This window comes from Oncorhynchus mykiss, chromosome 23 (assembly GCF_057628025.1).
Source record: "Oncorhynchus mykiss isolate SJ-2025 chromosome 23, ASM5762802v1, whole genome shotgun sequence".
In the NCBI taxonomy this organism is placed as follows: Eukaryota; Metazoa; Chordata; class Actinopteri; order Salmoniformes; family Salmonidae; genus Oncorhynchus; species Oncorhynchus mykiss.
This window is the reverse complement of record NC_143044.1, coordinates 22,959,612-23,022,913: the sequence shown is the minus strand read 5'-3', so window position 1 is coordinate 23,022,913 and position 63,302 is coordinate 22,959,612. Positions and strand designations below refer to the sequence as shown.

Sequence of the window (63,302 nt, the reverse complement as noted above, 5' to 3'; positions counted from 1 at the left end):
ACCCAGACAGGAAGATCACATCAGTGACTCAACCCACTCAAGTGACGCACCACTCCCAGGGACGGCATGAAAGAGCACCAGCAAGCCAGTGACTCAGCCCCTGTAATAGGGTTAGAGGCAGAGAATCCCAGTGGAAAGAGGGGAACCGGCCAGGCAGAGACAGCAAGGGCGGTTCGTTGCTCCAGAGCCTTTCCGTTCACCTTCACACTCCTGGGCCAGAATACACTCAATCATAAGACCCACTGAAGAGATGAGTCTTCAGTAAAGACTTAAAGGTTGAGACCGAGTTTGCGTCTCTCACATGGGTAGGCAGACCATTCCATAAAAATTGAGCTCTATAGGAGAAAGCCCTGCCTCCAGCTGTTTGCTTAGAAATTCTAGGGACAATTAGGAGGCCTGCGTCTTGTGTATGTGTAGGTATGTACGGCAGGACCAAATTGTCCTATTGCGGGTTAACATGTCAGGAGGAGTTGTCGCTCATCAGAATTGAATCTCGGCTAGCTAGCTACATGCATATGATTTGTTTCGCAACGCAACATTGAACATACAATTAACGACGGGGTCAAAACATGACAAAATACCTAATGAACAGCCTGGTTGGGTCGCAACTTTAGAATGCAAAACTTTTCCGATGCGGTAATGGCTGTGAGTGGCCATCGGTGTGAGAGCTCACCCAAGAGTTATTGGCAGCCTAACATTGAGAACAAAAAGCACGGGGGTGCCATTTTAGCTGGCAAAGATGTGAGTTAGACGTCCCATTCTCTACCAAAAAAGAGGCAAGCACTTCCAAATCGAGTTTGGAAGCACTGTCATCAACCAGTGCCAAGACCATGGACAGTTCCTCCCTTCCTGTGCCATCAACGGAAACGTCACTATTAACTTCACCAACTAGCTTGGTTGGCTCGGACTTGCCAACCATCATAGTTGTAGCTTTTGTAGGCCTATGAAATATTTACAAATGTGCTCTTTAACCCATAGGAGTTGAAATGTCATCTGTGTATCTGTTGGGGTGGTTTTCGAATTAGATTGGGTCCAGGGTGTCTGGGATCAAATCAAATCCAATTTGATTTGTCACATGCACAGAATACAACAGTGAAATGCTTACTTTCAAGCCCTTAACCAACAATGCTTTAAGAAGTTTTAAGAAAAACAAGTGTTCAGTAAAAAAAATAGATAAGTAAAAAATATAAAATAAAAGTAACAAATAATTAACAAATAGTTTGTGTCGGGGGGCTAGGGTCAGTTTGTTATATCTGGAGTACTTCTCCTGTCTTTCCAGTGTCCTGTGTGAATTTAAGTATGCGCTCTCTAATTCTCTCTTTCTCTCTTTCTTTCTCTCTCGCTCTTAGAGGACCTGAGCCCTAGGACCATGTCTCAGGACTACCTGGCATGATGACTCCTTGCTGTCCCCAGTTCACCTGGCCGTGCTGCTGCTCCAGTTTCAACTGTTCTGCCTGCGGCTATGGAATCCTGACCTGTTCACCGGACGTGCTACCTGTCCCAGACCTGCTGTTTTCAACTCTCTAGAGACAGCAGAGAGTAGAGCAGTAGAGATACTCTTAATGATCGGCTATGAAAAGCCAACTGACATTTACTCCTGAGGTGCTGACTTGCTGCACCCTCGACAACTACTGTGATTATTATTATTTGACCATGCTGGTCATTTATGAACATTTGAACATCTTGGCCATGTTCTGTTATATTCTCCACCCAGCACAGCCAGAAGAGGACTGGCCACCCATCATAGCCTGGTTCCTCTCTAGGTTTCTTCCTAGGTTTTGGCCTTTCTAGGGAGTTTTTTCCTAGCCACCATGCTTCTACTACACCTGCACTGCTTGCTGTTTGGAGTTTTAGGCTGGGTTTCTGTACAGCACTTTGAGATATCAGCTGATGTGCGAAGGGCTATATAAATACATTTGATTTGATTTGATTTGAATTAAACAGCAGCAGTAAAATAACAATAGTGAGGCTATATACAGCGGGTACCGGTACAAAGTCAATGTGCGGGGGCACCGGTTAGTCGAGGTAATTGAGATAATATGTACATGTAGGTAGAGTTAAAGTGACTATACATAGATTATAAACAGAGAGTAGCAGCACCGTAAAATAGAGGTCTAGGTAGCCCTTTGATGTTCAGGAGTCTTATGGCTGTTAAGCTGTTAAGCTGTTAAGAAGCCTTTTGGACCTAGACTTGGTGCTCCGGTACCACTTGCCGTGCGGCAGCAGAGAGACTAGTCTATGACTAGGGTGGCTGGAGTCTTTGACAATTTTTAGGGCCTTCCTCTGACACCGCCTGGTATAGAGGTCCTGGATGGCAGGAAGCTTGGCCCCAGTGATGTACTGGGCGCACTATCCTCTGTAGAGCCTTGCGGTCAGAGGCCGAGCAGTTGCCATACCAGGCAGTGATGCAACCTCTTGATGGTGCAGCTGTAGAACCTTTTGAGGATCTGAAGACCCATGCTAAATCTTTTCAATCTCCTGAGGGGTAATAGGCTTTGTCGTGCCCTCTTCACAACTGTCTTAGTGTGTTTGGATGATGGTGTTGATGTGAGCCATGACCAGCCTTTCAAAGCATTTCTTGGCTACAGATGTGAGTGCTACCCTGGGATGATGGTGTTGATGTGAGCCATGACCAACCCTTCAAAGCATTTCTTGGCTACAGATGTGAGTGCTATCCTGTGATGATGGTGTTGATGTGAGCCATGACCAGACTTTCAAAGCATTTCATGGCTACAGATGTGAGTGCTATGGGGCAATAGTCATTTTTACAGGTTCCGTTGGCGTTCTTGGGCACAGGGCAAGGGTTCTTGGGCAAGGGTTCATCCACAAGTTTGCCTTTAAGTGCTTGGTATGAGTCTATACCATTCTAAAGTAATACTCCTTTCTCACAGTACACTCTGAATTACAGCATGCATGCATACCCAAATATTACATGAAACAATCAAATCTCTTTATCTCCCTCTGTTAATGTAAAGCCAATTCATTCCAATATTTCTAGAGTAAAGAGCAGTGGTCCAGTCACAGCTGAGAGCAGAACACTTATTAGATGTGGCTGTTTTATGGGGTATTCTGTGTAGATTGATGAGGGGGAAAAACGATTTAATACATTTTAGAACAAGGCTGTAACGTAACAAAATGCGAAAAAAGCCAGGGGTCTCAATACTTTCCCAATGCACTGTATACTGTATCTATGTACTGCCCACTCACTATGTACACTCACTATGTACACTCACTATGTACACTCACTATGTACACTCACTATGTACACTCACAAACTACTGCAACAATTACATATATTTATTACTCATTTAACCATTTAGAGAGTTTAAAAAGTCTCTCAAACAGAATTGAACTGGGTGCACTGACTAGAGCGTTTATATTATAGAGTATGTGCAGCTGCCTGAACGTTCACCATCCCTAATTTCACAATACAGCTTTTATTCCACTCAAATAGGCATGATCTCTTTCACATTTTTCCTGTCAATTGTCGAAAAAGTTAAAGCTACAATCTTTAGTTGCTACATCAATTTTTGGACATATAAATTGAATAAACGGCATTGATTCTTCAACAATATAAATTATAAATGCCTAATGAGCTTAGTTAAAATATAAGCTTATTATACTCTGTTTGTAAACAAAGTAATTATAAACAAACACTGTATAGCCTCAAAACAGGGTTATCACTGGAATTTTGATATTATGGATGGTCAGTCATTGCATACATAGCTCACAATTTGAATTTGAGACTCCCTGGTTTTCAGTTGGAACTAAGAAGATTGACTGAAGGGGGAAAGAGTTGAATTCACACCATATTGCTTTTCCCTCTCCAGCCATGACAAATCAGTGATCCCCGACAAGAGTAATTGAAGACTATTGGGACACAGCCTTGCACTTGATGTCATTCCAAGTCAATGAAGGCTTCAGGAGACCTTTGTAGAGAGTACAGATGAGTAGCATGTATGGACAGGATTGTTTTGATTCGTTTTTGAGCAGGCTGTTGTGGTTGTGTGAGTGTTTGTGTGTGTGTGTGTGTGTGCGAGTGTACAGATATTCGGGGGTCTGGTGTGGATCCTGGTGGCATCCACCCATGTAAAGCCAGGGAACCCACAGGGCTGTTTGTGTCTGTGTTCTGCTTCATTATGACCTTCCTCTGGCTCGTCATCTTCGCCGCCAGAGGACACAAAAACAAGGGCGGATGGGCGGCAGCGGTCATTGTTAGCCAGAAATTATTTTTGATAATGATATAAAAATGGTTGCATTGGGCCTTTAAAGAACTCATCATCCTGTTGTTTATTTTTGTTTTTTTATATGCAATATTGTCACATACTGTAGTCCATTGGTGATATATGTATGTCTGTAATTCCTTTTTTTAAAGTACACTTGACTAACCAAACAGCCACTGTCTGGGCACCCCATCTTTTACCATCACTTTACATACCAGTTCACATTTTTACCAATGATATATGTTTTATAACTATTGCACAATTCATTTTGTCAAGGCTATTGAATGTTTAATGTGATATGGTACAAAACGAGTGTAAGGTATAGTCTTGCAACTGAAATGACTCTTTAGTTTAACAATTCTTTATATGATATTCATTAGACTGCATAAAAAAACTATTTCAACATGCCATGCTCTCTGACTAGTTTTGTTAAATATGCTTAATTATCTTGATTGCATTTATATGATGTTGGTCAATTGTGTTATAAGTCATACTTGTGCTAAGTGTCTAGGTTTGTTAGGGTACATTGTGTGTTTACTAAACAGAGGTAATGGGCTGTGCTATTTCTAAGCTAACCCTGTCTCCAACCATAATCTACTGTCTACTCTAACCCTAGCCTTCTCTCCAACCCCACACTTAACCCTAAATCCAGCCATTTCCATGAGAGAGCGGGCATGCTGGACTGTATGTGGGGCCCCAGGGCCAAGTAAAGGTGTATGTAAATATTTAGGTGGTATAAGTATAAGTGGGCCTCTGTAGGGCCTCACCCAACACAAAAGACCCAGGGGTCGAGTAAACATGCCGGCACTGCTAGTGAACCTTTACACAGTCTGTGGTATCTGCTCAGCTAGCACTACAGAAACTCAGAGAATGGATATAGATCCCACTGTTTACAATAAGTGTGACATATCTGCTTTTAGTCACATGTACTACCTATAGACCTACCTATAGTCCCTCTGATGATACAGCTATTGTAATTATTTACAATACATCTACAGATTTTCCATGAAAGCCAAGGAACTTGAGCTATAAGATAATTCAATAGAGACATTTACGTTGTTTTTTTCCATATCACTCATGACCAAAAAAATGATCCTGTCTGTATCTACAAATAAAGACAAACAATAATGAGAAGCCTGAATATCAGATATACTAGTAGTAACACCCCCAGGTGGTGGAGAGGTCGCATGACACAATGCACCTGTCCTGTGTAGGGTTGCAAATGGAAGGTATATTACCAGTAAACTACCAGAATTGTGGTAACGTTCACGGTTTATTAGGAATTTATAAGGTGACATCTACTGGCCTTATTTGGGTGCTTCAGATTATCACAGGTGTCTGTAATCATATCTGGTTCTCTGTGGCCTTATCACATTTAAAATATGAAATAATTAAATAAGACGATTTAAAATGATATATAGAATGACAAAGCTGTAAAACATGCCATGGTTTTAGCAGTGCCGGTATGTCTACTCTACCCATGGGTCTTTTGTATTGGGTTTAGGACCCATAAGAAATTATATTGAACCATATGGAAAAGTGAATAGCTTAATCAATTGATAGTGACAAAATTAGGTTACTTCCCCTTGGCTATAGGTTGTAGTTCAGCCTCTGAATGTCAAAGAAATGAAACGTTGTTATCCTGTTGCAACCTGGTCTAAGAGCATTTCATATCATTCTGTACGTAAATCCAAAACACCCCATTTAGTATTATATGTTACGTTTGTAGGATGGTTGGTCGGGGTGGATGGATGAGCGTTAGTGAGTTAGCTAAATTCGTAACATATCATACGTTTTGCAAATTAGTAAGCTATCATACCTTCTGCAAATTCATAACATATTGTACATTTTTCAAATTCGTAACATACAATATGAATTCTAATTAGTAACATATCATACGAAATTGGTGAAGGACACCCAAAAATGAATACATACCATATGAAACCTAACATATCATACTGATTGGGGTGTCTCGGATTTGATGTTTGAAATGAATTATGCCTACTCAAATGTGTCTACTTTCAGCACCATGAGCGGTCCTTTTCCGATTTATTTGTGCCACGGCTGCTGCTTCAAGTTTCAGGACCACAATGTAAATGACTCAAATCTGGCTTTTTGTGAGGTCAAGAACTCTGATAAATACATCATGTGCAATAAACATGTTTTTAAAGCTATCAAAGTTGACCTCCGGTCCTCATCTTCACGCTCTCCTTCTCAAACTGAATAGAACATAGGCTATAGGCTAGTCCGCATGCAAGATTTACTGGACTAGGCCTAATAGTCCAAAAATAGGCCACCAATCCCGTAGAGATTAAACGTGTAAAAGAGTAGTGTACAGAAGAAGAATAAAAAAGTATGACGAAGATGTAAAGTCCCACCCAATTACCAAAGTCACCATATTATTTTTCTGTAAATTACTGGTAGCTTTGCAACCCTAGTCCTGTGCTACCCTACATTTTCAGCTGAAAGAGTTTACTACTTTGCTTGAATCCTACTATAATATCCACCACCAAGTTCAAGGCAAATTCAAAATCGCATGAATAGAACATTATTGAAATGCCTGTCCGGCTTCAGACAGATGGCACTATTGGTAGGATCTCTTCTTTGGAGAACTTCTCATGTGTGAATTAATGCTTCTTCATACTTCAAACCAAGAGACTCCCTGCCACACACACACAGAATTATTTATAATTTATAAATTGACTACAGGGGCCATTAAAAGAGAATAATTATACACATTAACAGAGTCAGATTATAGTCAAGGAGAGATAACATGGAAAGAGTACGGTAAAGTATGGCAGAACTTAATACTTTGTGTTTACCAAGTCATTCACTGTTAAAAGCACTAGTTCTTTGAAGCCATTTTCTTGGTGCATTGTTACCACTGAGTTTCGTTTTCATGTTTGTAAAATGTGGCGAATATGTTAGAAGTGGCATACTGGAAGTGTAGGCCCGAAATCCCTGAAAAGCTAAAACATCAAGAGCCTCCGGAGCGAGCGACAGACAGACGCTGAGGAGAAATGGTATACACAAACAATCACAACTGTGATCTTAGCATGAAATGTCCCGACAGCTCTTTCAAAAGCAATACTTCACAACACAAACCATTTTGGAGAGTTTCAATTTTTAATTAGACAGCTCAGATTTTCAGCAATGTCACATGAACAAGTGATTTTGAAACAACATTATTCTTACAGAGCCTAAAAGATCCACTGGTTGAATTAAACTGTTTAGATGTGAAACTCTTTTGGGAGTATTTCACAACCTTTGGTGAAATACTAAGTCATGATGCTATACATATGCATACAGTAAATGTCTCGGTTTGATGATGTTATTTCCACTGGGGTCCAATCTTACGAGTCGTATGATGCCTGAGAGACAGGCTTCCTTCCTAGTAACACTCTCAACCCAACAACCTGAACCCAGCCAAACATCGCCCCAACCTATCTCAACCGGTCCATAGGGCGGGTCTACTGTTATGGTTGTGTTGTGGTCACCAGATGGTCCTCTTGAGCCCGGCCCAGACAGAGCGTTTCATGCCCTGAGAGGCACGGACGTCGTCCCAGTTGAGCCGCGTGTTGGGGATCTCCTCCTCAGGTTCAGGGTCGGGTCGCACACCCTTCTTAGGGGTGGCCACGATGAGGGGTAGGGGCCCGCGCTCCGGCTGAAACTCTACCACGTGGAGCTGCTTCTTTTCAGCCAGGGACTGGTGGGTCTCCTACACAGAGAGAAGGGGAGAGGGTTAGTCTAAAGCAGTGTCTGTGTGCGTGTGTTTAGAGCTCGTCTATGTTTTTGCAGGAAGATTTCCTGCGATTGGCCAGAGCCAGCAGGTCTCCCTGACGATGTTGACAACGGCTCACCTGATTAGCCAGTCCGGTGAATAGAGCCCTGGTGATGTTAAGCAGGTTGACGGAGCCCTCTACCTTCGCGTACATGTCCTCTATACCAATCAGCTTACAGATGGTGATGACCGCACGGTGACAGTGTAGTCCGTAACCTAGAGAGAGACAGACTAGTCAGACTAGTAGCCAACCTCTATGCCTATCACGGTGTTGTCAATGACTCTTCCATTGCAAACAAATGACATTCACAGAAGCACATATACTCATAGACATGAAAAACATGCACGGTTAAGAGTATTAACTGACACCAAACTAATCTCTGATAAGTGATATATTTAGGAGAGGTTGTGCCTACATCGCTTGAGTCTAAGACTGGGGAACAGACACTAACACTAGTGTTGTGAGTGAGGACAAAGGTCTGAGTGGATACTACTCCAAAAGCCAGTGTCTCAACTACACTGGAGTTTCATAATCCTTTACACAAGACCCCAACTGCCTCTTAGGCGGTTTACATGACAGGGCGTAAATGAGAGAGAGATGTGTGGGTTCCTTTGTGTGAGTGAATAGATTTGTGACTGTGTCTATGTGAACAGTATCAGAGAGACTGTGTGTGTTTGTGTATAGGGTATGAGAGCAGCATTGTCATGGTATCATTTCTCAGTGCACTGTCAGTTCAACTCTCATCAACTCGTTGCTCTTTTAGGTGGAACACATTCTGTTAGGGGCAGCCCTGAACCCCCTCTACTATACCTTTATGCTGTTTCTTCATGAGTAGGGTAGTCCTCTTGAAAGTGGAATTGATATCATGGTAAACTGTTAAAAACAGAAGAAACAAACCATCAAAGTCAACCCAGCTGTCAGTTCATCCCAGCCTGTCCTGCACTTTACCTCTTGCCAAAAAAAGTGCACTAAGTAGTGAATAGGGGGGCATTTTCTGATTTCTCCTGATTAGGGTTGTTAACAAGTCATCTATGGTAACATTGGTAATTTATACTTGAATAACTACATATATATTTTTTTTTACATCTGTCCATGAGTTTCAAGTGGATAGACTACAAGGTTCAAGAGACAATGGCCTAATTCATGAAAAAAAGCATCTAATCAACAAAGGATTTAAAAAAAATTAACTCTGCAACTCTTCCAATTATTGACTGTTTTTATGTCAAAACATTGACAACAAATACATATTAACATAGTATAGATTATAAAAGTTTGTAAAAACAAATAAAGGATATGTCATGCTGAAACCCTCATACACCAGTGGTATTCACTAAGTTGATGGTTTATATTTAAGATAATGTTTTACAGCTTTGTGATTCATTTTTTTTGCAATCATCTTATTTGATTATTTTATACATTTCATTTTATGTGATAATGTCAGACAGCGGGCCAGAGATAATTACAGACACCTGTGACAATCTGAAGTACCCAAAAAGGCCCCTAAATGCCAGGTGATAAAATACAATAAAAAACTTGAAGGTTACCGATAAACTTTCAAAGTTACCAGTAATATACCCTCTGTTTGCAACCCTACTCCTGATGAACCTTGGATGGTGAGTCAGAGCCTTGAGCAAATGTAACTGTGTGGGTTAGTGACGACAGTCAAAGAGCCAGCCTGTGTTAGACTGGGTCACGAACCCTGGTCACGAACCCATCACCCACAGAACAGAACATTTACAGTAGCTGCTGCAGTAGGTCTGGGCCTGCTAGGAACAGCCTCTTTCAGTGTGTGTGTGTGTGTGAGAGAGAGAGAGTGAGACACTCACACTGACAAACTTACAACAAGAGAAATATGCCCAAACCCCTAGAGTGAAAACACTTCTCTTTGATCTACCGATTTGTAGCAACAGCTCCTCTGCAGAAAGCCTTTAGCAACATGACTACCGTTGACATAGTTTGATTAGTCTATGCTGACGGAATAGCAAAGATATTATTTCAGCTCGCTCACTTGCAGTACAAGGGTTTGCATAGAACAAGCCTGGTTCGCTGTTCAGACAGTAAGCACAAAAACCATGTTAGCCAGAACAGAACAGACCCTTATTCAACAGCCCTGTGTCTGAATGGGCCAAGAGGAGATGGAGGAGTAAGAAGGATGAGAGAGGAAGCCTCAAACATTCTGATCTCACCCTCAAACTCAATGCACGCAGAGACCCTCCCACAAAAATAGTGACTTACTAGTGTGGTCGTTGTATCTCTCAATGTAGTACAAATAGTGCACTGCTCGGTTCTTTGCCTGTTATGGTAAGAAGACCATTGTCAGTGTATCCACATTTCAACATAGCCACTTCCATTATTGAACACGTACTGTATAACAGGGCTGTCCAACCCTCTTCCTGGAGATCTACAATCCTGTGGGTTTTCAGTACAACCCTCTTCCTGGAGATCTACCATCCTGTGGGTTTTCAGTCCAACCCTCTTCCTGGAGATCTACCATCCTGTGGGTTTTCAGTCCAACCCTCTTCCTGGAGAGCTACCATCCTGTGGGTTCAGTCCAACCCTCTCCTGGAGATCTACCATCCTGTGGGTTTCAGTCCAATCCGAATTTAACACACCTGATTCTACTAATTAGCTGCTCAACAAGACCTTAACTAGCTGAATCAGATATGCTAAATTAGGGTTGGACTGAAAATCTACAGGACAGTAGATCTCCATGAAGAGGGTTGGACTGAAAGCCTACAGGACAGTAAATCACCAGGAAGAGGGTTGGACTGAAAACCTACAGGACAGTAGATCTCCAGGAAGAGGGTTGGACTCTAAACCTACAGGACAGTAGATCTCCAGGAAGAGGGTTGGACTGAAAACCTACAGGACAGTAGATCTCCAGGAAGAGGGTTGGACTGAAAACCTACAGGACAGTAGATCTCCAGGAAGAGGGTTGGGCAGCCCTGCTGTAGAGTGCCAGTATGGGTATTTTCCAGGTAACAGGGAAACATTTTACCTTTCTCAGTGCAGTTTGACGGTCTGCCGCCTTACCCAAGGCAAAACCTGCAGGAGAAAAGATGGAAATAAGTATACAAAAATATATAATAATCTTAAGAATTGTGTTTTTAGATTCATCCACATCAGCATCACTGCCTGTCATAGTTTCCATATCTGATTGCTTTATGGTTCATCTTTTCATGCTGCTGTTTTTTTATTTTTATAATTCATTAAGCTGACAGCTTCTACAGATAAACCAGTCCCTTTCCAATCCATGAAAGACACTTCTGGCTCGCTCATCTGTCTCAGTGAACTGAAAGCTTTTGAGTGCCACACGGAGGAAAAAGTAGAGAGGCTTTGCAACCTGAGTGTAGCTAGCTCAGGAGTGGCCACCACTTCTCCCTGGAGCTACTCTTCAGCAGGGTTTTGGACTCACCTGCTGCCCCGTTCCCATTGCCAACAGCTACCAGGCAGCTGATGGACCTCTTCCGGCCCTCTTTGGCTGTCATGTTGAACACGCTCTTCACCTGTCAATAATAAAACGTGAAACTCAAACAACCACCACCAGGTTAAAATAGCTTAGACTGACCCCTAGAGGACAGTCAGAACAAAAAACACCCATTACTGCAAACCAGAACAATGTGAAACATGTATTGATGGGAGGCAGAATGTCAGTGAATTCCATATACATGCTATTATAAAACAGAGGATGGGCCCTGGGGCAGAACTAAAGGGAGGCAGGCCCCAGGTTCATTGGATTTGGTGATAAACGTATTCCCTCTTTGTAATTGCTTTCCCCCTTAAAGTCCTATGGAAAAAAACAGACCAGAGTATAGTCAAACGAACAAATGATTCATTGTTATCAAAAATAATGCAGGTGGCACCTTATTAAACCTTTGGCTTTTTAAGAGGGATTGACCTTTCCTTCAAGGCCCCAGTCGCCAGTGTCCACTTTGTGTCCGATGTTTCGACTGAGTAAAGTTCCTGCCGTTGTCTGGAGATGGTCTGTGGGTTTCCTCCTGGGGAAACAGCCCATCTCATCCCTCCTAGACACCCTCTCAAGATTTAATTGCCTCCCATCGATCGGTATAGACAGACGAGTGCTGCCCTTCCCTGTCCATTCACTCTGTTCCCCTCCTTCCGGACAGATTTACGAGCTGCAGTGTGACATTGGAGGCAGCAGGGGGCAGTGTGAGCATATTTCAGAGCTGAGGGTTAGCCATACATACAGCACAGGAGGAGAGACAACGGCTGCTCTACACACATTCACACCTGTAACACACAAACACATTGACATAGAACATACATTTAACACACACACACACAGACGCACAAGAACACACACAGCAAACATACTGAGACAATATCCTCTGATATAGACCATCACTGCCACCATTTTAGGTTTTATTTATTCGCACCAAAGAAATTAAGTGAGACAAAACTGTACAGACCAAAAAATTCAACTGGTAAAGACGGTGCACAGGTGAGGTGAGAAGCCCAAAAGGGTTTATAGGAAAACCACACCACAGATGCAGGTAAAACAAATAAAAGTGTGTTCGATCAGTTAAAACAAAGCAAATGAATTATAATTGTACATAATATAAGAAGTAAACAAGAATAAACATGTTTGATTATGTGTGTGTGCATGTGAGGTTACACGGAGGGGTTTCCCTGGAGAAAAACTCCTGGCCCCTCCATGTGGTAGACTGGCTGTGATACTAGTGTACTCCTGGGCTACCTACATCCAGAAAGTTTGAGTGTGTACAATAAGTGTCAGTGCTCTTCAGTGTGATGTGGAGGAGTTTGATGAGGCATGAAGAAACCATGACAGCTTTCCCGCTTTCCGGTCAAACCCAGAAGAGGGAAAAATGAGTGGCAAGATGGGTAAGAGACTCTTTAGAGGTTAAAGAGACAGGATTAAAGAGAGACCAGTGAGATATGAGATTGAGAGGCAGATACATAAGCTAGAGGGGGAAAACGAGAGGGAGGTACAGCATAATTATCATGCACCAACTCTCCTCCCCAACACACACCAAATCACATTGTATCCAGGCTGTATCACATGGGGTCGTGATTGGGAGTCCCATAGGGTGGCGCAGAATTGGCCCAGCGTCATCCGGGATTGGCCGTCATTGTAAATAAGAATTTGTTCTTAACCGTTTTGCCTAGTTAAATAAAAAGGTTAAAAGAATGTGCGTCGTAAACAGGCGTAGACTAACCGTGAAACGTTTATTTGCACACACACACACACCCAGCTTATTCACCCAGTCCTAGCCTACCCCGTCCACTACTACTAGGTTACTAACCCATCCTACTAGTACCCTCATCCAATTCAATCTCTCCACTCTTTCCGGTACAGCTGGACAGTAAGAGATCCTCCCAGGGCTCACAGCAGTCACAGACAGAACCAGGACAGAACAGATGTAGAGCTGGTACCGGTCCAACAGAACTCTGCTCATAACTCAACAACACCGACTTCAGAAGTTCCCCTTTGTGCCCCCCTGTCTAGGTGGGTTATGAGCCTTTGCGGGCCAGCTGTTCCCTATGTGACAGGGAACTGCCAGTGGCCAGCCAGAGACACAACCCCACTGCAGATCCTGTCTGTTTGAAGGTACGTAGGCGTGTATGTGTGTGCACGTGAGAGAGAAAGAGCTCTCATTACAGCAATACATTAAAAGCCTGCTAAAAACCCAACATATTATGACTCCATTTAAAAAGGAGGAAACCATCACAGCTGGGTATTTCACTATAAAAGTGTTTAGACCCACAGAGAGGGAGGGAGAGAGAGAGAAAGAGAGCGAGAGAGGGGGGAATAGCAAGAAAGAGCGAGTCAGACAACGAGAGCTCCAGTTGCAAGCTAATGTATTGGCAGTGTCGTTAAGCTACTTTGCCATTATATTCTTGTTGCCATTTGCTGCTTATTACGAAGTCGCAGAGAACTGTTTTCTATTCACCCGGATACAATTAGGAACCAACATTGTCTCTAGAACCCTCATACTTATTTAACTCAAGTTAGCGGGTGCCCTGGCAAATTGCATCGCAGAAAACATAATTGGAATAGTTAAACATGCATGAAGTCATAAAATGAAAGTTTGCCAGTGCAATGCGAGGCAGAGAGGGAGAGTTGGGAAGTGATATCTTAGAGGAGCTGCTGCTGAGTGTCATGGCGGGACTCATCAGTGGTGTTTTAGGGAAACTGTTTACTGTTTAAGAACCCAAATGGAAGCAAACTATTGGAGAGTTTCTATTGGAGAAATTCAGGTAGGTCCTACCCGTTTCGTTTGCTTCCATTTAAGAAACATTTTGCAAAAGAATCGGTGGATTGAATTACATCCCTGGACTGTGGAGGAAGATTTAACTAAACTCCACTGCTATGTGTTGATTAAGCCTGAGGAGGAGTGGTATATGGCCGTTATACCACGGCTAAGGGCTGTTCTTAGGAACGACGCAATGCGGAGTTCCTGGATAAAGCCCTTAGCCGTGGTATATTGGCCATATATCACAAACCCCGAGGTGCCTTATTGCTATTATAAACTGGTTACCAATGTAATAAGAGCAGTAAAAATACATTTTGTCATACCTGTGTTATACGGTCTGATATACCACAGCTTTCAGCCAATCAGCATTCAGGGCTCGAATCGCACAGTTTATAATTAACAATATAGTACTATAAACAGTGAGCCATGTTGGCTGACACAGGACTAATGGACCACACACAGTGCACCACTTCACTATGTGCATACTGGAGAATCACTGAGCTACTGTATGGAATGGATTAACGACCATGGGGAAATAAAACAAAGCACACATTCCATTCTACTGCAAGAGTGGTGCATCTTTTAAAACACATCTTTGACTTTGGGAGATACTTTGAAGGTTGTGTAGCTAGTAGTTATACAATACATCCTTAATGGTATTCATCCCCTTTTAATGAAATGAGTTGTGAGAGGCCTGAGTCTCCGTGCCATTGGAGCCAGGCCATCTCCTATGGAAGTGCACTCTCCTGTCCCAACCCACTGACTAACTAATGACATGGTGCTATTGTCCTTGGGAAGAAATCCTCCCCCTTTCCAGGAAGCATTTCATATAATTCATGTATATTTATAGGGAGATGGAACTCATAAACTGATCCATCAGTTTCCGGGGGACACGAGTGTCTGTGGCTCTGTATTATTTATGTAAAGAGGAGCACATGCAGAGGCTGGGGAGGATTATCAGTGCAATGAATGCAGGACATATTTAATTAGTTGATTGCTGCAGGCCTGGGTCAATGCTGACCGCATTACGATATACGACAGCTGGGCACTGGGCCCAACACATGCCCAACCTCTGAATACAGCTGTCATAATGCTGTCTAAACAGAATGAACAACAAACAGCAACAAAAGAGAACAGTAGGCCGACATGGACCTCTAAGGCCATTTCAGCAAAATCTCTTACGCAAGAGAAACATCCATTGCGTTCCTTCACATCCCCTCATTTCGCTCCTTTCATCTTAACTCTCTATTTTCCCAACACTTTTCCCTCTCTGTCTCCAAGTCAATAGAAATCTATAGTGGTACCTTTATGTTGAAGAAGATGGTAAATACTGTACAGGCAACCACAGCTCACATGTTAAGGAATGCGTGCTTTAATCAGCCTGCCAGGCTTTGAGGGGAATGTCAAGTACTCAGCCTAATGTTCAGATTCAAAATAAATATCACCACCATGTTAAGAAAACAATCACAGCATTGCTCTATCTTGGAGAAACAGAGATATAGGGACATCGCCGCTCTGGATTTCATCCAAATGCCTCATCAGCCAACTAAACATCTGCCAGGTGTCTTGCTACACCATTCAGCCGCTTACTGGTCAATCACAGCTCAGGGACATGATTGACAGATTGGAAAAGGGAGGTGTGTGAAACCTGGTCAGGCAGTAGTGTCTTTAGAACAGAACAAACACATAGATGTGGTAAAGGAGACAATGGAATGCAGAGGTTGACCAGATTGGCACACATAAAACAAACCTAATCTAACAAAGTGGATATTCATCAAATCCGTATTGATTTATCTATTATAACAAGCCCACAATGTGCTTAAGTTTTGCTACATAACATGTAGAAGTTCTCACTTTTCAGGTTTAGAAGAAGTGACTGGTAATGCTAACTCCCGTTCGTATAAGATGGTAGCATAGCTAGCATAAAGAAATCATTGACGGTAGTCAAAGTTGTTTTCAACTGTAATGCAGTTAATTGGCAACAATAACATGAACATGTGTTGGGGTTGACATCCATAAAAGAATAATACTTGATTTTTTACCTAAACATAGTGAAAAATACACATATAAACAATAGCCTAAAATGTAGACATTTTTTTCTGGGGGGCAATGAGGAGAATGTATCTTTCCCCCACATCTCTTTATCTCCATGGCAAATTCCATTGTTTTGGTCGAGTTCAATTGACCTCTTTACCGCATCTATTAGTGGCTCAAGAGTCACGGAGATGAACATCTAATGTGGACTGTAGCATCATGCTGAGAGTAGGGGGTCTAGCACTCACTTTGGGAAAAAGAGAAGGAGAGGGAGTACAACGGAGAGGACTGAAATGGAGAGGACTGCAGCATTCTCAGACCCATGTTATCCATCTTAAACCTGATACCTGCAGACATTTCAAACGGCAACTTGACCCTCAAAAACAATCCGAAATGCATTATGCACCTTAACTCGGGGATGAAAAATGAAATGGCAACCAATTTGTCTACCCCTTAAGAATCACTGTGGAATTACACAGTAAAAAGGAAATGCGGTGCAGGTCCATTGCGGCAGGTATAAATTGACTTTATTACAATGGCTTAATGCCTTGGGGTGGATTTCAGTAGCTCTGTGTATCACATCCCTAGGCCCAGGTTTTCAAAATTTGAATGATCCGCATTCTGTAATCCTCTTTTTTTGCAATTCAGGATCAGATCAATCTGGCTGTTTTTGAGCCGTTTTTTCAGAAAATATTCAGATAAGATGATTCTGATACATACCAAAGTATTATGCTCACAGAATGCGTATGTTCAGTGCTTTAAACACCTTGCCATCGACTGGACAGTTTATGGTACTACTTCTACACTGTCACTGGGAAACAGTGATGAGTAAACCACATAAAGGTAGCTAGATTAAAAATAGCCTGCATACATCCCTTATAAATACACATTTGACACTCCTCATTATAACAACTGACCTTATACCCATACTGCCGTCAATGTTACTTAATGAACCTTTATTCCAGATTAAAAAGGTCAAATTGGATTACCAAATCCCATTCTTCAGCTCTTTTGAAAAACTCTATGGATGGTCCCTGTTTGTTTGGGCCCTCCACATCATCAATTTTTATTAAATTAGCCTAAATGGAAAGACCATCATTACCATGAGATCTCTTCCGACTGGATGGGAAAGCTAAACGTAACCCTGAATCTCTGTAGCCCCTCTTCTCTCTCTCTGCCACATAATGAGGATTGATGATGATGGCGAGGAGTTTGTTTTGGGTGACGGTTGGCTTGTTAATCTGTTTATCAAAGTGTTTTGTAATCGACTACGTCTATATTCCAATATCCTCTCAGAGGGGTGCCCCTGATAACAACGTGTTAGTAATATCCATATCGCCACCATATTCATATCACCGTACTTTCCTCCATTTACCAAAATAGAAAACGACATCATTTCCTCAGTTAGGTGGGTTGAGTTGCAGTGAGACCTCGGTGTTGACAACATGGCTATGCCTACAGTCTCTCTCATGCAACCATGGCATAGAACAGTCCTTTGGGAGACAGAGAGCATGCAAGTGGAATCATGTTATGCTCTATGTTTGGAGGCTGGAAGGTGGGTTGACATTTCCTGTAGCCCCCCATTTGCCTTTTTTCCACACTGTGTCTAATACACTGACTATAACATGACTGTGGTAGGGTTTGTGTGCGTGCGCTCCATGGTCGTATCCTCTCCTGTTCATCTCTGCGTCTTAGCCCAGTGAGTTCAGCCGTGGGTCACGTTCTTCGATCAGGGAGGTTCAGAGGCCCGTCGGCACCCAGCTCCTCAACTGGGTGCTGTTCCTCACCGGGCAAGGAGTTACGGCAAGCAGCAGATGACACTCAAGACAGACTCCCAGCCAGCCTCCACTGATCAAACCCAGCTCTCCCAAGTCTCGGGAACATCAACCATCAAAGGGTTCCCATCCACTTTTCTTCAAAGCCACCAAATAGCACTACGCTACTGCATCGTGTCTGCCCTGCTTTTTCAAAACTACAGACTTTGCTAGATGCGCCGACATACCCTTTTGGGCTGGGTTAATACCATGGTAACCGATTCCAACATTTTGGGTTAGTATTTGAAGAGCACTCACCTCGATCACTCGGGAGTCAAAGTCATCGTAAGTCTCTAAAAAAAAGAAAGGAATATAAGGTAGTAAAAAACAGAGTAACATGGAGGTAAAAGGTGACTTCCAGTGGCATGACATGTTAACCCAGGATACAGTTTCCAATAAACAATATATGTAACTTAAAAAAATAAACATTTGATATGACCTTTATGAGAAGAACTGTTTGGACTGATAAAGTCCCTGTTTCCCCAATGCGAATACCTCTGATTGTATACTGTTAAAACTGCAACATCACCTTCTATCAGACACTAAACATGACAAGGTTCACCTGTGCTGATTGGGTTTATGAGGCAAATTCAATCCAAAAAAAATTGGCCTTAGATTACATGTGTAATGGGAGTCACAGAAGCAACTCTCAGAGCTGATCAAAGCAAATTAGCAGTCAGCTTTTAGCGAGACAAATAAAGGGGTGATGAGGCAGACTTCTCAGAGGGAGAGAGGAAAACGTTTATTGACTTATTTGATGGCATGGGTAAATCGGACTTGCTTATTAGTGTACTCCATCGCTAAAATAGTAGAGAATGTCTGTGGTAAACCCATAGAAATCCAAAACAAATTGTTAACAAACACATGACGTTCACTACATGGGGCTAGTTTAAATGGAAGGTTTTACGGTAGGTCACCATAACAGGATTCATTTTTCCACTTTTGATGGGAGGTAAATAAATCCAGTAAGGTAAATCTGTCAGTGATTTAGCTCAGGTTTGCCAACAGCAACGTGTCAGTAATTCCCTCAATACTCTAACAAGGGATTCTAACAGAGACAGGCGGCGACCGGACATTTCCTGGATTTAAGAGCAGGGCTTGGTGAAGGTATCTGTGAGGAGGTGGGGTAACCCTAGCATGAGAAAGAGGAGGATGAAGGTCGAAGGTCAAGCGTTCCCAGCTCCTATCCAGAGCTGTGATTTAGGCTCCCGTCCACGCCATCGCATGGTAATCCATCACTGTGGTGACTAGCAGACAGAGAGAGCGCAATCGGAAGGCAGGAAATGTAATAACCAACCCAGCCCAGAAGAGTGGAGGAAATAAATATACACTACCCGTTAAAAGTTTGGGATCACTTAGAAATGTCCTTGATTTGAAAGAAAAGCACATTTTTTGTCCATTAAAATATCAAATTTATCAGAAATACATTGTAGACATTGTTAATGTTGTAAATGACTACTGTAGCTGGAAATGGCAGATTTTTTTAATGGGGTATCTACATAGGCGTACAGAGGCCCATTATCAGCAACCATCACTCCTGAGTTCCAATGGCACATTGTGTTAGCTAATCCAAGTTAATAATTTTAAAATGCTAATTGATCATTAGAAAACCCTTTTACAATTATGTTAGCACAGCTGAAAAATGTTGTCCTGATTAAAGAAGCAATACAACAGGCCTTCTTTAGAGTAGTTGATTATCTAGAGCATCAGCATTTGTGGGTTTGATTACAGGCTCAAAATGGCCAGAAACAAAGAACTTTCTTCTGAAACTTGTCAGTCTTTTCTCGTTCTGAGAAATGATGGCTATTCCATGCGAGAAATAGCCAAGAAACTGAAGATCTCATACAACGCTGTGTACTACTCCCTACACAGAAGAGCGCAAACTGGCTCTAACCAGAATAGAAAGAGTGCGAGGCCCCGGTCACAACTGAGCAAGAGGACAAGTACATTAGAGTGTCTGGTTTGAGAAACAGACACTTCATTGGTCCTCAACTGGCAGCTTCATTAAATAGTACCCGCAAAACACCAGTCTAAACGTCAACAGTGAAGAGGCGACTCTAGGATGCTGGCCTTCTAGGCAGAGTTTCTCTGTCCAGTGTCTGTGTTCTTTTGCCCATCTTAATCTTTTCTTTTTTATTGGCCAGTCTGAGATACGGCTTTTTCTTTGTAACTCTGCCTTGAAGGCCAGCATCCCGGAGTCACGTCTTCACTGTTGACGTTTAGACTGGTGTTACTATTTAATGAAGCTGCCAGTTGAGGACCTGTGAGGCGTCTGTTTCTCAAACTAGACACTCTAATGTACTTGTCCTCTTGCTCAGTTGTGCACCAGGGCCTTCCACTCCTCTTTCTATCCTGGTTAGAGCCAGTTTGCACTGTTCTGTGAATGGAGAAGTACACAGCGTTATACAAGATCTTCAGTTTCTTGGCTATTTCTCATGGAATAGCCATAATTTCTCAGAACAAGAATAGACTGACGAGTTTCAGAAGAAAGTTCTTTGTTTCTGGCCATTTTGAACCTGTAATTGAACCCACAAATGCTCATGCTCCAGATACTCAACTAGTCTAAAGGCCAGTTTTATTGCTTCTTTAAATCAGGACAACAGTTTTCAGCTGTGCTAACATAATTGTAAAAGGGTTTTCTAATGATCATTTAGCATTTTAAAATGAAAAACTTGGATTAGCTTACACAACGTGCCATTGGAACACAGGAGTGATCGTTTCTGATAATGGGCCTCTGTACGCCTATGTAGATATTCCATTAAAAATCAGCCGTTTCCAGCTACAATAGTAATTTACAACATTAACAATGTCTACACTGTATTTCTGATGAATTTAATGTTATTTTAATGGACAAAAAAAGTGTTTTTCTTTCAAAAACAAGGACATTTCTAAGTGACCCCAAACTTTTGAACGGTAGTGTATGTATAACAAATAAATCCTGGCCGTGCGGTGTGAGGACGACTTCAATTCAACAGAGATGGTTCTGTCTGTGGTGTGTTACCGTAGTAACAGTGGTAGGGGTGGAGGGGGATGAGGAAAGGTTGGAGAGGCAGGTGAACAATACCCATTTGATACCAGTGTTCATCTCACAGGGAGATGAGGGGATGCAGAGACATAGTGTGAAGACATAACTGAAAGAGAACTCTGACAGAGGAACACCAATATGTTACTCTGGCAACTTATATTCTCAAGTTCTGAATGTTTAAGCTTATTGACTACTTTAGTATTCCAAGCCCTAAATAAGATGTCCCTCGGAGGGGTGAAGAGCCAGATGGACAGAGCTGAGAAACGAGAGAGGGAGGGAAGGGGTGAGTGGGTGGTAGAGGGATTACTTTCTAAATGTGGACAAAGCCGCACTGTCCCTCCTGTTAAATCTTACTCTCCATCAGTCATGAGGTGCTAATGGGCCTAATGGGCTATCCCTCAGACCTACAGACGGCCTCGCTCATCCTTCCTCCTTTAAAATGACTTTTACACTTTATCTAGAATCTATCAACAGGCCTTGATCTCAAACATCATTTTAAACGACAAAGACTTGATCAAAATAATCTCAAAGTTTTTTAGATAATTTCCTTGAAATATTGTTTATATATAATGAATTTAAATCATCACGTTTTGGTTAGCCTTAGTGTTGGAGAGGGTTGGTGGGAGGGGAAGGGTCTCTAGTGGGAAAGAGACCTGTCAGTCTGTCTGGCCTTTCATTGTGTTTCGCTAGGCTCGGTTGGCTCTCAGGACGTCAAGCAGGAAACTGCTAGCTCCAGGTGACATTTGCCCTTTCCAGACAGAGGTACGGGCTGTGCTCTCCCCAGTGGATTGAGCCTTTACCGTGTGGTGCAGCGTTTGAAAGGCGCCGAGTTGTGGAGGCTGTTGGCATTTGGAGCTTTCAGAAGGAAAAGAGTGACCCAACCTGCCATTTCACTACCACCAGGGGTATTGATTACCAGAGCCGATAGAATGCTGGGAGAAATGGCCCAGTGTTGTGAATATGTCTGATATGTCTGGCTGGAGGAATACGCTCGGTCATTACTATAGTACAGCTAGGCCAGAGGTGACGTATGGAAGGGCGTGGCGTGGCATTGAGCATCTACCACCCCACTGTCAGTTAGGGGGCAATGTTTGCCTTTTGCCCCCCCGCACATACACTTTTGATCTGAAATCACCATCACCCATTAATTAATTTAACATTTTTGCAGATTAAAAGTTTGAGCTAGTAATGTATAATATTCATCTTAAAATGTTTTGCTATTCCATAGCCAATGAATACATAGCACAACTTTGGATTTCACCCCCATCTCATAATCGAATGGTTAAGACCGTTTGGAAGTTGACAGACTCGGAGTGAGTCTCTTCTTCCACTTCGACCATGCAGTGCGGGTAACAACGTTATGAAATGATGATTTATCCTGTATATCTAAAAATGACCATATATACATTGACAGTTTGGGTAGTTTTGCTTGAAACAATGGTGAACCTGAACAATCTAAACCAAATCTAATGTAAGGCCCGATCAGCATGTAGTCTACCTATAGCCAAATGAGAATTGTGTCTCCAGCAGTAGCTTAGGTTACTTTTATTCAGGTAAATCACAAATTTTCAATTGGCGCATTTAAAAAAATTAAAAATAATACATGGTTGTCACTCAACTGTGGGGGTGTCTTTTCAGTGACAAGGACTGGGAGACTAGTCAGGATCGAGGCAAAGATGAACGGAGAGATCCTTGATGAAAACCTGCTCCAGAGCTTAATATTGCGTGAGCCATTTTACAAAGATTTGAATGCTGAACGTGCCTTCAGAAAGTATTCAGTATACTTTTTTTGTTGTTGTTGAATTTTACCCCCTTTTCTCCCCAATTTCGTGGTATCCAAATGTTAGTAGTTACTATCTTGTCTCATCGCTACAACTCCCGTACGGGCTCGGGAGAGACGAAGGTCGAAAGCCATGCGTCCTCCGAAACACAACCCAACCAAGCCGCACTGCTTCTTAACACAGCGCACATCCAACCCGGAAGCCAGCCACACCAATGTGTCAGAGGAAACACCGTGCAGCTGGCGACCTGGTTAGCGTGCACTGCGCCCGGCCCGCCACAGGATTCGCTAGTGCGCGATGAGACAAGGATATCCCTACCGGCCAAACCCTCCCTAACCCAGACGACGCTAAGCCAATTGTGCGTCGCCCCATGGACCTCCCGGTTGCGGCCGGCTGCGATAGAGCGTGGGCTCGAATCCAGAGTCTCTGGTGCCACAGCTAGCACTGCAATGCAGTGCCTTAGACCACTGCGACACCCGGGAGAGGCCTCACCCCTTGACTTTTTACACAATTTATGTTACAGCCTTGTTCTAAAATTCGTTTTCGTTACACAATACCCCACAATGACAAAGCAAAAATAGTTTTTAATTTGTTTTTATTTTATTGCAAATGTATAAAAAATGTAAAACCCAGACATCACTTTCATATCAAGTACCAGTCAAAGTTTGACACCTACTCATTCCAGGGTTATTCTTTATTTTGACTATTTTCTACATTGTAGAATAATAGTGAAGATATCAAAACTATGAAATAGCACATATGGAATCATGTAGTAACAAAAAAAGGGTTAAACAAATTCAAATATATTTTATATTTGAGATTCTTCAGAGTAGCCACCCTTCGCCTGGTGGCTCCACTCAAGGACATTCAGAGACTTGTTCCAAAGCCACTCATGCGTTGTCTTGGCCGTGTGCTTACGGTCATTGTCATGTTGGAAGGTGAACAGTCCTGAGCTCTCTGGAGCAGGTTTTCATCAAGGATCTCTCTGTGCTCTGTTCATCTTTGCCTCGATCCTGACTAGTCTCCCAGTCCCTGCAACAGAAAAGACATCCCCACAGCATGATGCTCCCACCACGCTTCACCGTAGGGATGGTGCCAGGTTTTCTCCAGATGTGACGCTTGGCATTCAGGCCAAAGAGTTCAATCTTGGTTTCATCAGACCAGAGAATCTTGTTTCTCATGGTCAGAGTCTTTAGGTGCCTTTTGGAAAACTCCAAGAGGGCTGTCATGTGCTTTTACTGAGTGGCTTCCGTCTGGCCACTACCATAAAGGCCTGATTGGTGGAGTGCTGCAGAGATGGTTGTCCTTCTGGAAGGTTCTCCCATCTCCACAGAGGAACTTTAGAGCTCTGTCAAAGTGACCATCGGGTTCTTGGTCACCTCCTGGACCAAGGCCCTTCTTCCCCGATTGCACAGTTTGGTTGGGCAGCCAGCTCTAAGAAGAGTATTGGTGGTTCCAAACTGCTTCCATTTAAGAATGATGGAGGCCACTGTGTTCTCTGGGACCTTCGATGGCGCAGACATTTTTTGGTTCCCTTCCCCAGATCTGTGCCTCAACACAATTCTCTCTCGGAGCTCTACGGACAATTCCTTCAACCTCATGGCTTGATTTTTGATCTGACATAAACTGTCTACTGTGGGACATTATATAGACAGGTGTGTGCCTTTCCAAATCATGTCCAATCAATTGAATTGACCACAGTTGGACTCCAATCAAGTCATAGAAACATCTCAAGGATGACCAATGGAAACAGGATGCAGATGAGCTCAATTTCGAAATTGAGTCTCATAATAAGTGTCTGAAATGTTATATACAAGTATTTCAGTATTTTTTTTTCTTTTGTAATAATAGATTTACAAAAAATTTAAAAAACCTGTTTTCGCTTTGTCATTATTGGGTATTGTGTGTAGATTGCGTATGATTTTTTTTGTTTGTAATCCATTTTAGAATAAGGCTGTACCGTAACAAAATGTGGTAAAAGTCAAAGGGTCTGAATACTTTCCGAAGGCACTGTATGTGCCAGATCAGGAATAGGCCTACCTCTCGTTGCTCAGCGTGCAGTTTGACTAGGCTATTGGTATTTCCTGGGGTTGTTCAGCATGCATAATGACTTCTAGATCAATAACTGTCAACATAATGACATGCTTAGTTTGACACTGAAGGAGAGGACGCAGTTGTCACAGAAGATTAGGTATTTTCGGGAAGGAAGAAAATAAGTAATTTGAGTGAAAAACAGCCAATTCATAACATTTCATCTATTTTCTTACCGATGCATGCTACATTTGGATTGCTCATATTTTAAACATTTGAACCGGGGACCAATGTGTATTGGGGAAATCGTTACATCCCTAATGTGCATGCTTTACACGCACAGTACCTCCGTTGGGTCCAGGGTCAGGGGGCCCCAGACTGATGCCGCCCCAGGAGTTGCCAGTCCACCCTCGCTCCCTCTTCACCCTCATCTTCCTCCTGCGATCCCATTCGTCGCGCTGTCGCAGAAGCTCTGCCTGCAGTTCCTGTTGCTCTGACTCCCCGCGGCGAGACATGATCTGTATGGTCCCGCTCTTCAGGATGGGAGAGTTCAACCCCGGCCACAGGAACCCCCCGCGCCCTGAGAGAGAGACAGAGAGAGGTTAGGGTTTTTTTTATGGGAAGAAGCATTAATTTGTCCTAAACGCTCCACTGCACTAACTCAACTCAAACGGAGCACTAACTTCAACTTTATTATACGTTACAGACTGTATAAAGAATAGTCTTCAGAGACAGACACAGACGGGAGAAATGGGGCAATGATTACAGGGAGTAGACAGCACTTCAACCAGTGTGACGAGGTGCAGCCAAAAATCACAAGAACATTGGAAGAGAAGTCACGCCTATTCTCTTCCAATGCGGTACTGATTACACAATCTTGTCACATCTGTAGGGTTTGATGGATTTGAACAGGGCCAGAAAAGAAAGAGGGAGACTGACTGGGCCGCAGACAGCTCAGCAATAAAACAATCTCAATGAATTTCTACTTTTTAAACGGCACTGAGATAGATGAAAAGAGAAGAGGACTAATCTGTTCATTATAAATTAATGTAATTAATTAAAAGACTACTGGTAACAGATTAATAGTCTACTGCCCATTAGCAGAAGGAAATTCAGATCAAACTTTAGCCATCAATATTCAAACTCGAATTCAGGTTTGGCCTTAAAGACAGAAATATACATGATACCAACCAATTGTAGTGGGTTTACTCTTTCCCCAACAAAGTCAAATGTTTGGGTTACAGGGATATATAAATAACTATTAATTAAATAGATCTAAAACAATATATCCATCTTACCCTCTCCGATATTCTGGCCTCGGTTCAGATCCTTCTTCATCTTCCTCTTGGTCCTCTTCCCTCGGCCCTTTCGAGCACCGGCACCAGTCTCTGCCAGAACTCCCCTCCAAAGCTCCTCTGCTGTCACTGCAATGATAACACACAGAAAGGGGGATTTAATTGCCAAATCTGACAACCTCAATGCAGCATCTTTGTCCAGAATATTGAAAACTATCGTCTGGTTGCCTGTAGGACACAGATTTTTTTTTAAAGACATTTAAAAAGGGGGTGCTTATATTTGTCCTGTTTCACACACCTGTACAAATGTGTGGTGTGAAATGGAAATGTGTTTTTTGCATGTCTCACTCCCCATGAGACACACTCAGAGAGTGGGGTCACGACAAGGGATCATCTTAGCCTATATATATATATATATGTTTTACCTACCTACAAAACTCTAGGAATAGAAAATTAGAACGCTAAAGAGTTTGAAATATATTGAACCTTCTCTTTGATGTAGCTTTACTTGTCCAGACCGAGAAAGTAAACAAGGAAACTAGTTAACGTCGCTACAGGCCGCCCTTGTCCTCACGGACCTGAGTGTCTGAACACAGTCGGCATAATATTACTATTTGCAAGTACAAAAATGTTTTTCGACTTTAGTTTACAGAAGCAGCACAATCTCTCTGCAACAAGTCTGGGATCGACCTCCAACAAAAGAGCCCAGAAATTCCAATCTGCATCTACAGTCATACACTAATCAAACCTGCTAGAGCGCACTATGCATTCCAGCAAACAAACACCTGCTATTACTCAGAGAGCGAGAATGCTAGTTTGTTTTTCCCAAATAAAAATCTATTTTCAGCCGGGCTGCTCGCTTCTCAAGGATTTAGAAGGAGATGCTCGGTGCCGCACAGAGAATCGATTAGGAGTTAATTAAAGCATGTGAAGGGAGATGTAACCAGTGTGTTTGAGAATTTAATGGAGCTTTGTACTACAGCAAAGCAACAAGGCACTAGGCTAATAAAAGCTATGATTGTCAAAGAGCCAAACCTTGCTTGAGGCTAAATCTTGTGTCCTTGCCATGAGGAAAGTCTGAAAAGGGAGTCCTAGACCTAGATAGATAGTGTAGCAATTAATCCATTCTAGATCAACAATACTACCGGTCAATCAAAATAAAACTAACCTATGCTGGCAGCTTGGAGCGCTTCAATAGTCTCACTCCTGGGGTGCCAATGCACACCAACTTTGATGATTTTCCTCCATCTCTCCTTTTGGATGACACAACCATGCTACATCAGATGCCAGTCATGCCACTACAGGGATGAGGTATACAAAAAAGTTGAAAGGCACAAGAACAGGCCAGGCTTCCCTCTCAGTATGCAAGTTTGTTTTCCCTCACTTTGCCCATGGGAAGGAGACTTATTTGCTACAAGACTTAAAATAGGACGCAAACTAAAGCAGCTAACAGGCATACTGCATTTCTAATCCAATAACGTTTGTTCAGAGACTAAATATAATCAAACATGAACTCTGAACAGTTCTGAACAGAGTTCTGAGTATTCAACAAAAAGATTCCAGCTCATCTCCAACAATGTCATGAACTAGTGAAAATATTATCTTCAAAGCACCAAGCCCTCGAGCAGAGGTCTGTTGAAAAGTTCATCACTCAGTGATACCTTTTCACAACAGTTCTTACATTGACACCATGCACAAGCAGAGGGACCCTGTTTTCTCTTCTCCCTTGATTCCTTCTCTGTGGCCAGTCAGTAAAGCTGGCCACTCAGATGTCTGACACCATTATGTGATGCTACAATTTTAAAATCTATATATATATATATATATATATGCATCAGCAGCATCTGCTCTGCCACCAGTCAGTCAGTCAGTCAGTCAGTCAGCGTCTTTCCTTCGCAGTAGTAATGATCCTGTGTTAGGCTGCCACGACCAGCTATTAGAACGCCTGGCGTCAGGCAGAGAAACAATCATTTGAGTCCCACTGGGACAATTCATTTCCCTCATGTTTTACATTAGTAAACCCAGCATCACATCAGCCTAGGTTTTTAGCTCAACTTATGTGATAAAGGTAACTAACTAAAGGGAACAGAATCTAGTGATAATTCTGCAATTCCACATCTTGTGGAAAAGTGGACATTTTCCTATCAAAAAAAAGAACCAAAGCAGTCTTCCCAAAGCAGTTCAAATGGATGTCAGTCAATTGTGAAAACCCATTGCTAAAAAATAATTTGTCAACAAAATCTTTAAAAAAGTGTTCCGAAACATCAGTATACACCAAAGCAAAGTATGATGATACAAAGCAATCAAAGTAACAATTTCTCTTGAGTAAGTACACTGCAAATAGAAATATGTGCTGAGAGAGTGTCAACTGAAGGTGGCATGTTAATAAAGTGGGAGGAATGGTGGGTGTTTTGGGGTTTCCATGCATTGGCTGAGACGGAGCTGGTGGTGACAGATGTAGCATGAGTAATTATCTCAGTGAGATGCTGCAGGAAACAGCGTGGCTGCCTGCCACTGCTGTGTTGCGCTGATAGACACACACCTTCCTGTGGAAGCTCTGCATTTGACAGGTTCAACCACTGTGAATAGGTATCACTTAGTGAGCTCAGGCCATTTTATGTGAGTCCTATTAAAAACGCTCAAGTAGTTAAGCCTATATTATAGTGCTGCCTCTGGTAATACTGGGGCAGTATCAAGATATTACATTCGTAGACCAGAGCCGAGTCAGAGATGATTAGCATTGTGAATATCAGCAACATTTTTGCGAGGGTTGACCACGTCAGAGCTGATGTCAGCAAATAATGACTTGATTTGTTCACTTGAAGAGCTTAGCTGATAATGACAATGATTTTATTGATTGGAAAGCTTCAATATAGGTGCTCTATTGACTCTTGAGAGTTAGGGAACATCAGCACTTACGTTTGTTGAAGAAACTGCTATGTCTGGTCTGTATCCAGGTAGCAGGGGCTGGTGGAGTAGCAGTACATAGAGAGGCAGTGGGTCTGGCTAGGTGAGAGAGAGGCAGGGCGCCCCCTGCTGTCCGAAGTGGTGCTACCCCTGAAACACAGCATAGAGGTAATGCCATTTACTAGTGTAAAATTACCTAGAACAGTTATAAATTAGCTAATGCAAATGATCCTGTCTTGTTTATTCTGGGTGTTAATGACAGGTCCGGGACGATATCAGTATCGCGATACTCGTTAGTATCGTGGCAAGGAAACAAAACACGAAGCGGATTTAACTTGTTTAGGAAAATATCCCTAATGTTGAAAACAAACATCTTTATGTTGTCATCCAGAATCACATGTACAGTCAGTCCCTCTGGAAAGTATTCAGAACTCTTTACTTTTTCCACATTTTGTTACATTATTCTAGAATGGATTAAATCGTTTCCCCCCTCATCAATCTACACACAATACCCCATAATGACAAAGCAAAAACAGTTTATTTTATTGGCAGTGATTACAGCCTCGAGTCTTCTTGGGTATAACGCTACACTGTATTTGGGGAGTTTCTCCCATTCTTCTCTGCAGATCCTCTCAAGCTCTGTCAGGCTGGATGGGGAGTGTCACTGCACAGCTATTTTCAGTTCTCTCCAGAGATGTTCTCTCAGGTTCAAGTCCGGGCTCTGGCTAGGCCGCTCAAGGACATTCAGACTTGTTCCGATGCCACTCCTGCATTGTCTTGGCTGTGTGCTTAGGGTCGTTGTCCTGTTAGAAGGTGAACCTTTGCCCTGTCTGAGGTCCAGAGCGCTCTGGAGCAGGTTTTCATCAAGGATCACTCTGTACTTTGCTCTGTTCATCTTTACCTCCATTCTGACTAGTGCCCATGTCCCTGCTGCTGAAAGACATCCCCACACGATGAGTGACCATCGGGTTCTTGGTCACCTCCCTGACCAAGGCCCTTCTCCCCCAATTGCTCAGTTTGGCCGTGCGTCCTACTCTAGGAAGAGTCGTGGTGGTTCCAAACTGCTTCCATTTAAGAATGATGGATGCCACTGTGTTCTTAGGGAGCTTCAATGCTGCAGACATTTTTTGGTACTCTTCCCCAGATCTGTGCCTCAACAACAATCCTGTCTCAGAGCTCTATGGGCAATTCCTTCAATCTCATGGCTTGGTTTTTGCTCTGAAATGCACTGTCAACTGTGGGACCTTATATAGAAAAGTGTACGCCTTTCAAAAACATGTCCAATCAATTGAATTTACCACAGGTGGACTCCAATCAAGTTAGAAAAACATCTCAAGGATGATCAATGGAAACAGGATGTACCTGAGCTCAATAGCTAACATTTCTAAAACTGTGTTTTTTCTTTGACATTATGGGGTAGTTTGTGGAAATTGATGAGGATTTTTTATTTATATATATATATATATATATATATTTTTTAATTCATTTTAGAATAAGGCTGTACCGTAACAAAATGTGGAAAAAGTGAAGGGATCTGAAAAGTTTCCGAATGCACTGTATGTGTATTTCACACAAATCTGAATATAATGCTTCTATGGATGTCAACCCCAATATATGTTCATGCCATCATCACCAATCAACTGCATTACAGTAAAATGACTTTGGCTACCAACACCGATTTCTGTATTTTTGCCATGCTACCAGCTTATAGGAACAGGAGTTAGAATTTATTCTGAAAACTTTTAGCATCCTGAAAATGATTCCTCCCTCCAATGGCGGTACGCCGCTGCTAAGTGCATATAAGGATAACACTGGCATCCATTTGTGTGATTGGAAAGCACCCTTATAGCTCGATCTCGTTCCAGTATCTCTATCCATCTCGCTACATTTGCTACAGAGAGAATATTCCATGGACCTCCAGAGCCTTCTACCTGCGATCTTTCCGGAGCAGAGAAGTAAGCTCCTCGGGTGGCAATGTTTTATGCACTATGGAAACTTCCTTCACTATGGCTGTTTGTCTGTGTGATGAAATACACTCACCAGACAGTTTATTAGTCATGTGGCCATGGCTTACTATATAAAGCAGGCATACAGGCATTCAGTTACTGTTCAATTTAATGTTAGAATGGGCAAAACATGGGACTTAAGTGACTTTGAGCATGGTATGAACGTCGGTGCCAGGTTCGAGTGTCTCAGAAACATCCGCCTCCCTGGGCTTGTGTAGGGTTTACCGAGAATGATGCAAAATACACACAAAAAAGAGAATGGAAAATATTGTGCAAGCTAACAGGCAGGCCACAAACAGACATAATGGCACAGTACAACAGTGGTGTGCAGAACGGCATCTCAGAACGCACAACTCATCGATCCTGCTGCTATTGCAGCAGATGACCAGACCGGGTTCCACTCCTATCAGCTAAAAACAAGAAGAAGCGGCTCCAGTGGGTATGCGATATCCAACAATGGAGAATTGAGGAGCAGAAAAACATTGCCTGGAACATGATAAGCGAGTTCAGCTTACTTGAGTGGCCTGCACAGTCCCCAGATCTCAACGCAATACAGCATCTTTGGGATGAGACGGAACAGGCTGTTCACGTCAGCATGGACCAATATCCCTGTGGAATGTTTCCGACATATTGTAGAATACGCCGAATAATTCATGCTTTTCTGGAGGCAAAGCGAGGTACGACCTAGTATTAGATGAGTGTACCTAATAAACTGTCCGGTGAGTATATCCCAGATGAGGCTAAAGATTAGGACAAATAGATGTGAATATATACTGAACAAAAATACAAAAACGCAATATGCAACAATTTCAAAGACTTTACTGAGTTACAGTTCATAGAAGGAAATCAGTTAATTGAAATAAATTAATTTGCCACTATCCTATGAATTTCATATGACTGTGCAGGGGTGCAGCAATGGGTGGGCATAGGCACAACCATCAGCCAATCCAAATGAGTTTTCCCTACTAAAGTACTTTATTACAGACAGAAATATTCCTCAGCACCCCCTCCCAGGCAAACCATCAACCCCCATAATACATTAGCAAAAAAACTATTAAAGTCTTGTCTTCTCATCAGTGGAATGATAACAGCAAGGAGAAGCAACCAACATTTTAAAATTAATTTTGTAAAAAATGTCTCATTATTTTGACCTCTCCACATTATAAATTAGAAGAACTGTAAACTCTTACATAACCTAGTAGCTAGAAAGGTAACTCAAAACACATTTTCGCCAAGAACAGCTGTTTAGCTGGTTAAACAAATGTTAGCCATGTGTTGGCAAACATTTATGTCCAAGTCAAGAAAGCTTACTGGTAGCCAGCAGGACTTGCCACACTGGTAGCCAATTCGCTGGTGCTTTTTCAAAGCCTATGTCAGACACTCCAGTGAGTGTAATACCAAAGACAGTAGCAACTATAATTTGCTCAATATTATTTGAGAAATAAAAGGTGATTAGAATATATTGTTTTTTCTGGTGTAGGTGTGTAATTCAAAATCCGTTTATTCTGTTGTTTCTAGCACTATTCATAAAAACATTGAACCTTTTTCCACTTTTTTATTTATTCACATTTTTGCGGACTCCGTGCAGTACCTTCGTCGACCCCCGGTTGAATAACCCTGGCCTAGGCAACTAGTCATTGTCGTCAAGCGATGGACCAGGCATTCATCCGAAAGCGATCCAAACGAAATATGGATATGAATCCCATTGTGATGGAATGGGTAGTTTACATAGCTAGCTGGCTGTCTGGCTAAATGACAAGCCGAGGATGACAAGCTATAGCTAGCTAGTATTAGCCATAGCATAGTGTGCAGAATTTGTCTATGAAAATATACATTATTCCAATAGACTACACAGTTCAGTATACAATCCGATTACATATTCTAGGGCCCTTTTTGGGTAAAACATCTGTGTGACAGAAATTTGTAATTTAGGAAATATATTCACCTCCCAGCGTAATTCGGAGGGCACAGCACACCCGTATGGACGCCGCCATCTTGATGTTGTGAAAGGTCCTGAATAGCATAACAGGTAGGCTGAGATGTGCCTGTAAATAATGAATATGATTGAGTTTGTTTAATTAGGAAACGAGATAACGTTACATTATTGATAAACTTCAGGTAAATATGTTTAAAATGCATTTAGATGAAAGCTATATGAAATGTAATGAAAGTTATAGCTAATGAAGTACAGTGTTTTGATTTTACGCGTGTAGACTACATCTGTCCCACATCTGATATTGGTATAGGGCTGACTGGTTAATAATTATTGGGTGGGGTGGCATATACTGTAACCCTATTATTCAGTGTGAAATAACTGTACAAATAAATTAGCTCGATTTCTTCTGGCTATTTGTGACACATTTGCACATTTTTATCAGGTTTTAAATGCTAATTTCTATAGATTTTTATTTTTTAAAGGGAAAGAATACAGACAAACCTTAATTTACAATTGGGAAAATGTACAAGGCTAAGGGGGGCCTTGCAGAGGGGAACTTAAAATCTGGTACAGTCTGATCAGTCTTAGTACCATGGCCATGAAATACTGTACTGAATACTGTTAGGGTTGCGTCAATTCAAATCTGGTATTAGAACAAGTTATAACACTGATTCACTGATTGTACTCTATGTACTTTTATTAGCTAAGCAATAAATGGCAAATGCAATTTTCGTATATATGGGCTCACTGTAATACCACGCAGGGCAGAACAGGGAACTGACAGGATGTACGTAAACAGCTGTTCTTATACTGTGATAGACATAGTTCCAACTCGTCTGTTGGCCTATCACAGTAGAGGCTGAGCGTGGTTTAGACTTGCTCAGCCTATTGCAGGCGCTCAGGCTGGTCCCCGCCTCTTGGCGCTTCTTGGAGTCCTCCCTCCGTCGATGTATAGATTCCTACTGTTCTGGCATCACCCCCTAGTTATAACAGTTGCTCAGTTCCTGCTATTGTGTTGTTCAGTATTTTTCCATCTCAGTTAAACCTCGTGATGACCACCCCTCCCTATACCTGATTAACCACAACTTTGTAAGATACAGCAAGTCACACCTTCTGCTCAATATTGTCACAGCAAGTCACACCATGTGCTCAATATTGTCACATACAAACACAAGGACAAAGCATCTGCTGGGCTGTTATCTACAGTTTTGCAACATGCAGGTCACACCATGTTACTCAGTTCTTGTCACACACACAAACAGGCAAGTAGATGTAGCAAGCAGTTGTTTAATCTCATGATGATGCTCAAGTGCACAAATGCAGATACTTCACACAGCCAACATCAGATAATATTTAATCATATATATGGTAATGGCTATAATGTAAAACACAGAATCCCACAATACCAGTGTGAATGTTTATGTTGATATATTAAATTAAACAACCATTTTGTACTCTTTCCCTGCTACTGATTAATGTCCTAGTATTTTTCCCACTTCCCCTGTCAGGTTGTTACTACTGCTCTACTGCTATATTTTAAACTTAAAATCTAGTTATTATACTTTAATAATAACCAGCAACATACACAGTCAAAAACAATTTTTATTTTTTTAAAGTAGGCAAACTGAAATTATTATAAAAAATGAAATATAATATATTCATGACTGATTCTCACCTGCATTAAGTTAAGTCATACAATAATTAAGATTGTGTCACAGTCTGTTGATTCACACTATCTTACCTGTTGGTTTGTGGCCTCTCTCTCTCCACCCTCTCTGCCCGTCTCTGTCAGGATTTCATATTTTCCTGTTATTTTACCAATGGTCCATCCCGAGAATAAAATCTAACATTTTCTTATTGCATTTGTTATCATTCAAGTTATTGGTCATCTCTCAAGATCTTGTTTTAAATGTTTTATTTATGTATTTTTTAAACTGACTGAATCACAGAGGTAAAAAAATAACAGGTTCAAATGAACAGAACACTTTATAAAACAAATTAAGGGTACATCAAGGCGTTCTTTGTTAACATAGGCATAGGCTATTCATAGAAATGTTATGATAATTAAATAAATACAAATCAAGCGTTTCACCAAATCAAATGTTCGTCAAAACACATAGGCTAGCCTACATCATATCCAAATATAACCACAATATAAAATAAAATAAATGTGAGCCTTCTGATGCTGAAGAAGATGAGGAGCATGAATATAACTGCACCCAAGCTAAGAGGAGACCTGCACAGCACAGTGAAGAAAGTAAGGAAGATTGCGTGTCACTTTCACAAGTCAGGGGTCAGTGATGACAAGCTACAGGGGTAGGTTATATGAAGGAAGAGTTAAGGAATGAGCTCAAGATTAAATTGGACTGCAGAGCTCAAGATGAAATTGGACTGCAGCACATGGTGGAACAGTCTGGCAGATAAGGTAGATATTGTGTGTAGCACAATGCTGTTTGCAATGGAACCCATCACTCGCAGCCATTTCTGCTACAATTTCATCCAGTGCTTCTGTCAAATTGAGGTAAAACTGCATCTTTCTAGGATGTTTTTCTGCATTAGCTGAAGCGCCCTGTCTGCACTTGGTGGTGTAGGCCTGCATGTCGGATTAATCCACTTGTTGAATATATAGGCTACATTTTATTCTGCACTTTCAGAATACAGTGAACCTCTGCTACACAGTATGTAACCCTACCCTACCCGTAGCCAGGGGCAGTTTTAGAAGGGTACGTTTGTTAAGGCAGTTTTGAAGTATTGTGGCTGACTTTAGGACCGTGCGGATGGCTCGGAGCTGGTGGGAAGGCTGATTGATTGGCTGGCTGGCTTTAGGACTTTGAAGTGCACAACTGCAGTTGTCGAACAGCGCAACTTCTCTCACACTTGAGTTGACGAAAGCAGTGCAGACAAGAAGATGGCTAGATAACTGCTGTTTGACTTGAAAGGAAACCAAATTAGGTTTAAATCACGGTGCTGAGCTAGCTAATAGCTAATTTCTGTATATTTGTTGTAAAATGTTATGTATGTTCCTTATCGACTGAGATGAATGACACTACAGCAGCTATGGTGATAATGGCTGGAGTATTTTTACTTGTATTTGCTGTTCTCCACATAGTTTTTGAGAGCTTTTACATTTAGCAGAAATTCAGTAACTTCGCTTCCTTTGGGGGGGGGGCATCCTTGGTGTCCTGTTCTAGATGGCACGGTAGAATTAACTTCACAATGGAGACTGAAGTACTAATACTTTTAGCTTTATATCTGAAGCATGGTAACGATTAACACTGTTAACGCAGGCACCCTTCCAGCTATAAGACTGCTCATTTACATATCCCCTTGACCTTCAACCTCAAGTGTTACTGATTGGCTGTTAAACACAAGGGATGAAACCAAAATAGTACTTTTTGGTAAAAACTCAACTCGTCGTGTTTGGAGGACAAAGAATGCTGAGTTGCATCCAAAGAACACCATACCTACTATGAAGCATGGGGGTGGAAACATTATGCTTTGGGGCTGTTTTTCTGCAAAGGGACCAGGATGACTGATCCGTGTAGAGGAAAGAATGAATGGGGCCATGTATCGTGAGATTTTGAGTGAAAACCTCCTTCCATCAGCAAGGGCATTGAAGATGAAACGTGCCTGGGTCTTTCAGCATGACAATGATCCCAAACACACCGCCCGGGCAATGAAGGAGTGGCTTCGTGAGAAGCATTTCAAGGTCCTGGAGTGGCCTAACCAGTCTCCAGATCTCAACCCCATAGAAAGTCTTTGGAGGGAGTTGAAAGTCCGTGTTGCCCAGCAACAGCCCCAAAACATCACTGCTCTAAAGGAGATCTGCATGGAGGAATGGGCCAAAATACCAGCAACAGTGTGTGAAAACCTTGTGAAGACTTACAGAAAACGTTTGACCTCTGTCATTGCCAACAAAGGGTATATAACAAAGTATTGAGATAAACTTTTGTTATTGACCAAATACTTATTTTCCACCATAATTTTCAAATAAATTCATTAAAAATCCTACAATGTGATTTTCTGGATTTTTTTTTCTCATTTTGTCTGTCATAGTTGAAGTGTACCTATAATGAAAATTACAGGCCTCTCTGTCTTTTTAAGTGGGAGAACTTGCACAATTGGTGGCTGACTAAATACTTTTTTGCCCCACTGTACATAACTATTCAGACCCTTTACTCAGTACTTTGTTGAAGCACGTTTGGCAGTGATTACAGCCTTGAGTATTCTTGGGTATGACGATACAAGCTTGGCACACCTGTATTTGCGGAGTTTCTCCCATTCTTCTCTGCAGATCCTCTCAAGCTCGGTCAGGTTGGATGGGGAGCATTGCTGCACAGCTATTTTCAGGCCTCTCCAGAGATGTTTGATCAGTTTCAAGTCCGGCTCTGGCTGGGCCACTCAAAGACATTCAGAGACTTGTCCCGAAGCCACTCCTGCGTTGTCTTGGCTGGGTGCTTAGGGTCGTTGTCCTGTTGAAAGGTGAACCTTCACCCCAGTCTGAGGTCCTGAGTGCTCCATAGCAGGTTTTCATCAAGGATCTGTCTGTACTTTGCTCCATTCATCTTTGCGTTGATCCTGACTAGTCTCCCAGTCCCTGCAGCTGAAAAACGTCCCCACAGCATGATGCTGCCACCACCATGCTTCAACGTAGGGATGGTGCAGACCTCCAGACGTGATGCTTGGCATTCAGGCTAAAGAGTTCAATCTTGGTTTCATCAGACCAGATGATCTTGTTTCTCATCGTCTGAGAGTCTATAAGTACCTTTTGGCAAACTCCAAGTGCATTTTATTGAGGAGTGGCTTCCGTCTGGCCCTTCTACCATAAAGGCCTGATTGGTATAGTGCGGCAGAGATGGTTGTCCTTCTGGAAGGTTATCCCATATCCACAGAGGAACTCTAGAGCTCTGTCAGAGTGACCATTGGGTTCTTGGCCCGGACCAAGGCCCTTCGCCCCCGATATCTCAGCTTGGCTTGGGCGGTCAGTTCTAGGAAGATTCTTGGTTGTTCCTAACTTCTTCCATGTAAGAATGATGGAGGCCGCTGTGTTCTCTGGGATCTTCAATGATGCAGAAATGTTTTGGTACCCTTCCCCAGATTTGTGCCTCGACACAATCCTTTCTCGGAGCTCTACGGACAATTCCTTCGACCTCATGGACCTTACATAGACAGGTGTGTGCCTTTCCAAATCATGTCCAATTAATTGCATTTACCACAGGTGGACTCCAATCAAGTTGTAGAAACATCTCAAGGATAATCAGTGGATACAGGATGCACATGAGTTCAATTTCGAGTTTCCTAGCAAAGGGTCTGAATACTTTTAATACATTTGCAAAACTGTTTTCGCTTTGTCATTATTGGGTATTGTGTGTAGATTGTTGAGTATTTTTATTTATTTAATCCATTTTAGAATAAGGCTGTAACAAAATGTGGAAAAACTAAAGGGGTCTGAATACTTTCCGAAGACACTGTAAGCTGAAAGCACTCAAATTTGCCAGCTGCCAAGAACCTTACTGACAGTCCTTTGCTCTCCTTTGAAAAAAAAACTTGTCATCTTTCTTTTCTCTTCTTGTCTGGTAGCACATCCATTGCTAACTTGCTGACCCTATAATGAATACTGAGACAGTGATTGTGCAAGTTATTCTGTTGCTAGCAAGTTCTTGGCTTCATAACATTCACCATCAGTTTTTCACACAGCCAGAACTACCCAGCGCTAGCTAGTTAGATTAAACCTGACACAGCTAAAAATGACTCAACTGTAAATGTAAAGCTATGTCACGTTGTATAAATGATAGGAGACAGGCGCAGGAATACGTAATAGGGTTTTTTAATACTCCACCCAAAAATACAACATGCCAAGAAAGACACAGGGACAAATCCCAAAACAAACACGTATACAAAAACACAGTGAAGTAACCCAAACAAAGGGCGAGGTTAAACCTCTAATAAATACACGTGACGAGACTCGTAATAACGAGTACACAATACACGCAGCACGAAAGCAGAAACCACAAAGCACAGGTACACACAAGACCGACAAACATGGGAACAGTAACCTACAAGACAATGGTGAACAGAGGGCACATATATACAATTACTAATCAGGAGAAATGGGAACCAGGTGTGTGTAATGAAACAGTTCAGTGAAGCCTAGAGGCCTGTGACGTAGACCTCCGGAGCTGGTGCACGGAATGAGCAGCAGTACCAGGGGAATCCCTGACAAACTAGCTCATAGCCAGGAGAAAGCTAATGGTTGCTGACTTTCGTACTAACATATAAAAGGTTATTTACATTCATACACTTTTTACTTAAACTTACTTTGTTGTTGCCATCAATTACTTTACCCGGTGCGGTGAGTAATGATGGTGGATGTGCACAGTGCTTTTTCTCCCATTATAGCTTCTGTGACAGCATGGGCAGCACTATTGAGGCTATCTCCATTTAATGTAGTAAATGTTATTCTTCTTCATTGGCTGATCGTGCCCAACTCTTAGGAATCACCACACAGTTGACCACTTTCAAATGGTGGAAGCCCTCAGTGGCAATCTCCATGCTAATACAGGTTATATCCATGATGAGTCCTCCATCTACTGTATCTCTATGACAACAGGCAAATTCCAATGTGAAGTAATTTTATCAAATGCCAAGTTTGTCCGCTTATATCAGTGCATTTGTAACAATCTAACCATTATGAAACTTCTATTCAATTATATAAGCCTCACTTAGCAAATGAGCAAAAACAGTTTTTGTTGACCAAATTCGACGTTCTCATTTACCTCCATAAAAAAATTCCTCACTTAATATCTAAAAGTCGTTTTTATTTTTTATTTATTGTGTGTGTGTGTGTGTGTGTGGGGGGGGGGGGTGACCATTTTACCTGCTTCTAACATTGGGCTAGGGGGACATGTCCTCCCGGTCCCCCCCGGCTTATATGCCCTTGTTCACAGGTTCAACTCAAAGAGCATGGCTCCTGCTATGCTTATTGCCGCTGTGTGTTCTAATTACAAACAGTTTCAGCATTTAATGAGACTTCTAACACCTGCAGTAGGCAAGAAGTGAAATGAAAATAAAAACGTCTTCTTAGTCAGAATATCCTGTTACAGCTCTTGTCTCTCTTATTACATGGAATGGAAATGGGAATTTATGTACAGTACCAGTCAAAGGTTTGGACATACCTACTCATTCCAGGGTCTTTCTTTATTTTGACTATTTTCTACATTGTAGAATAATAGTGAAGACATCAAAACTATGAAATTACACATACGGGAATCATGTAGTAACCAAAAAAGTGTTAAAAACAAATCAAAATATATTTTATATTTGAGATTTTTAAAAGTAGCCACCCTTTGCCTTGATGACAGTTTTGCACACTCTTGGCATTCTCTCAACCAGCTTCACCTGGAATGCTTTCCCAACAGTCTTGAAGGAGCTCCCACATATTCTGAGCACTTGTTGGCTGCTTTGCCTTCACTCTGCGGTCCAACTCATCCCAAACTATCTCAATTGAGTTGAGGTCGGGTAATTGTGGCGGCCAGGTCATCTGATACAGCACTCCATCACTCTCCTTTTCGGTCAAATAGCCCTTATACAGCCTGGAGGTGCATTGGGTCATTGTCTTGTTGAAAAACAAATGGTAGTGCCACTAAGCGAAAACCAGATGGGATGGCGTATCGCTGCAGAATGCTGTGGTAGCCATGCTGGTTAAGTGTGCCTTGAATTCTAAATAAATTACAGACAGTGTCACCAGCAAAGCACCATCACACCTCCTCCCCCATGCTTCATGTTGGGAACCACAAATGCAGAGATCATCCATTCACCTACTCTGCATCTCACAAAGACATGGCGGTTGGATCCAAAAATCTCAAATTTGGACTCATCAGACCAAAGGACAGATTTCCACCGGTCTAATGTCCGTTGCATGTGTTTCTTGGCCCAAGCAATTCTCTTCTTATTATTGGTGTCCTTTAGTAGTGGTTTCTTTGTCAGCAATTCAACCATGAAGGCCTGATTCACACAGTCTCCTCTGAACAGTTGATGTTGAGATGTGTCTGTTACTTGAACTTTGTGAAGCATTTATTTAGGCTGTGATTTCTAAGGGAAACGATTTCTGGGGTTGGTAGAGTGCTTCACTTCTGTTGTTACTACAGAACCCTCGGATCAACCCTTAAAGAGATGGGTGGGGCTAAAACTTAAGAGGGTGTGAACGATGCTGAATGGGCATGGACAAAGAAGGGCTCTCCAGTAGTAGTACCAAAAGATTCAAAGGCCATTTTCTCAAAAGTGAGTTTACAAGTTTATCAACTTTCAAAGCAAAATTACTCTCTCATTGTTCCTCAACTGTAGTGAATGATATACCATTTTGTAGCTCTGAGTCTACTTTTATCCAAAAAACACAATTTAACATTTTGCTTCATAAGACCGATTTTAGCTGATCGGTCACATATAAAATATTTTTGATTTGTTTAACACTTTTTTGTTTACTAGAAGATTCCATATGTGTTATTTCATAGTTCTACACTATTATTCTACAATGTAGAAAATAGTAAAAATTAAGCAAAACCCTGGAATAAGTAGGTGTGTCTAAACTTTTGACTGGTACTGTATGTGGATTTTCTTGTTGCCATTTTTACAATTTATCTACCTACCTACCTTGCCTGCTGTTGGACAAAGAGAAAGAAAGAAAGCTCAGGAAAGGAACCTGGGGATGTGAATACAAATCAACATAAATAAGGTAGCTCTGTTCTGCCTTATTATTATTCGACCATGCTGGTCATTTATGAACATTTGAACATCTTGGCCATGTTCTGTTATAATCTCCACCCGGCACAGCCAGAAAAGGACTGGCCACCCCTCATAGCCTGGTTCCTCTCTAAGTTTCTTCCTAGGTTTTGGCCTTTCTAGGGAGTTTTTCCTAGCCACCGTGCTTCTACACCTGCATTGCTTGCTGTTTGGGGTTTTAGGCTGGGTTTCTGTACAGCACTTTGAGATATCAGCTGATGTACAAAGGGCTATATAAATAAATTTGATTTGATTTTGATTTGATCAGCATGATGAACTCCTGTCCAACAGGATAAGCCTCAGTGCATCACCAGACCCAGGCTTCTGCAATTTTCCGGGAATATGACAGGAAACAAATTAAGATTCTTGAAGGTTCCTCTCCCACTGTCAGTGCAACAAGGACAGTTCAAGCTTTTTCCCCTTAAAATGAATGATAAAATCTACAGGGTTCGAATAAGGCAATTACCGAGTACATTTGATGAAAATACTTCAGGTTCCACCATTATCTGCTCTTCCTGGGATCTTGATTACAAATGTACAGCCTTTTTCTAAGTGTAAATGTGAGTTTTTACTCGTCTGGGCTGACTGTCAGACCTGAGTGAAGCTACCGCACTCATATGAGGCATTGTAGGATGCAGGAGAGCTATATCTTATCATATTGATGCAGGTGTTGCATAAGCATAATGCTTTTTTTAAGTGATAGAATGGATAACTTTCCAGTGCCAATTATACTCCACAGATTATCTTTTGATCAACTTTGACATATCACTACTTTATTTTGGAGCAAAATAATGAATCATATCCATTCAAATATGTTCTGAAACATTGTCAATATCACTTTGCAATGACGCATGACTGTAATGACACTGTAATTACATTGTAATGACTCTTTTCTTACAAGAGGGACAAGTCTATCACTTCACCTCATCTGTCTGGCCTAGCAGGCTCGGGGGACTAGAGTGGTGGACACTTCAAGCTTCAGTCTAGTTTAGAGCTGCATGCTATTTTTCATCAGTTCCCCAGGCCTTTCGTCCTGGTCTGTGATAGACACTTCCATAATCACACTCTATTCACCCTGCTATGTATAATTACCCTTCCCCGGGCTACCGGCTGGGGACTTTTTTTGTGTGTGCAGCGGGTCACCCATCACTCCTGCCGTATGGCTCAGCTGTAATTGCTGTGTGGCGAGGTGGGTAAAATATCCACGGTGTGATTCGCAATTGCCTGCTATTCAGTGTAATTGTCACGGCATTACATTGCTTTTCTTCGTTGCAATCAAAGGAGTGACAGTGAAAGCAATAATATCAAGATTTTTTTTAATGAAAGGAGGTTAACTGCTACGGTTATCAAGATAAGTTACACACACAGAGGGCTTCTTCAGAAAAAGACAGACTAAAAAAGGTGAGGCAAAACCAGTTTTGAAACATTAAATTAGCACATACATGCAGACAGACAGACAGACAGACAGGTACACAGTATATCCATACACACGGAGTCACTGTCCCTCCTATCCATATCCAGTCCAGAGTCTACTGTCCAGGCCAGGCTATTCCTGAAGGGATCCTGAAGGTGTTGATGGGGAGCAAGCCTCCAGCCCTCACATTGATTGATATCAGCCTGTAATCTCCAAAGAGACCTTTAGAAGTCTGATTTAGTGAGGCCACTCTGGGCGCAACCTAACTGGGATCGATATGTGCCTGTTAGCACCATGCAGCTCTGGACCAAGCCACTGACTCTGGTAGCTACTGAGGAAAGAGCGGGAAGGAGGGGAGGAGAGGAAAGAGAGAGAGAGAGGGGCGGAGGGAAGTAGAGCGGGAGAGAGCGAAAGAGAGAGAGGACCCAGGGATCCAACCTTTTTCTACCCCTGAGGACACTCTCTGAACAGAATCTACCAATGATGGGAACCTTTCGATCCAAAACTGTTTTTATTTAGGGAAAATGGCGAGACCATTGTAAGAAAGCAACTTATAATAGGGGCTTGTAGATGCTTTTGGTGTATTCACTTGCTCCTCATGCATAGAGATAAACGATTTCAACCAGGTGGAGTCTCATGGGTGAAATTATGATTTATCTTCCCAGGCATATGCTGTTTTCCTCTCCAGGTATATCACTCCATAGCCATTTAGCTTGAGACATTTTATTTAAGATTATTGATATGAAATAATTGCTTTTCTGGGGAAAAGAGACTTACCAACTCAGTGTCTCCCGTTCCATTTGGAGGAAAATTTGTCTGTGTACTTTGTAAGCTGGAAACACAAAGTACATTTAACTGAAGTGATATCCAGCCATAATCAAATTGAAGGCTGTCACATTAGAGCTTGGCAAAACATGAGACAAAGTATTGGCAGGTCCTCTGGCCATTTCCTGCGATTTCTTTTAGTCCCTGAAACACCCATTACAAATATTAGTGCTGAAGAAAGCATCAGGCTGTGGCTGTGTCATTCCAGGCTTTGTCATTACCGGCCGTGACCGGGAGTCCCATAGGGCTGTGCAAAATTGGCCCAGTGTTGTCCGGTTTAGGGGAGGGTTTGGCCCAGCAACGTCTGGGTTAGGGGAGGGTTTGGCCCAGTGTCGTCCGGGTTAGGGGAGGGTTTGGCCCAGTGTCGTCCGGGTTAGGGGAGGGTTTGAAAACAACGTGTTAACCCTCGCAAGGCTGCAGGCCCAGACGGCATCCCCAGCTACGTCCTCAGAGCATGCGCAGACCAGCTGGCTGGTGTGTTTACGGGCATATTCAATCAATCCTTATCCCACTCTGCTGTTCCCACATGCTTCAAGAGGGCCACCATTGTTCCTGTTCCCAAGGAAGCTAAGGTAACTGAGCTAAATTACTATCGCCCGTTGCACTCACTTCAGTCATCTTGAAGTGCTTTGAGAGACTAGTCAAGGACCATATCACCTCCACCCTAACTGACACCCTAGACCCACTCCAATTTGCTTACCGCCTAAGTAGGTCCACAGATGACGCAATCGCAACCACACTGCACGCTGCCCTAACCCATCTGGACAAGAGGAATACCTATGTGAGAATGCTGTTCATCGACTACAGCTTAGCATTTAACACCATAGTACCCTTCAAACTCGTCATCAAGCTTGAGTCTCGACCCCGCCCTGTGCAACTGGGTACTGGACTTCCTGACGGGCCGCCTCCAGGTGGTGAGGGTAGGTAACAACATCTCCACCCCGCTGATTCTCAACATTGGGGCCCCACAAGGGTGCGTTCTGAGCCCTCTCCTGTACTCCCTGTTCACCCACGACTGCGTGGCCATGCACGCCTCCAACTCAATTATCAAGTTTGCAGACGACACTACAGTGGTAGGCTTGATTATCAACAATGACGAGACTGCCTACAGGAAGGAGGTGAGGGCCCTCGGAGTGTGGTGTCAGGAAAATAACCTCACACTCAACAAAACAAAGGAGATGATTGTGGACTTCAGGAAACAGCAGAGGGAGCACCCCTCTATCCACATCGATGGGACAGTAGTGGAGAGGGTAGTAACTGCTCCGCCCACAACTGTAAGGGTCTCCAGAGGGTAGTGAGGTCAGCACAACACATCACCGGGGGCAAACTACCGGCCCTCCAGGACACCTACACCACCCATGTCACGGGAAGGCCATAAAGATCATCAAGGACAACAACCACCCGAGCCACTGCCTGTTCACCCCGCTGTCATCCAGAAGGTGCATCAATGCAGGGACCGAGAGACTGAAAAACAGCTTCTATCTCAAGGCCAACAGACTGTTAAACAGCCACCACTAACATTGAGTGGCTGCAACCAACATACTGACTCAACTCCAGCCACTTTAATAATGGAAATTGATGTAAAAAATGTATCACTAGCCACTTTAAACAATGCCACTTGATATAATGTTTACATACCCTACATTACCCATCTCATATATATATATATATGTACAGTGGGGCAAAAAAGTATTTAGTCAGCCACCAATTGTGCAAGTTCTCCCACTTAAAAAGATGAGAGAGGCCTGTAATTTTCGTCACAGGTACACTTCAACTATGACAGACAAAATGAGAAAAAATCCAGAAAATCACATTGTAGGATTTTTTATGAATTTATTTGCAAATTATGGTGGAAAATAAGTATTTGGTCACCTACAAACAAGCAAGATTTCTGTCTTTCACAGACCTGTAACTTCTTCTTTAAGAGGCTCCTCTGTCCTCCACTCATTACCTGTATTAATGGCACCTGTTTGAACTTGTTATCAGTATAAAAGACACCTGTCCACAACCTCAAACAGTCACACTCCAAACTCCACTATGGCCAAGACCAAAGAGCTGTCAAAGGACACCAGAAACAAAATTGTAGACCTGCACCAGGCTGGGAAGACTGAATCTGCAATAGGTAAGCAGCTTGGTTTGAATAAATCAACTGTGGGAGCAATTATTAGGAAATGGAAGACATACAAGACCACTGATAATCTCCCTCGATCTGGGGCTCCACGCAAGATCTCACCCCGTGGGGTCAAAATGATCACAAGAACGGTGAGCAAAAATCCCAGAACCACACGGGGGGACCTAGTGAATGACCTGCAGAGAGCTGGGACCAAGTAACAAAGCCTACCATCAGTAACACACTACGCCGCCAGGGACTCAAATCCTGCAGTGCCAGACGTGTCCCCCTGCTTAAGCCAGTACATGTCCCGGTTCGTCTGAAGTTTGCTAGAGAGCATTTGGATGATCCAGAAGAAGATTGGGAGAATGTCATGTGGTCAAATGAAACCAAAATAGTAATTTTTGGTAAAAACTCAACTCGTCGTGTTTGGAGGACAAAGAATGCTAAGTTGCATCCAAAGAACACCATACCTACTGTGAAGCATGGGGGTAGAAACATCATGCTTTGGGGCTGTTTTTCTGCAAAGGGACCAGGATGACTGATCCGTGTAAAGCACATATGTCAGAGTCAAGGCCCGCGGGCCACATCCGGCCCGCAAGAAGGTTTTTTACGGCCCCTGGGATGATCTTGATTTATTATTAGAACCGGCCCGCAGCAAGCCGGCAGCCCGCAGATCTTTTACACGCACCAATACTACATTTCCCACAATGCAAAGGTGACGCACCGAGCAGTAGGCTGCTTCATTTCAATATTTATTGGCACAGCAGTCGTCAGCATCACAGTAAAATTAACTTTCAGATACCCATCAAAAATGGCAAAACGGAAGGTGGATACTGAGAACCGGGGGTTTCAAACAAGGTGGGAGTCGGAGTATATGTTCACGAAGGTAGCTGGAAAACCTGTGTGTCTTCTGTGTGGAGAAAGTGTGGCGGTACTGAAAGAGTATAATCTGAGACGACATTATGAAACGAAACACGCGGACAAAAACAAGAATATGGACATGGAACAAAGGCTACAAAAGGCAGAGGAATTAAAACGAGGCCTCAAATCTCGACAGGCTCTGTTCAAAAAAGCCAAATCACAAGGCCAGGCTGCTGTCAAGGCCAGTTTTATTTTGGCAGAAGAGATCGCTAAATCAGCCCGGCCATTTACGGAGGGGGATTTCATCAAAAACTGCATGATTAAAGTTTGTGACGAAGTTTGCCCAGAAAAAAGGCAACTCTTTTTAAATGTGAGTCTGAGCAGAAACACCATTGCCGAGAGAGTAGACCAGTTGTCCATCAATCTAAAAGAGCAGCTTGTGAAAAAGGGAAAAGATTTTATTGCATATTCCTTGGCTGTGGATGAGAGCACCGACATTTCTGACATTGCCCAGTTGTCAATTTTCATCCGCGGAGTGGACTCCAACCTAAGCGTGACAGAGGAGTTTTTGGCTTTACGTCCTATGCATGGCACAACTACGGGGCATGATTTGTATGAAGAGGTGTCAAGATGTGTAAATGAGATGGAGCTGCCTTGGGAAAAACTCGTGGGTTTGACAACCGACGGAGCACCTGCGATGTGTGGACACAGGAGCGGACTGGTGGCGAAGATACGGGAAAAGATGCAAGAGGAAAACGCGACAGGTGAGCTGACAGCTTATCATTGTATCATACACCAGGAAGCGTTGTGCGGTAAAGCCTTGAAAATGGAGCATGTAATGAGCATCATCACGCGCACAGTTAACTTTATCAGAGCCAAAGGTTTGAATCACCGCCAGTTCAAGGCATTTCTGACGGAGTTAGAAACGGAGCATGGTGATTTGCCTTATCACACAGAGGTGCGATGGCTAAGCCAGGGAAAGGTGCTTCAAAGATGTTTCGAGCTTCGTGAGGAGATTTGTCTGTTCTTGGACAGCAAAGGGAAAGACACAACACAACTCCGAGACGAAATGTTTCTGTGTGAAATGGCTTTTCTGTGTGACATTACGAGTCATCTGAATGCAATAAACTTGCAGCTGCAGGGTCGGGATCGTGTCATCTCTGATATGTACAGTACAGTGAAGGCATTTAAAACCAAACTGACTCTGTGGGAGACGCAGATGCGGAAAGAAAATTTGAGCCACTTTCCCAGCTGCCAGACCATGAAAGAGAAGCTCTCTACCAGTGCGTTCCCGAGCACACAGTTGGCTGATAAAATAGGTATGCTTGCCGCTGACTTTCGACGCCGATTTGCTGACTTTGAAGCACAAAAAAGCAGGTTGGAACTGCTCGGTAACCCATTTGCTGTTGACGTGGAAAGCTCACCACCAAACCTCCAAATGGAGTTGATTGACCTCCAATGCAATGATGCACTGAGGGCAAAATATGCGGCAGTGGGTGCTGCGGAGTTCGCCCGTTTCCTCCCCGGCACAATGCCCCAGCTGCGCATCCAGGCTGCTCAAACGTTGTCTATGTTTGGCAGCACATACCTGTGTGAACAACTGTTTTCTTTGATGAACCTGAACAAAACATCACACAGAAGTCGACTTACTGCTGAACACCTCCACTCAATTCTGAGGATTTCTTCAGCTCAGAGCCTTACCCCGAACATTGATGAACTTGTGGAAAAGATGGGACACCACCAAGTATCACCCTCAACCTCAAACAAGTGAACATTACTGTGCAATCACATATTTAGAGTTTTTACTCAGTTCAAGTTTAAAAGTTAAAATGTAATATTTGTTTTCACTGCATGTTACTTCTCCTTAAACAAAGTGTTGTTTTTGATTAATAGATTTTTGCACTTTATTTTTTTGTATTTCAATCCAATTATATTTTAAAAATATTTCAGTTGAGTGGATGATAGAAAATTGCTATTATTGTTTTTTCTTTGAAGTAAATTTAGCCCACTTTTGCTAAAATAGAAAATATAGTCTACTGATGGTGCCTTGAATACCGGTTTCTTTCATTTAATGTTCATGTTATGGGGATATTTATATAAAGGAAATTTGTCTTTTGTGTCTGTTGAAAATTAAAGATTACTGACAGAGCCATAAGAAAATATTGCTTTATTTATCTGATCATATTGTAATATATTTGTTAGGTTTTCAGTAGGTTCAATTAGGTTCACTAGACTATATGCGTCATTTAAAAATTTTTCAATGAACATTCGAACAGTCCGGCCCTCGTCTTGTAGCTGATTTTTTTATTTGGCCCTCCGTCCATTTGACTTTGACACCCCTGGTGTAAAGGAAAGAATGAATGGGGCCATATATCGTGAGATTTTGAGTGAAAACCTCCTTCCATCAGCAAGGGCATTGAAGATGAAACGTGGCTGGGTCTCTCAGCATGACAATGATCCCAAACACACCACCCGGGCAACGAAGGAAGGAGTGGCCTAGCCAGTCTCCAGATCTCAACCCCATAGAAAATCTTTGGAGGGAGTTGAAAGTCCGTGTTGCCCAGCAACAGCCCCAAAACATCACTGCTCTAGAGGAGATCTGCATGGAGGAATGGGCCAAAATACCAGCAACAGAATGTGAAAACCTTGTGAAGACTTACAGAAAACGTTTGACCTCTGTCATTGCCAATAAAGGGTATATAACAAAGTATTGAGATAAACTTTTGTTATAACAAAGTATTAAGATAAACTTTTGTTAATGACCAAATACTTATTTTCCACCATAATTTGAAAACGGCAATCTGGGAGGCAAGGGCTGAGTGTACTAACCAGTATCAGGACTTTAAGGAGGAGATGATACGGGTTTTTGATCGATCTGTTTTTGGGGAGGAGGCTTCCAGGGTCCTGTCTTCCCTATGTCAAGGTAATCGATCCATAACAGACTACTCTATTGAGTTTCGCACTCTTGCTGCCTCCAGTGGCTGGAACGAGCCGGCTTTGCTCGCTCGTTTTCTGGAGGGTCTCCGCGCAGAGGTAAAGGATGAGATTCTCTCCCGGGAGGTTCCTTCCAGCGTGGATTCCTTGATTGAACTCGCTATTCGCATTGAGCGACGGGTTGATCTTCGTCACCGAGCTCGTGGAAAGGAGCTCGCATTCTCCGTTGCCCCCCTCTCCGCATCACTACCATCTTCCTCTGCCGGCTCGGGTGCTGAGCCTATGCAGCTGGGAGGTATCCGCATCTCGACTAAGGAGAGGGAACGGAGAATCACCAACCGCCTCTGTCTCTATTGCGGTTCTGCTGGTCATTTTGTCACTTCATGTCCAGTAAAAGCCAGAGCTCATCAGTAAGCGGAGGGCTACTGGTGAGCGCTACTACTCCTGTCTCTCCTTCAAGATCCTGCACTACCTTGTCGGTCCATCTACGCTGGACCGGTTCGTCAGCTTCCTGCAGTGCCTTAATAGACTCTGGGGCGGAGGGCTGTTTTATGGACGAGACCTGGGCTCGGGAACATGACATTCCTCTCAGACAGTTAAGGGAGTCCACGGCCTTGTTCGCCCTGGATGGTAGTCCTCTCCCCAGGATTCAGCGTGAGATGCTACCTTTAACCCTCACTGTTTCTGGTAATCATAGCGAAACCATTTATTTTTTAATTTTTCGTTCACCTTTTACACCTGTTGTTTTGGGCCATCCCTGGCTAGTTTGTCATAATCCTTCCATTAATTGGTCTAGTAATTCTATCCTCTCCTGGAACGTCTCTTGTCATGTGAAATGTTTAATGTCTGCTATCCCTCCTGTTTCCTCTGTCTCTTCTTCACAGGAGGAGCCTGGTGATTTGACAGGGGTGCCGGAGGAATATCACGATCTGCACACGGTGTTCAGTCGGTCCAGGGCCACCTCTCTTCCTCCACACCGGTCGTATGATTGTAGTATTGATCTCCTTCCGGGAACCACTCCCCCCCGGGGTAGACTATACTCTCTGTCGGCTCCCGAACGTAAGGCTCTCGAAGATTATTTGTCTGTAGCTCTTGCCGCCGGTACCATAGTCCCCTCCTCCTCTCCCGCCGGAGCGGGGTTTTTTTTTGTTAAGAAGAAGGACGGGTCCCTTCGCCCCTGCATAGATTATCGAGGGCTGAATGACATAACAGTGAAGAATCGTTATCCGCTTCCTCTTATGTCTTCAGCCTTCGAGATCCTGCAGGGAGCCAGGTTTTTCACTAAGTTGGACCTTCGTAACGCTTACCATCTCGTGCGCATCAGGGAGGGGGACGAGTGGAAGACGGCGTTTAACACTCCGTTAGGGCACTTTGAATACCGGGTTCTTCCTTTCGGCCTCGCTAACGCTCCAGCTGTCTTTCAGGCATTAGTCAATGATGTCCTGAGAGACATGCTGAACATCTTTGTTTTCGTTTACCTTGACGATATCCTGATTTTTTCACCGTCACTCCAGATTCATGTTCAGCACGTTCGACGTGTCCTCCAGCGCCTTTTAGAGAATTGTCTTTTTGTGAAGGCTGAGAAGTGCTCTTTTCATGCCTCCTCCGTCACATTTCTCGGTTCTGTTATTTCCGCTGAAGGCATTAAGATGGATCCCGCTAAGGTCCAAGCTGTCATTGATTGGCCCGTCCCTAAGTCACGCGTCGAGCTGCAGCGCTTTCTCGGCTTCGCGAACTTCTATCGTCGTTTCATCCGTAATTTCGGTCAGGTGGCAGCTCCTCTCACAGCCCTTACTTCTGTCAAGACGTGCTTTAAGTGGTCCGTTTCCGCCCAGGGAGCTTTTGATCTCCTCAAGAATCGTTTTACATCCGCACCTATCCTTGTTACACCTGACGTCACTAGACAGTTCGTTGTCGAGGTTGACGCGTCAGAGGTGGGCGTGGGAGCCATTCTTTCTCAGCGCTCCCTCTCTGACGACAAGGTCCACCCTTGCGCGTATTTTTCTCATCGCCTGTCGCCGTCGGAACGTAACTATGATGTGGGAAACCGCGAACTGCTCGCCATCCGCTTAGCCCTAGGCGAATGGCGACAGTGGTTGGAGGGGGCGACCGTTCCTTTTGTCGTTTGGACTGACCATAGGAACCTTGAGTACATCCGTTCTGCCAAACGACTTAATGCGCGTCAGGCGCGCTGGGCGCTGTTTTTCGCTCGTTTCGAGTTCGTGATTTCTTATCGTCTGGGCTCTAAGAACACCAAGCCTGATGCTTTATCTCGTCTCTTCAGTTCTTCAGTAGCCTCCACTGACCCCGAGGGGATTCTCCCTGAGGGGCGTGTTGTCGGGTTGACTGTCTGGGGAATTGAGAGGCAGGTAAAGCAAGCACTCACTCAAACTCCGTCGCCGCGCGCTTGTCCTAGGAACCTTCTTTTCGTTCCCGTTCCTACTCGTCTGGCCGTTCTTCAGTGGGCTCACTCTGCCAAGTTAGCCGGCCACCCTGGCGTTCGGGGTACGCTTGCTTCCATTCGCCAGCGTTTTTGGTGGCCCACCCGGGAGCATGACACGCGTCGCTTCGTGGCTGCTTGTTCGGTCTGCGCGCAGACTAAGTCCGGTAACTCCCCTCCTGCCGGCCGTCTCAGGCCGCTTCCCATTCCCTCTCGACCGTGGTCTCACATCGCCTTAGATTTTGTCACCGGACTGCCTTCGTCAGCAGGGAAGACTGTTATTCTTACGGTTGTCGACAGGTTCTCTAAGGCGGCTCATTTTATTCCCCTTGCTAAGCTTCCTTCTGCTAAAGAGACGGCACAAATCATCATCGAGAATGTTTTCAGAATTCATGGCCTTCCGTCAGACGTCGTTTCGGACAGAGGTCCGCAATTCACGTCTCAATTTTGGAGGGAGTTTTGCCGTTTGATTGGGGCTTCCGTCAGTCTCTCTTCCGGCTTTCACCCCCAGTCTAACGGTCAAGCAGAACGGGCCAATCAGACTATTGGTCGCATCTTACGCAGTCTTTCTTTTCGCAACCCTGCGTCTTGGTCAGAACAGCTCCCCTGGGCAGAATACGCCCACAACTCGCTTCCTTCGTCTGCGACCGGGCTATCTCCTTTTCAGAGTAGCCTCGGGTACCAGCCTCCGCTGTTCTCATCTCAGTTCGCCGAGTCCAGCGTCCCCTCCGCTCAGGCTTTTGTCCAACGTTGCGAGCGCACCTGGAAGAGGGTCAGGTCTGCACTTTGCCGTTATAGGGCGCAGACTGTGAGAGCTGCTAATAAGCGTAGAACTAAGAGTCCTAGATATTGTCGCGGTCAGAGAGTTTGGCTCTCCACTCAGAACCTTCCCCTTAAGACCGCTTCTCGCAAGTTGACCCCGCGGTTCATTGGTCCGTTCCGTATTTCTCAGATCATTAATCCTGTCGCAGTGCGACTTCTTCTTCCGCGATATCTTCGTCGCGTCCACCCGGTCTTCCATGTCTCCTGTGTCAAGCCCGTTCTTCGCGCCCCCGCTCATCTCCCCCCCCCCCCCCCATCCTTGTCGAGGGCGCACCCATCTACAGGGTCCGTAGGATTTTGGACATGCGTCCTCGGGGCCGTGGTCATCAGTACCTAGTAGATTGGGAGGGGTACGGTCCTGAGGAGAGGAGTTGGGTTCCCTCTCGGGACGTGCTGGACCGTGCGCTGATCGATGATTTCCTCCGTTGCCGCCAGGTTTCCTCCTCGAGTGCGCCAGGAGGCGCTCGGTGAGTGGGGGGGTACTGTCATGTATTGTCATGTTGTGTCTTGTTTCTGTCCTTTCTCTTCACCCTGTCTCCCTCTGCTGGTCGTATTAGGTTACCTTTTCTCCCCCTCTTTCCCCCAGCTGTTCCTTGTCTCCTCCTAACTACCTCGTCACCCCTTTTCCCACCTGTTCCCTTTTTCCCTCTGATTAGTCCTCTATATCTCTCTCTGTTTTTGTTTCTGTCTTTGTCGGATTCTTGTTTGTGTTATTCATGCCTGAACCAGACTATCGTCATGTTTGCTGCAACCTTGTCCTGTCCTGTCGGAATCTGCCGGTCCATCTGAGCCTACCTATGTTTTGTTATTAAAGAAGCTCTGTTTACGTTAATTCGCTTTTGGGTCCTCATTCACGCACCGTAACATATTCTTTATCCCTTTACACTTGTGTGTATAAGGAAGTAGTTGTGGAATTGTTAGGTTAGATTACTCATTGGTTATTACTGCATTGTCGGAACTAGAAGCACAAGCATTTCGCTATACTCGCATTAACATCTGCTAACCATGTGTATGTGACAAATCAAATTTGATTTGATTTAATTTATACGGACACGCCTGGTGCCCAAATTGATGAAGTATGTCGCACAGCTGAGAATTGAGTGGAGACGAATGAATTCGGTTCAGTTATCATGATGAGCCCTTCCCAGCTAGCTAGTTTATGCTTGCTAGCTGGCTGCAACAGCAGGATGACACTAATTAAAACTTGTAAAATAAAGCGTTTATTATTGGTCACCATCTGGATGTCACCATGACATGCCAATTAGCTAACGTTACGACAAGCCGGTGCAAATGACCAGTGCAACTATGTTGTATCAAGGTGCTTGATGACTTGAGTTGTTTCCACTGGGCAGAAGTTGCTTCCCACTTGGCAGCTGTATCACATGTCGCCAGCGGTAGCTGACGAGGCCAATTTGTTCCATCCCAATTGATTTGATTTTGAATACGATAGCAGCCTACATGAGAAATAACTTCTAATATTGGTAGTAACCATCTGGATGTCACCATGATACAGTCTACTGCTCAATGGGGAGAGTTTGCGCTGCAAACCGGCATCACAAAAACACTGGGCACAGTGTCTTTCGTTCCTGCTTGCCGAGCACTGCTGTATCGTAAGCAGAGGGAAGTAGCTAGCTAGTGTAGCCAATATCAGGCCAAGGTGACAGTTAAAGCAGATTAATTGTAGCTAGGGATTTTCACCGGAAATGTACAACTAGACATAGGTATTAAAAAACTGAACAATTACTCAGATAAAAAAATTCTGAACAGTCTCGGAAGTCCCAACTTCGGCAGACAAGCTTCACATTCTCACTAAAGTTTCTAGCCACAAGCATGAACTAGTTAGCTGAAAGGGCTCATCAGCGTAACCTACTGAACTGAATCCTTTTGTCTCCACTTGACTCTCAGCTGTGTGACATACAGTGAGGGAAAAAAGTATTTGATCCCCTGCTGATTTTGTACGTTTGCCCACTGACAAAGAAATTATCAGACTATAATTTTAATGGTAGGTTTATTTGAACAATGAGAGACAGAATTATAAAATAATCCAGATAAACGCATGTCAAAAATTTTAAAAAATGATTTGCATTTTAATGAGGGAAATAAGTATTTGACCCCTCTGCAAAACATGACTTAGTACTTGGTGGCAAAACCCTTGTTGGCAATCACAGAGGTCAGACATTTTGTTGTAGTTGGCCACCAGGTTTGCACACAACTCAGGAGGGATTTTGTCCCACTCCTCTTTGCAGATCTTCTCCAAGTCATTAAGGTTTCGAGGCTGATGTTTGGCAACTCGAACCTTCAGCTCCCTTAATGTGCTTCTTCTTGAGCCACTCCTTTGTTTCCTTGGCCGTGTGTTTTGGGTCATTGTCATGCTGGAATACCCATCCACGAATATTTTTTTTTGTTTTTTTTTTTGTTTTGAATTTTACCCCTTTTTCTCCCCAATTTCGTGGTATCCGATTGTTTAGTAGCTACTATCTTGTCTCATCGCTACAACTCCCGTACGGGCTCGGGAGAGACGAAGGTTGAAAGTCATGCGTCCTCCGATACACAACCCAACCAAGTCGCACTGCTTCTTAACACAGCGCCATCCAACCCGGAAGACAGCCGCACCAATGTGTCGGAGGAAACACCGTGCACCTGGCAACCTTGGTTAGCGCGCATGTCCGTATATCCTCTCTCGGCGGAGTCACTGCCGAACTGCCCGACAGGCTTGCCCTTTCCCCAGGTTTTAGCGAACCAAGTAAAATAGTATTGATGGATTCAGGATTTGGAAATGCACGATGGACACACTAGGGCACTTTACTATAACAGCAATAAATACAGATGGATTATTTCACATTATTGTCACTATTCCATTTTAGTTGTTAACTAGCTAACTAGCTAGCTAATCATGCTCACTAGCAGCTAAGCTAGCTAGCTAACTGCTGCAACCTAGGGAACTATGTTTCCTCTTGACATCCAAATTTTAGCTACAAACTACATAATTCGAAATTGACATGGCTGGCAAGATAGTTGTGTAGGAGTTTTGCTAACACCAGCTGATGATTGCTTGGCTTGCTAGCTAGTAAAAAAGCTGCTGGACATTTCGACAAATCACAGATGGGCCTGTCTTGGTCAAAGAGGATAATGTCATGTTTCAAGCAAATGTTAAGCATTTGTTTCAAATACAGCAACGGTTTGTTTCAAATACAAGTTTGAGATGGGGTTTTACTCTGATTTATGCTTTGGCCATAACTAAAAGTGAAGGATGAGTCAACAACATTATTTGGGTATGAGCAAACAGAATATGAGCTTTTAAAAATGAGATTTTCACTGGACAGTTACTTTAAGATTGACAATATGGTCAAAATATCTACACATTATGCACACTGATAAGTTTGTAATCATCAAAATAGGATTTTCTTTCATCTTCTGGATGAAAATGTGAAAGGTTAGTGGTGAATTGTTGCAGCTCGGGTAACAACTACATATCTGAGTTTCCCTCTTATAATTACAACTTGGAGGGTCATTCAAGTGAAACTTCCCAGTCGGAACTCTGAACTTAACTCCGACAGCACGTGAACGCACATTAGCATTTTAACCATAACGGAATGCATTAAAAATAGCTCTTCTCTTTGATTTCTTCATAACTAAAAACTCTAAAAAGCACTCTCACATCGGAGTTATCTCATTTCAGGTGTGGGAACAATGCAATTACTTAAAAGAAAAGAGAAACCTACACGCTGCTCATATCCCTTTTTTAAAATCATTCTTAAATGTCGGCCTCATGGCCTTCGTCATAGATTTTGTAAAAGTTTGTAGTCTCATTTCTTCATAATTTAACACAAAGTTTGAAGAAAATCACACATGGCCGATGAATAATTGAACCAACTCTATGTCAGATTAAATATTAATTGTGAAAAGCGACGTAATATTAATTGAAGTGAGCAAAGTTTGAGGCAAACTTTGGCCTTTTCAAAAGAGAGATCCCGTAGAGCAGGGCTCTTCAACCCTTTTCCTGGAGAGCTACCGTCCTGTAGGTTTCCGCTTCAACCATAATCTAGCGCACCTGATTCTAATTATTAGCTGGTTGATAAGATTAATCAGATTCGTTACAACAGGAGTTGAAATTAAAACCTATAGGAGGGCAGCTCTCCAGGAACATGGTTGGAGAGCCCTGCTGAACAGCAATGCAGTGTTAATTACGAAGGAAGATGGAGAATAAGAGGGTTGGATATTTTTGCATGTATTAAGCATATTTTAAATGGCTTCAATATTTCATCAGATGAGAGCGACAGTGTCACTGATTAATCACATCATCGGAGTGACTGACTGAGAGAGAGAAAAAGCCTAATGGACCAGAATAATTCTTCATATCAGTAATATAAACAATTGCACATTCCTGCACTGTAGGGCAGAATGAGATACAGTCAGAACAAGTACGTAGGAGGTTGGGACGAAAGGTGATGTGAGAGAAGGTGATGGAGAGGAAATGAGAAAAAGAGATGAGCAAAGGGAATGAAAGGTTGAAAATGAGAGAGAGGGAAAGAGGGAATGAGGGGGTTAGGGACGTGAGTGTGTTGTTAGGAGGAAGGTGAGCAGGGCTGTAAGAACAGCAGGAGGGGGATCAGAAATGACAGCAGACTAACTGGAGACGAATGAAACAGGAGCAGAGGTGACCTACAGAGACAAAACCCAGAGCGAGGACAGACAGAAAACAGAAGGAGGTAGAGGAGGAACTGACAGATACAGAGAAAGTTTCAGAGAGAGCAGATACAGACATACAGATACCCAGAGATAGCAGATACAGACATACAGATACCCAGAGAGAGCAGATACAGACATACGGAAACCCAGAGAGAGCAGATACAGGCATACGGACACCCAGAGAGAGCAGACACAGAGATACGGACACCCAGAGAGAGCAGATACAGACATACGGACACCCAGAGAGAGCAGACACAGACATACGGACACCCAGAGAGAGCAGACACAGACATACGGACACCCAGAGAGAGCAGATACAGACATACGGACACCCAGAGAGAGCAGATACAGACATACGGACACCCACAGAGAGCAGACACAGACATACGGACACCCAGAGAGAGCAGACACAGACAGACACACCCAGACACACCCACAGAGAGCAAACAACCAGACACAGACAGACTTGAAGGTAGCCATGGACAACGGGGATACAGAGAGGCCCTGAGATAAAGGATGGTATAGAGACACACAGAGAGGACGGATACAGATTTACTCTGTTAGACCTAGGACAAATAACACTCAGACATAGAGAGATATACTGTACATAGAGTCTAGGAAGAAAAACACATATGAATACAGAGAATAAAACAGACACGAAGAGGCAGAGAGAGCAGAGACAGATCCAGTTCAAATCCATACACAACAAACAATCCTTTCAAACCTATACACAGTATCAAATATTAATTGATGTCTGGGCACAGTCAACGCTGATGGGACAAACAGGCATTATAGGTCATGCAATGATTCACTTTTACCTCTGATCTAAAGGACATTGGACTGGGTTTGGTTTGATGGTTTTATTGAATAAGTATGTCTCTTTTCAAATGGATGAATTGAATGGACATGACTCTAATGGGCTGGATGAATTAAGGGACTGTGGTTGTAATGAAATGGAATTGCTCTCCTGGCGAGCAACAACTGCACATAGAGCAACCGTACTGTGAGGTCATCATCACTGGCCAGGAGGAGGAGGACGCAGGTCATGTAAGGGTGGAACACTATTTGTACTTTGGTATTTTAATAGGGATCCCCATTAGTTCCTGCCATGGCAGCAGATAGTCTTCCTGGGGTCCAGAAAAATTAAGGCAGTGATATACTATTTTAAATATGACATTACATTTCATAACACTTTACCCAATACATTTAGCGTGTTCCCTCAGGCCACTACTCCACTATCACATATTTACAATACAACATCCACGTGTACGTGTGTGTAGAGTGCGTGTCTTTTCATGTATATGTGTGTCTGTGCCTGTGTGTGTGTGTGTCTCTTCACAGTCCCCATTATTCCATAAGGTGTATTTTTATCTGTTTTTTAAGTCTACTGATTGGAATAGAGTTCCATGTATCCATGGCTCTATGTAGTACTGTGCGCCTCCCATAGTCTGTTCTTGACTTGGGGATTGTGAAGAGACCTCTGGTGGCATGTCTTGTGGGTTATGCATGGGTGTACAAGCTGTGTGCTAGTAGTTTAAACAGACACCTCAGAGCATTCAGTATGTCAACACTTCTTACAAAAACGAGTAGTGATGAAGTTAATCTCTCCTCCACTTTGAGCCATGAGAGATTTACATGCATATTATTAATATTAGCTCTCCGTGTACATTTAAAGGACAGCCGTGCTGCCCTGTTCTGAGTCTATTGTAATTTTCTGAGGTCTCTCTTTGTGGTACCTGACCACATGACTGAACAGTAGTCCAGGTGTGACAAAACTAGGGACTGTAGGACTTGCCTTGTTGATAGTGTTATTAAAAAGGCAGAGCAGTGCTTTATTATGGACAGACTTCTCCCCATCTTAGCTACTGTTGTATCAACATGTTTAGCAGTTTAGTCACCTCATCTTGCTAAATGTTCACATTATTTATTACAATATTTTTGTTTTGTTCTTAACACAATGCTTTTAGTTTTTGAAATATTTAAAACTAACTTATTCCTTGCCACCCATTCTGAAACTAACTGCAGCTATTTGTTAAATGTTGCAGGGATTTCACTCGCTGTAGCAGCTGATGTGTATAGTGTTGAGTCATCACATATGTAGACACACTGGCTTTACTCAAGGTCAATGGAATGTCATTAGTAAGGATTGAAAGAAGTAAGGGGCCTAGACAGCTGCCCTGGGGAATTCCTGATTCTACCTGGATTATGTTGGAGAGGCTTCCATTAAAGAACACCCTCTGGGTTCTGTTAGACAGGTAACTCTTTATCCACAATATAGTAGGGGGTGTAAAGCCATAACACAGCAGACTATGATTGATAATGTCAGAAGCCGCACTGAAGTTAACAAAACAGTAGCATGTCATAGCTCTTGGACATGTCTAAATAGTGATGAACTCAACAGTGGTACCTGCTCCAGGGGGAGTTAATGCCAAAGGCTTGATCTAGGAACAGCTTCTCTCAACCTTGCCTGAACCTTCTTTTTTAGGAAACAAAATCTAAATATATTATTGCCTGGATCACTTTCTGGGGAGAAACAAATACTATATTTTGCATCTGCTGTTCGGTCCAAACCAGTGTGACATTGTTGCCGCCCGTAGCATTGAAGGCAAGGGAAGTCAGCCAATTTATTTATACAATGAAATAAATTGCAAATCAGCGTTGATCTAAACTGAGCGAGCTCAACTTCAAATGGTTCTGGCGCACAAAAATAAATAAATTGCCAGTCAGCTTTGAGCTAAACTGAGCAAGATCAACTCCGAATGGTCCTGGCGCACCAAAATAAAGTGTCAAGGGAAGCCAGATTGGATTTGGCGTCACTCATATCAATACTTCATTGACAGAAAAACTTGAATTGTTTCATCTAGTTGTGTTATTGTCCTCTTGTGGCTAGCTAGCCAGCTTCCTAAATTGTCCCTTTCTTAAATTAGCCATGGATGGAGACAGGGATTTGGACTTGTGATTTTACTTAATTCTCCTTACTGGTCAATGATTATAACAGCAATTCTGATCCAACCATTAATTCATACATTGTTGAGCCCCTGGCCTGAGAGGATGGAAGTTCAATATGTAGCTAGATGTAGAAGGCTAATGTTAACTAGCTAACGTTGCCCATGAATGGAAGTTAGGCTAGCGAGCAAGCAATTTAGCCTGGTAGCCTATGACAGCAAAAAATAAAAGCGTGTACTGTATGTATGTACTGTATGAGAGATAGACTGTTTTGTCAACACAAAAGAGAGGATGATGGCATTGGCGAAGTAGGGTGAGTCAACATGTTGTTATACTTGCACGAAGGTACATGTTGTGACGTTGTATTAGTTAATGTGACGACTGTTGCTCATCGAATGATTAAAGGTTTCTAATTGCGTGATTAACTGAATCAAGCAATTATGAACTCATTAACCTGGGGGACCATGGAAAATGTAGTTTAATTGAGTTTCTATTTCCCAAATTAACTCAAAGAATATCAGAATGTCGATTTTACAACAGTCGCTAATTAATCAGTTTCCTCTACGGTCTCATTCTGAACGTCGCATAATCTGCACGGACCCGGGTCTCACCAATGAGTTCGTACCACACCAATCTTAGTTGAGTATTTATTTACTATAAAGCTAAAATGATGATAAAAGATACACATACACAAAAACACATTCAAGGCTATTGATTAGAACTTAGTATAACGGGCTAACAGACTATGGTGCGTGTTTCCCAAAATGGGGAATTAAAAGAGAGAGAAAAAGAGAGAGTACACGAGAGAAATATACATTTGGGTGCATTTGTCAGCTATGCTAATTTTAACCCTAGCCTTTGCCCCAAACTGCCGCTATTATGGGTCAGAATATATTGATGTAATTATGTGTTGGAGGTCTTAGATGGGAAGCTCCCGGTGGGTCGTTTAGGCTTCTCAATGACACACTTCTCAGGCGCAACTCTCTGGTTGTCCTCACGATGTCAGTGTCCTTTTGGTCTGATTCCTCGCCCTTGCTCTGGGAGGGGTATTCTGAGGGCAGACAGCTCTGTAGCTCAGAGCTCACAGCGTAGGAATGAAACAGTGTAGATACCACGATTCGATGGAGAGTGGAGGTTAGGTGGTCCGGCTTGAATTCACCTGCTTAGACACAGCTACTCATCAGTAGCATGGGTAGAAAAAGATGTCTTTGTCTTCAACCTTGGGTTGAGTTTTGGGTTCGTTGACTTTTTAGACCTCGGCTGCAGCTCGGGTCACTTAGTCTGATCTGTTAATTCTTAGCTCTCATGTCTTATACCCTCGGGTCAGAAGTGAGCTTAACCGCCTTTATGGCAATTCTCAGGGCGTACCAAGTTAAGAAGCAAGATCTAGATTTTAGACAACTAACTTCACATTTAATCTTTACCAAAACATTCTCTTTGATTTGGACATTTTCCACACAATGTACAATGTATCAACACCAAGCATATCCGAGGAAAACTCATACAGTTACAATGTTTTCGTAATAACGTAATCTATTAACCTTTAATAACAAAAGGAAAATGACATACATTTTCATATTCCATCTATCGTCATGACCACCATTGTGGCTGACGGAAACCATTGTTCCAAAGTACCTTTATTGCATGTGTAATATTCTGAGGCTGGTTCTCCATAGTGAGACGACAAAGGAATGTTGTCTGTGGCCTAAGATTTACCATGGGTGTGAGGCGTCATAAAAAAAACACATCTTCAGACCCCTAGATCTCTCCTCCTCTGTTGGGGGTGAGAGATAATCTGTAGGGTTGTGGTCTCCTGTAACCTGACCTGATCAGAACAGTCATGACACACACACACACACACACACACACACACACACACACACACACACACACACACACACACACACACACACACACAAATCAGGACCATGGACAGCCACATCATAATTAGCTTGCGTTGATTTGACTAAATCGTTTTTGGTGTCTTTTAGTTGTCACTGTATTAGACTAGGCAGAGGAGATTTGATGATGTTGAAATGGTGCTGGAATAGTGATGGCAGCTCCTGTTTTCTTTGTGACTTGCGGTAACTCTCTGTGGTTCTCAATCAATAGTTGTTTAGTGGTCCGAAAATGTCGGAAACATTAACTGGCTTAACCATGCTGTGGATCATGTACTGTAACTGTCTGATATTGTACATGCTTTGTGGACTTCACTGGTGTCATGACGTTGGCCTGGGGGTAGGTTTATGACAGTCATAAATACCTCTCCCCCCCTTTTTCCTCTCTCTACCCTACTGATGTTACATTTGAAAACCCCTTGGTTAACATAGAGATTCTGGGAACATCAGAAGGTTGGGGTTGGAAATGAACTATATTCTGGTTAGCCGACCAATTGAACATATGCAGTGGT

The 63,302-nt window shown here is 43.0% G+C and overlaps 1 protein-coding gene across 1 annotated transcript; it reads right to left on the bottom strand.

The window, feature by feature from the left end:
- Positions 1–7,328: 7,328 nt before the first annotated feature.
- mrps5 (mitochondrial ribosomal protein S5) lies at positions 7,329–34,130 on the bottom strand. The gene is made up of 11 exons (XM_036960218.2): positions 33,080–34,130; positions 29,141–29,278; positions 26,225–26,350; positions 25,273–25,506; positions 18,348–18,382; positions 11,421–11,511; positions 11,004–11,050; positions 10,241–10,298; positions 8,816–8,878; positions 8,084–8,220; positions 7,329–7,941 (listed from the first exon to the last, which is right to left on the bottom strand). The coding sequence occupies exons 1-11, from the start codon at positions 33,156–33,158 to the stop codon at positions 7,717–7,719; spliced, it is 1,233 nt and encodes a 410-aa protein (XP_036816113.1). The 5' UTR covers positions 33,159–34,130; the 3' UTR covers positions 7,329–7,716.
- Positions 34,131–63,302: the final 29,172 nt, after the last annotated feature.

What these genes read in the sequence shown, in the direction of transcription:
- mrps5 (XM_036960218.2), bottom strand. Translation starts at nt 33,158, where the DNA reads ATGCTATTCAGGACCTTTCACAACATCAAGATGGCGGCGTCCATACGG. An exon ending in CCTCCGAATTACGCTGGGAG is followed by an intron (nt 29,279 to 33,079) that starts GTGAATATATTT and finishes GCTGTGTTTCAG; the next exon opens with GGGTAGCACCACTTCGGACA. An exon ending in AGGCCAGAATATCGGAGAGG is followed by an intron (nt 25,507 to 26,224) that starts GTAAGATGGATA and finishes TCTCTCTCTCAG; the next exon opens with GGCGCGGGGGGTTCCTGTGG.